The sequence below is a fragment of the Salvelinus namaycush genome, chromosome 9 (genome assembly GCF_016432855.1).
Source record: "Salvelinus namaycush isolate Seneca chromosome 9, SaNama_1.0, whole genome shotgun sequence".
NCBI lineage: Eukaryota > Metazoa > Chordata > Actinopteri > Salmoniformes > Salmonidae > Salvelinus > Salvelinus namaycush.
In genome coordinates, this window is record NC_052315.1 from 55,090,358 (window position 1) to 55,162,446 (window position 72,089).

The following is a 72,089-nucleotide window of genomic DNA, read 5'->3' on the forward strand; positions in this document are numbered from 1 at the left end:
ATGATTCTTAGTAAAGACTGGGTTCGTGCAGATAACCAACCATTTACGACATTTGGAATGAGACTAACGTGAGGTAAAGAATAATTAATTAATTAGAAGACTACTTGATCAGATATTAAAATATCTGAAGAGTTATATTAGGAAAATTATAACTTTGTAATCTGAAGATTTTCCTTGGTGCCCCGACTTCCTATTTAATTACATTTACATGATACATTTAATCATGTAATAATAATTACAGAGAATTTATTTGATAAAATAACAGTCTTCAGTTTAATGATGCCAAAGACATGACACTCTGTCAGGTTGGATGGGGAGCGTGCTGCACAGCTATTTTAAGGTCTCTGCAGAGATGTTCAATCGGGTTCAAGACCGGGCTGTGGCTAGGCCACTCAAGAACATTCAGAGACTTGTCCCGAAGCCACTCCTCCGTTGTCGTGGCTGTGTGCTTAGGTTCATTGTCCTGTTGGAAGGTGACACTTCTCCCCAGTCTAAGGTTCTGAGTGCTCTGGAGCAGGGATCATCAAGGATCTCTCTGTACTTTGCTCCTTTCATCTTTCCCTTGATCCTAACTAGTCTCCCAGTCACTGACGCTGAAAAATATCCCCACAGCATGATGCTGCCACAACCATGCTTCACCGTAGGGATGGTGCCAGGTTTCCTCCAGACGTGACGATTGGCATTCAGGCAAAAGAGTTTCATCTTGGTTTCATCAGACCAGAGAATCTTGTTTCTCATGATCTGAGAGTCTAAGAGCGCTGTCATGTGCTTTTACTGAGGAGTGGCTTCCGTCTGGCCACTTTACAATAAAGGCATGATTGGTGAAGTGTTGCAGAGATGGTTGTCCTTCTGGAAGGTTCTCCCATCTCCACAGAGGAACTCTGAATGTCTGTCAGAGTGACAATCAGGTTCTTGGTCACCTCCCTGACCAAGGCCCTTTCCCCCGATTGCTCAGTTTGGCCGGCGGCCAGCTCTAGGATGAGTCTTGATGGTTCCAAACTTCTTCCATTTAAGGATGATGGAGGCCACTGTGTTCTTCTTCAATGCTGCAAAAAAAATGTGGCAACCTTATGTGGCAACCTTCCCCAGATCTGTGCCTTGACACAATCCTGTCTCGGAGCTCCACGGACAATCCCTTCAACCTCATGGCTTGGTTTTTGCTCTGACATGCATTGTCAACTCTGGGACCTTATTTAGACTGGTGTGTGCCTTTCCAAATCATGTCTAATCAATTGAATTTACCACAGGTGGACTCCAATCAAGTTGTAGAAACATGTCAAGGATGATCAATGGAACAGGATGCAACTGAGCTCAATTTTGAGTCTCATAGCAAATGGTCTGAATACTTATGTAAATAAGGTATTTCAGTTTTTTTACTTTGAAAACATTAGCAAAAAAATTCTAAAAAACTGTTTTTGCTTTGTCATTATGGGGTATTGTGTGCAGATTGGTGACGATTTTTTATTTATGTAATCAATTTTAGAGTAAGGTTCAACTTCACCAAATTTGGAAAAAGGGAAGTTGTCTGAATACTTTCCGAAGGCAATGTACAGTACATGTAGTTAGGGCAAGCCTACAGAGAACATAGAAAGAAAGCCTACTGTCACAATTAAAAAAATAAAATAATGCACATTAGGGCTTTCAGGAGGAATGGAAAATCTACTGGAGACATTTCAAAAATACTGTTCGACTTGGGGATTTTGGTCACGGACAGTGCTATTCGCAAACACTATCATCAGATGCCTGTGCTACGCCGAACGCGAAAGCCCAGGAAAATTAACAGGTACAGTAGGCGATACTGTAAAGTACGCCTAATAATGCTAAAAATAATGCTTAAAAAAATCGACTGCTGGTCTTTGCGGAATGCTGCATATTTTTACATTGGATTCCATTTCCAGCGAGACTATTTAATCCATCAACTCACTGATGAATGAAGATGATGAGCGTTCAGCAAAGGCCATCTGTAATCTGCTAGTATCACCGCACAACATCTACATCGCTCTAATCACTGTCAGAAGACAGTTGAAGAAACTTGCGTGGACTTATGGAAATGCTCGTTAAGATGTGTTTTATATATACACTACCATTCAAAAGTCTTAGAACACATTGTAACGTTCTTCGTCGGGCGAAAGAGAGGAGGACCAAAATGCAGCGTGATGATTATCCATTTTAATAGAATACTTTCACAACGAACAAAAACAATAAACCGACAAAATGAACGAAGACGAAACAGTCCCATAACGTAAACACAGGAACACAGTAACAGGACCAATCACCCACAACCCACAAGGAAAAAACAGGCTCCCTAAATATGGCTCCCAATCAGAGACAACGACTAACACCTGCCTCTGATTGAGAACCATATCAGGCCAAACACATAGAAACAGACAAACTAGACATACAACGTAGAATGCCCACTCATATCACACCCTGACCAAACAAAACATAGAAACATACAACGCAAACTATGGTCAGGGCGTGACACACATACTCTCATTCAAGGAATATTCTTTATTTTTTTTACAATTTTCTACATTGAAAAATTCCAGAAAAATATGTCATGGCTTTAGAAGCTTCTGATAGGCAAATGGACATAATTTGAGTCAATTGGAGGTGTACATGCGGATGTATTTCAAGGCCTACCTTCAAACTTAGTGCCTCTTTGCTTGACATCATTGGAAAATCAAAATAAAACAGTCAAAACCTCAGAAAAAAATTGTAGATCTCCACAAGTCTGGTCACAAGTCATCCTTGGGAGAAAGTTCCAAATGCCTGAAGGTACCATGTTCATCTGTACAAACAAGAGTACGCAAGTATAAACACCATGGGACCACGCAACCATCATACCGCTCAGGAAGGAGACGCATTCTGTCTCCTAGAGATGAACGTACTTTGGTGCGAAAAGTGCAAATCAATCCCAGAACAACAGCAAAGGACCTTGTGAAGATGCTGGAGGAAACAGGTACAAAGTATCTATATCCACAGTAAAACAAGTCCTATATCGACATAACCTGAAAGGCCGCTCAGCAAGGAAGAAGCCACTGCTCCAAAACCGCCATAAAAAAGCCAGACTACGGTTTGCAACTGTACATTGGGACAACGATCGTACTTTTTGGAATCAGAGAAATGTCCTCTGGTCTGATGAAACAAAAATAGAACTGTTTGGCTATAATGACCATCATTATTTTTGGAGGAAAAAGGGGGAGGAATGCAAGCCGAAGAACACCATCCCAACCATGAAGCACGGGGGTGGCAGCATCATGTTGTGGGGGTGCTTTGCTGCTGGAGGGACTGGTGCTCTTCAAAATATATGGCATCATGAGGGAGGAGAATTATGTGGATATACTGAAGCAACATCTCAACACATCAGTCAGGAAGTTAAAGCTTGTTTGCAAATGGGTCTTCAAAATGTACAATGACCCCAAGCATACTTCCAAAGTTGTGGCAAAATGGCTTAAGGACAACAAAGTCAAGGTATTGGAGTGGCCATCACAAAGCCCTGACCTCAATCCTATAGAAAATTTGTGGGCAGAACTGAAAAAGGGTGTGCAAGCAAGGAGGCCTACAAACTTGACTCAGTTACACTAGCTTTGTCAAGAGGAATGGGCTAAATTTCACCCACTGTCACGCCCTGACCATAGTTTGCTTTGTATGTTTCTATGTTTAGTTTGGTCAGGGTGTGATCTGAGTGGGAATTATATGTTGTATGTCTAGTTTGTCTATTTCTATGTGTTTGGCCTGATATGGTTCTCAATCAGAGGCAGGTGTTTGTCGTTGTCTCTGATTGGGAACCATATTTAGGTAGCCTGTTTTGGGTTGTGGGTGATTGTTCCTGTTACTGTGTTCCTGTTCGTGTGTTACTGTGTTTCTGTGTTCACGTTACGGGACTGTTTCGTCGTCGTTTGTTTGTTGGTTTTTTGTTTTTGGTCAAGTATTCGATTAAAATGAATACTCACCACGCTGCATCTTGGTCCTCCTCTCTTTCTCCCAACGACGATCGTGACACCCACCTTATTGTGAGAAGCTTGTGTGAGGCTACCCGAAACGTTTGACCCAAGTTAAACAATTTAAAGGCAATGCTACCACATACTAATTGAGTTTATGTAAACTACTGACCCATTGGGAATGTGATGAAAGAAATAAAATATGAAATTAATTATTCTCTCTACTACTCTTCTGACATTTCACATTCTTAAAATAAAGTGGTGATCCTAACTGAGCTAAGACAGCTCAATTTTTACAAGGATTAAATGTCAGGAATTGTAAAAAACTGAGTTTAAATGTATTTGTCTAAGGTGGATGTAAACTTCCGACTTCAACTGTATATTGTCCTGCTAATAACAGGGTTAATAATATATCTGTGAGAATATCCAAGGGGATTTTATATAATTCTAAATTAATAATAATAATAATCATCTTTTTTTTTTTATATAACATTATTTTGGAGATGATTTTGTTTTCAAATAACGTAAAATGAACAAGAAAAAGTCCATTCTTGAACATGGGGTGAGACATTGTTACTAATTGGTAAATAAGGTAAATTTGTTATTTATAATGATATATTTCTGTTTTTAGAGGGAGAGAAACCAAAAGTCTTCCATCTCCTTACGGTCACAGCCAGCATTTGTAGCAATGTAGTTTGCACTGAGACACATTGTCTTAGACCACTGCGCCACTCAGGCACTATACAATGTTACTGGTTGGGAGTAGGCTACAGTGCTACAGTAAGAGCAAAATAATCCTAACATTTCCACACCTAATTATAGTCTACGTTTCTCTTAGAATAAAAAGCTTAGAGTAACAACAGTTTTAGTAAGAAATACTGAAGTCGTGCACAATTATCAGTTTCTATTTGGTTTATGTCGTCCATTCATTGTCAGTAAGAGACACAGTAGCGCCTTGGGACCCAAACGCATGATCAGTGCTCTAACTCCCCCTTACGCTGGTCTGGAGCAATGAAGTAGTGACACAGAGTACTGTACTAAACCACAAATTACTTCTAAGTCTCGCGGCATAATTGAAAAACGTTTAACGGAGCAACCACTGTACATGTATTTAGGGCAGGCCTACAGAGAACATAGAAAGTAAGCCTACCGTAACAATTAAAATAAATAAATAAAGCACAGTATCCCCAACAACCACTGAAAGCTGCTCGATATCATCTCTCTCTCTCTCTCTCTCTCTCTCTGACATAAACAAACAAACCATTCATATCGACTTCACATGACAGACCTACCTTGTGACAAGTTGTGAAGTTGATCTCAGACTCACTGCTAATCTCCGGTTGAAGCTATTTCTTAATCTGATTGACTGAACAATTCCACTGCATGTGCTCTGCTTCATAGTTGACATTCTCTAAGGTGGTCTGGGCTTTTGCCGCTCAGACATGCAGTCATAAACGGACACGACAGACATGGCTATAGCAGTGTTTCCCAAACTTGGTTCTCGGGACCCAAAGGGGTGCATATTTAGTTTTTTTGCTGTAGCACTACACAGCTGATTCAAATGATCAACTCATTATCAAGATTTGATTATTTGAATCGGCTGTGTGTGTAGTGCTAGGGAAAAAACCAAAACGTGCACCCCTCGGTGTCCTCTGCCTAGTCCCACTGTTAAATTGTATTGATTCTGAGATTGAGGAACCTACATGAGTTCCTGCAGTATTGCTATGTGATCCTGAGTCTGTCAGCCCGTGGTCCAGTACCTATGTCTCAAAGGTAGCATATCCTCATACACAAAGATGACAGCTCTTTCTGCCTGTGTGTATCAAGAATGGTCCACCACCCATATGACATCCAGTCAACTTGACACAACTGTGGGAAGCATTGGCGTCAACGTGGGCCAGCATCCCTGCGGAACACCTTCGACACCTTGTGGACTCCATGCCCCAACGAATTAAGGCTGTTCTGAAGGACAAAGGGGGTTGGAGAGTGCAACTCAACATTAGGAAGGTGTTCTTAATGTTTTGTACACAGAGTGCATATACACTAGATGACTGACAGGAGGCGCTGTTTTGAAGCCACTGCACCTCCATCTTGGCACTCCTCCACCATTGTAAATATGTTCTAATTACATTTTAATTGTCACATGCTTTGTAAACAACAGGGGTAGAATTACAGTGACATGCTTACTTACGGGCCCTTCCCAACAATGCGGCATCGGTTTGTGGTGGTAAATAGACATCTACGAAAAATATAGATGAAAACTCTCTTGGTAAATAGTATAGTATACAGCTTATCATGAGGTATTCTAACTCAGGCCAGCAGAACCTTGAGACTTCCTTAATTGTAGAGATTGTGCACCAGTCTTTGTTGACAAAGAGACACACCCCACCCTCACGGATCTTACCGGACGCTGCTGTTCTGTCCTGCCAATGCATGGAAAACTCAGCTTACTGTATATTATCTATGTCCAGGTCCTTGTTCAGCCATGACTACGAAAAGCATATTATATTACAGTTCTTAATGTACCATTGATATGATATTCTCGAACGGAACTCGTCAGTTCTCCAACGATTGAACATTCACCGATAGAACAGAGGGTAGAGGGTAGGACTCGTCACCATAGTTACATCAATGTGCCGGACGGCGAAATCTATAGCAACGTTTTTTCCTCTTCATAGTGTCAGGGATTAGGGCCTGGTGCAAGGTGAGCAGTATGTCCTGTGCCGAATAAGTAGAAGTCTTCGTCCAGATCAGCCAAACCCGACGTAGTGATTGCTGTTCTGATGTCCAGAAGCTTTTTTCGATCATAGGAAACGATGACGGAAACATGATGTACAAAAAAAGTTCAGATCAGAATTGGCCAGGAGCCTGTAAACAGTGGCTATGAATCTCATCGCCATCCCAGTGCCACGTTTATTCTATTGCAGACTCCTTAATGCGTACTTTTAATTTATATTATGTAAACATACAAATAAAAAAATAAGTAATAATGTTACTGTCCCCTACTGTCCCTACTTCAACAAGAAAAACTACTTAAATACATGTAATTTTGTCTTTGAAACATATAATTGAAATACTGTAGAATTCTATTAATTCCTATGCTTTTTCTGGGGAGTGCCAATATGGCCGCCCGGTGGCCAATACATAGCATTAGCAATCCAGGGTTTATATACATAATTGATGTAAACAGGGTAAGAAAACCGTACACTTGCGTGTCTGTCTCATGTCGAACTAGTGCTAGTTTCTATAACATGATTTTATTTAACTAGGCAAGTCAGTGAAGAACAAGAATTCTTATTTACAATGACGGGCTACCTCAGCCAAACCCGACGACGCTGTGCCAATTGTGCACCGCCCTATGGGACTCTCAATCACGGCCAGATGTGATACAGCCTGGAATCGAACCAGAGTCTGTAGTGACACCTCTAGCACTCAGATGCAGTGCCTTAGACCGCCGCGCCAACTCGGGAGCCCCCAGTGATCAGTACTGCAGTACCCACAAAATCTATGCAAATCCATGAAAAAACACTGGGCAAACACACCATTGTTCTACAGTGAAAACCTTTATTAATCATATTCATATATTCTTTCTAATAACTTTATTTATTCCATTGCCGTTACCCTTCTCTTCCATGTATTTGCTTAATGTTTGGTATCTGTAATATATTTATATTTACATTGGTGGTACATATATACATACAGGTGAGGCTGGGAGAGGCCTTTCGTTCCTACAGTATTAAACACTATTAGCTCACACCTCTTCCTTCTCATATTCATCCCCTTTCTCCTCCCCCGCTTTTTGCTCTTCCTCCTCTCAGCTCATTATGGAGGTATGGGACTTACATAACTTCACCAGGCCTTATAGATTAATCAATCAATCAATTATTACATATGACCCTCTCCACAATTTATATTAACTGCACGTCCCCATAATGAATTATGAACACATACTGAAAAAGAAACATGAGAGAGAGAGAAAGAAAGTGAGAGATCAAGAGAGAGGAAATAAATAAATATGTACATAGTATAAGACTCGTTATGAGATGAGGCTGGTGTGTTGGTACATTAAAAAGGTGCATTTAACAAACATACTCATACTGAAAAACCATGGGAGAAAGAGAGAGAGAGAGTTGATGTGTTGGTACATTAAAAAGGTTAATTTAACAAACACACTCATTCATAAAAACATGAGAGACAGAGAGAGATAGAAAGAGAGAGACAGCTGGAAAGGGGGAGAGAGAGGGAGAGTGCAATAGAGAGAGAATGAGACGGAGAAAGAGCAAGAGAGAGAGAAAGTGAGCGCGAAAGCGAGAGATCAAGAGAGAGGGAAATACATCTGTATGTTCAGGACTATATAGTATAAGAGTCGTTATGAGACGAGGCTGGTGTGTTGGTACATTAAAAAGGTGCATTTAAAAAACACACACGGGTTTTGTTCTTCTATCCTCGTGGGGACCTAAAATTGATTTCCATTACAAATCATATTTTCCTTAACCCAAAACCTAACTCCTAACCGCTAACACTAAATATAACCCTAACCTTAAACCTAACATAGCATTTGTTCTCATGGGGACATGGGAAGTGTCCCCCCGGTGGACAATTTTTCTTATTTTACTATCATGGAGACTTTTAGGGATTTTAGAGCCCCACAAGGGTAGAAGAACCAAACCACCCCCACCCCCCTACATTCACACTCATACAAACACGCATTCACCCAACAGCTACAAGATATGGAGCAGACATACAATCATATACCTCCCCCATCACAGTGAATAAGAATATACCATACCACAAACTACAACACATTGAGATTCTCCTCAAATGCAAGTAGTGTGCAAAACGAGCTGAGCTGGGCATCGACGACGTACGCTTGAAATGGAGTAACAAACTGAATTCCAACAACAGTGCTTCTTTTATATTTTAGTATTTATACATATATTTCAGCCCCAACTTTGTAAAACTAGAATTAATGATCTATATACAGTAGCCGTAGCCACTCACGTTAGACAACAGTGCTCTAGTAAAGACGGCTATTGAGGAAGAGGGGGAGAATGAGGAGGGATAGGTTTTGTTTGTAAGAGTTCACACATTATGTTGAGATATCGTAAATTTACACCCAATATTAGATGAGAATAGGACATTTCCTTCTTTTCACAACTAAAACATAAACACATACTCACGAGATGGCATGGTACACTAATATAAAATATCTACTGTTGCTCAACGTGTTAGCGTATGGATTTATTACAAGGTTAAAGTCTAAGGATATGTATTCACGTGTGACTTTACATGAGAATGTGTGTGTGTGTGTGTGTGTATTTGCTCACCCACGTGCATTTATGTACGTGTGAACTGTACTACCATGTTTGTGTATTTGTATCAGTATAATACTTCAACCTAGTACAACCCATCCATATTCTTGTAGATAATCCATACGTCTTCAGTTGGTCAGTCAAAATCTCTGTCCCTGTCTTGGTTGATTATCGGTTGTGTAAGGGTTGTCAGTCTCTGCTGGGGTTCTAAGGGCTCAGTGATAAGGGAGTAGTTTGGGGTAGAGACGCTCAATAAGGCTAGGACTATGAGCAAGACGGACAACAAAGACACACTTATGTACATATCATTGGCAGATACAGTATATATTATAAACTAGAGGGTGAGGGGTGGAATATTACAGTGTGAACGTGCAAGTGTGAATGGAGTGGAGGCATCTAGTTCCATAGCTATCCATTTCTCCTCCTCTTCCCTCCTTTCTCCCCCCCCTCTCTCTTTCTTCTCTCTCCCACAGCCATTGTGTGCTGTCCTCTTCTGGCGGTGATGGGTAAAAAGCTGGAGAGTGATGAACGGTGAACACACACACTAGGAAACACACCTGGGGGGGGAGAAAAAAAAGGGGACATGGTTAGGGTGTGACAAATCAAATTGTTTATGCACAGACATTTCAATTTACGACCCATTTCCTCTGTAGTCCCATAATAGCACAGTGAGGACACATATTACATTTCCATGCCAATCAAGCCTGTTGGAATCATATTCAATTAAATAGGACATGATAGTTTTATGCGAAGTGGCCCCCACTGCTAATTGAAATCATAGATCCATTTTTGGGAGCCAAAATGTAGTTTGTCAGTGAGGGCAGTTTCAATGTATTTTGGATCACTTACCTATGGATGTTTTAGGCATTCCCAGCTTCTGTGCGAGAAGAGAAGGGGAGAGGTATAGAGCCAGTGGGGGAGAGAGAAAAATATAGATTGTTTTAGTAAAAATACACTGTTAAGTGGTGTGTGTAGTATCTATAACAACCAGCATTGTGTGTCACATGAGTGTGCCAATGATACTTCTGCAATTAAACTCTCTCTCTCTCTCACACTCACTCACTCGGTTGTCTGGTTCCATTAAAACCTACACAGGGATCCCATTTCCCAACGGGGTTGTTTGCGTAAGGATAGAGTTCTATCAAGAACCATTTTCATCTGAAGAACCCCTTTTGGAAGAAAGCATTTTGCCGATTATTTGGGAGGCAAGAACAGTTCTACATAGAAGCGTTCTGAATAAGCTTTTTATAGTAAATGTTTTTCTGTTAAATAGTGCCTGAGCATTAGTGGTTACCTCAGTGTTTAAATTTCAACATTAGGAGTGGGTAATCTGATAAATGTAAAACGATAGGAAGATGTGAGAATGTTTAAAACTGTACCTACAAGGGAATATTTGTGCATGTATCTGGTATTCCCTTAATCATTTTACATATACAGTACTTACAGTGCATTCGGGAAGTATTCAGACCCCTTGACTTTTCCCACATTTTGTTACGTTACAGCCTTATTCTAAAATCGATTAAATCATTTTTTTTGCCTCATCAATCCCATCAATTTTTGCCTCATCAAATTTATACTTAAAAAAAAACTTTAATATTACATTTACATAACTATTCAGACCCTTTACTCAGTACTTTGTTGAAGCCCCTTCGGCAGCGAATACAGCCTTGAGTCTTCTTGGGTATGACACTACAAGCTTGGCACTTGGGTAGCACCTTGGGTAGTTTCGCCCATACTTCTATGCAGATCCTTTCAAGCCCTGTCAGTTTGGATGGGGAGCGTCGCTGCACAGCTATTTTCAGGTCTCTCCAGAGATGTTCGATCGGGTTCAAGTCCGGGCTCTGGCTGGACCACTCAAGGACATTCAGAGACTTTTCCCAAAGCCGCTCCTGCATTGTCTTGGGTGTGTGCTTAGGGTCATTGTCCTGTTGGAAGGTGAACCTCAGCCTCAGTCTGAGGTCCTGACCACTCTGGACTAGTCTCCCATTCCCTGCCGCTGAAAAACATCCCCACAGCATGATGCTGCCATCACCATGCTTCACCGTAGGGATGGTGCCAGGTTTCCTTCAGACATGACGCTTGGCATTCAGGTCAAAGAGTTCAATATTTTTTTTTACCGGATAATCTTGTTTCTCATGGTCTAGGAATCCTTTAGGTGCCGGTTGACAAACTCCAAGCGGGCTGTCATGTGCCTTTTACTGAGGAGTGGCTTCCGTATGGCCACTCTACCATAAAGGCCTGATTGGTGAGTGAGTGATTGAGTGTGTGTGTGTGTGTGTGTGTGTGTGTGTGTGTGTGTGTGTGTGTGTGTGACTGTGAGAGAGAGAGAAATTGCAGAAGTCTCATTGAAACTTATACTACACTTTGTTTCTTCTTATCATTATTCTTAAAAAAATTCTTCAAACTCCGTCAACTTGATTGTTGATCATTGCTTGACAGCCATTTGATTATCAGGCCAATTTAAGACAAAACTGTAAGTCGGCCACTCAGGAACATTCAATGTCGTCTAGGTGAGAAACTCCAGTGTAGATTTGACCTTGTGTTTCGGTTATTGTCCTGCTGAAAGGTGAATTTGTCTCCCAGCATCTGTTGCAAAGCAGACTGAATCACGTTTTCCTCTAGGATTTGTTTATGTTTATAGCTGCATTATTTTTTATTTCTATCCTTAAAAAAACTCCCTAGTCCTTGTCGATGACAAACACACCCATAACGTGATGCTGGAAAATATGAACAGTGGTAATCAGTGATGTGTTGAGTTGGATTTGGCCACAACATAACGCTTTGTATTCAGGACAAAAAGTAAAGTTAGTTGCCACATTTTTTGCAGTAGTACTTAAAGCTGCAATATGTAACTCTTTTTTTTATGTTCATAAGCTCCACTAATACCCTGACTACACCGCTTGCGGTATAAAAAAATTGCACCCACACTGCTTGCGCGTGTCAATGAGCGTCTGCGTTGCCAAGGGCTAAAATAGAAGTCATTCCTATTTCTGACGCAGATCGCGCTGCACGTCCTGCCTCTCCCATCTCCTCATTGGTTTATAGAAGCAGGTACCCACGTGCCATCTCCATTGGTTATACCCACGTGGGTGATTGAAAGACAAACTGTGTTGCGGGTTGGTGTAGTCAAACTATGAAAGTGTAGATGCCAATCACCATATAAGTTCAAAGATGATAAAGCCTGGAAGGAGGAGAGATGACTAGAAACGATTCGGTTGACCGTTTTATGTGTGGTTTCAAATGTGGTTTCTAAAGACAATTGAGATGTACAAACTATTTTAAAGTGTATTGCTTAAAACCAGTAAATCAAATTGTTTGGGGACAGACTTGGTGGAGACAACCAAGCACTGAAGGTGATCCTTGGTAAAGACTGCCACTCTCTGACCTTTGGAAGATCTGTCTTGCCAAAAAAGGTCATAACAAGAAAGTTTAGCATCAGTATCCAAAACACTCTTCCTTAACCACGTCTCAGATTGGAGCTGTGAACCCACACTTTCAATTGATCCATTTTAGGTAATAAGCTTCTAGTGTTAACGTGCAGAAAATCCAGGCTTTTACGAGAGCAGAAATCAGTGAAGCAGATATCATAATTGGGGCTAGCAACAGTAGATGGGCCAGGGTGTACATGCACATTTACAGATATCATCAACAGTAATACAATCAAGGCACGGCAGAGGACAGGGAGAGCACTGCAGAGGACAGGGTTGATTTATGACATTTGAATGTTCATTAGATGGCAACATGATGCTACTGTACAGCAATTTCATCAGGTAACACGAATACAAAGCCGGCGAGAGGTGGTTAGAATAGGATGGGAGGCCAAAAGTCTGTGTCACCAATAGTGAGTCAGAGTCCTGAGTGTGGGAACAAACATAGTCTGTCCCACAGGTTGGGTAAATAAAAAAGTTCATAGACAGCAATGCATGCAGGAGTCATAAGGCAAATAGCAAAATGCACAAGGAAAAATATATAACGACATGGGGCTAGCCATTGTAGGTTCAGAGTCACTTGCCCCAACAGTGACTGTGTCCTGGAGGCGAGCGAAAGCTCCCGAGAGAAGGGGGAGTGTGGTGGGAGTGGGGGAGTGTGGGGGAGTGTGGTGTGGTACCAAACAGGGGGAGACAAGCCAGGGCAGACGGTGAACAGATTGCCAAGCAGCAGTGCAGCAGGCAACGGGGGTAGTTGTCACACCCACTTCGGAGAAGCTTTTATTTCTGGAGGCAGATTTCTTGTATAAAATGTCAGTGGATGGTCTCTGAACAGTGGGAGAGGGCTTCAAAGGCCTCTGGATTTGACTTCAACACCTCTCACTTCACACCTCAGTGCTAACTGAAGTTGTATCTGGTCTGTCTCGGTTCCAGGTTGGATGGCGTCCTCAGGTGCTGTTTGTTTGTCAGAGCACCCTCTGTATAGCTTGAAAAAAGGAATCCTTGGTAGTAGTAATTCTTCCAGGTAATTTTGTCCAAAATGAGGTTGTAGGTTTGGAGTTTTGATCTGGAGTGAAGGTTATGCTGTGGAGGGTAGTATCCTGTATATGTCCCTGTCGTAAAATCCAAGTTTATCTAACTTCAAATCTATTTTTTGGTAAAAAAAACATGTTGAAAAATGTTAGAGCTCACACGCAGCTGTCTCTCTCTCTCTCTCTCCCTTCCTTTGTCTCACATTATCTACCTTTCTGGCTGACAACGTAAATATTACAACATGTATAAATATATATATACCTTTCCTGAAGACATTGTTGCTCAAATGGAATTGAGTTATCTTCAATCTTGTCCGTAACTGTTATCGCACAGTCTCAAATTTCCCGACTCTTTTTGGTTGTCACTAGATAACACAGCCACAAAGTCTCAGAGCGGATGTTGATGCTACTTCATCCCAGCTGCGAATAATAATGAGAGCTGGGGTTTCTGGGATATCATGTTCAAATCAACAACAAAAAAACACTGCATTCTTGCCAGAGGGGTCTTCAAAAACATCTATACACACATAGTTACGCAGTTCATGTTTAATTGCTTTGTTGCAAACAGGATACGTGTTTTGGAATAATTGTATTCTGTACAAGCGTCTTTCTTTTCACTCTGTCATTTAGGTTAGTATTGAGTTAGGAAGGAAGCCTGTATCTTTGTAGTGACTGGGCCTAATGAATAACTTCACCATGCTCAAAGGGAAACGCAGCATCTGCTTTTTTTGATTTTACAAATCTACCAATCGGTATCCTTCTTTGCGAAACATTGAAAATCCTCCCTAGTCTTTGTGGTTGAATCTATGCTTGAAATTCACTACTCGACTGAGGGACCTTACAGGTATGTGTGGGGTTCTAGAGATGGCGTAGTCATTCAAAAATCACATGAACCACTATTATTGAACACGGAATGAGTCCGTGCAACTTATTATGCATGGACTCACTCCTGAACTTATTTAGGCTTGCCATAACAAAGGTGTTGAAAACGTATTGCCTAAAGACATTTCAGCTTTTCATTTGAATTAATTTCTAAAATGTTCGACAAAGAAATGTGCACTTTGACATTATGGTGTATACATCTACATACATCTACATACATGTAGATAAGTGACACAAAATCTCAATGTAATCCACTTTAAATTCTCAACAAAATGTGGGAAAAGAAAAGGGGTGTGAATAGGGGGGGGGGGGGTGAGGGGGTTTTATGACACCTCACGTCGATCGCAAACTTTAGGCAGCCGAGGATTCCTTTTGGGGTCTAATGTGGGCGAATGTAATGTCTCTTTGTGTTACAGAACAAAACTTCAACATCAAACAATGGACACTGGGACATTATATTTCAACATTCGAATGGAATATGGAAAATGTATGTCTATTTTGCGCTGTCATTAAAATTATAAGTTATAAGTTATAAGTTATAACGAAAACATTGGAACTTCAAGAGATTTTACACTGTGTTTATTAGTTTTACATTCTTTACGTTGTGTAGAAAATATCAAGGATAAAAATAATATTTTTGTGATTTTAGTTTTGTAACCAGATCATAGTAATTCTGATACCTTGCCTCGTAACTAGCCACTCCCCAAGGAGCCCAGAGAGCGTGTGTGAATGACGAAAACGCCCCCGTTTTACCCGAGGGTATAACAAGATTGAGTTAAGAATTAACAAACTAAAACGGACCACAGCTGCAGCGAAGTCTACGATAGTCACGACCCCGGAATGCAACATGATGTTGAAGAAGACAAAATAACCTCTTAACAATCAATGCTATGGTTGAGTAGCTGTACTGTATCTAAGAAGGTGATTTTAAGTAGGACCATCCAGTTATTCTCTTCAAATCATTGATTCCTACACTGCTTTCATCACCACTCTGGGATCATCGACACGGCTGATTAGCCATCCTCAGGAGACTACTCTTTCAGAACGAGTGCAAGTAAACAGACAAGATGGACATTGTGACCTCTTGTGGACAATCAGAGACTTACACCAAAGAACAAAGGAGAAGGCCATCTGAAATAAGAAGGCCTAATTGAACCCTCCTCGCCAAGTAGAACCCTGCCAAAGAAAGGCCTGGGCCCAACAAAGATACCCGATGAAGATCTTCAACACGTAAATACATGCATTACTTCTTGCCCAAAAGAGCGGCAGTTCAGGGCAAGGTGTTAGGGTTACTGTGAGCATAGTTCCCAAATGTATCCAAGTGTCGCTTCTCTTTCTCTCTCTTTTTAACTCTCCATCTTGTGTAACAAGTGTCATATTGCGTTAGACCACTAGGGACTTGTTGTCGTCGTATTAAGTTTACAATCAATAACCTATACTGTGTGTGTGTGTATCCTATGTTATCATTTAGTGTTAGTAAATAAATGATCAAATCAATGTGTGGTATGGAATGATCAGTGAGACCCGGGTTTGTGCAGATTTACAAAGTCTACGACGTTCAGAACGAGACTGATATGAGGAAATGATTAATTAGTGACTAATGATATCCATATATTCTTTAGTTAATTCGGGAAACGGTAACTCATTAAACAACTTTTCCCTTGGTGCCCCAAATTCCTAATGAGTTAATTGTTACATGATTCATTTAATCGAGTATCAATTAAACCTAGTTAGTTGATGAAATAAATAACAGTCATCAGATTAATGATAGTCACGTCACGACAGTGTGTGTGTGTGTGTGTCTCTGTGTGTGTGCTGCTTGCTTGCAGTGTATTCATAGTGTCTTCTACGCTCCTTATAGGAACCGCACAGCACGTCATTTGCTCCTATTGCTCCACCATACCTTTATTTGGTTAGTTCCCTACCACTTTTGATCAAGACATTGTCAAGTAACTAGCCAAATAAAGGTATGACGGAGCAATAGTGTGTATGGGTCCTAATGCGTCCTAATGGACTGCATTGACTATTCTCCAGTATTACCCTTGCTCTCGGCCAGCAGTTCCTCGGTCATGAGTCCGTCCTGCCTGTTGCCCAGTACGAAGGCCAGGAAGGAGAGCATGAGGGCATTCAGGACCCCCATGATAGCCAGGATGTAAGCCCAACGCATGGAGCATGCTCCCAGGGAGTACTTGTCTGTCTGCTCACCGCACATCCTCCGCACCTCATCACTGTCCCAGCCATCAGGGTAGATTATACAGCCCATCACCAGACACACACCTGGAGGGAGGAGAGGAGGAGGAGGAGTGAGGGGATGAGAGGTGGGAGGAGAGGAAGAGGAAGAGAAAGATAAAGAGTAGGGGTATATCGAATGAAAGTAGTGGGATAAGGAGGGTTAGGAGAGAGAGAGAGAGAGATACAGAGAGAGAATGATAGAGAAAAAACAAATATTATTTCCAGTGCTTTAAGTCTTTGCCCTTCTATCATCACCTAGCAGGCTTCTTTCTCCCTGTTTGCTATTATCCTCTCTGGGATATTCGGGACGCTAGCGTCCCACCTCAACAACAGCCAGTGAAATTGCAAGGCGCCAAATTCAAAACAACAGAAATCCCATAATTAAAATTCCTCAAACATACAAGTATTTTACACCATTTTAAAGATAAACTTGTTGTAAATCCAGCCACAGTGTCCGAATTCAAAAAGGCTTTACGACGAAAGCACACCAAACGATTATGTTAGGTCAGCACCTAGTCACACAAAAAACACAGCCATTTTTCCAGCCAAAGCGAGGAGTCACAAAAAGCAGAAATAGAGATAATATTAATTACTAACCTTTGATGATCTTCATCAGATGACACTCATAGGACATCATGTTACACAATACATGTATGTTTTGTTCGATAAAGTTCATATTTATATCCAAAGATCTTAGTTTACATTGGCGCGTTATGTTCAGTAATGTTTTGCCTCCAAAACATCCGGTAATTTTGCAGAGAGCCACATCAATTTACAGAAATACTCATAATAAACATTGATAAAAGATACAATTGTTATGCATGGGATTATAGATTAACTTTGTCACGGCTGTCAAAAGAAGTCGACCAAGGTGCAGCGTCGTGAGCGTACATTTCTCTTTTTATTTAAAATGTCGCCAACAAAACAAAAAACAAAAAAACAACCGTGAAGCTTACAGGGCAAAGTGCCACTAACAAAGATAACTACCCACACTGAAAGGAGGGAAAAAAGGGCTACCTAAGTATGATCCCCAATCAGAGACAACGATAGACAGTTGTCCCTGATTGAGAACCATACCCGGCCAAAACATAGAAATAAAGAAACATAGAAAACAAAACATAGAATGCCCACCCCAAATCCTACCCTGACCAAACCAACTAGAGACATAAAAAGGCTCTCTAAGGTCAGGGCGTGACAAACTTGTCCTTAATGCAACACTGTTTAAAGTTTAAAAAAAACTTTTCGGAAAAAGCACACCATGCAATAATCTGAGTACGGCGCTCAGATACAAAAACAAGCCATACAGATACCCGCCATGTTGTGGAGTCAACAGAAGTCAGAAATAGCATTATAAATATTCACTTACCTTTGATGATCTTCATCAGAATGCACTCCCATGAATCCCAGTTCGCGCGTTTAGTACACAAATCCAAACTCAGGAGGCGCGGGCAAGTCCAGGCGAAAGTTCAGACGAAAAGTCAAATTACAGTTTGTAGAAACATGTCAAACGAAGTATAGAATCAATCCTTAGGATGTTTTATCATAAATCTTCAATAATGTTTCAACCGGAGAATTCCTTTGTCTGTAGAAATGCAATGGAACACAGCTAACTTTCACGGGAGCGCGTGAGACTGAGCTCGTGGCACTCTGCCAGACCCCTGACTAAATCAGCTCTCATTCCCCCCTCCTTCACAGTAGAAGCATCAAACAAGGTTCTAAAGACTGTTGACATCTAGTGAAAGCTGTAGGAAGTGCAACATGACCCCATAGACACTGTATATTCGATAGGCAATGACTTGAAAAACTACAAACCTCAGATTTCCCACTTCCTGGTTGGATTTTTTCTCAGGTTTTTGCCTGCCATATGAGTTCTGTTATACTCACAGACATCATTCAAACAGTTTTGGAAACTTCAGAGTGTTTTCTATCTCTATTACTCTGGGCACCTTTTTATCCAAGCTACTCAATACTGCCCCCCAGTCCCAAAGAAGTTAATGCATTCATCTATCGATCCCTTCTCCAGACCTCTGCTCTCCTGGGAACCACAAGCGTTTATATCTATGCAAGCTCGCAGGGGGAAAGTGGATACCTAGTCAGTTGCACAACAGCAACACGGCTGAAAAGTTTTGCCAGAAGCTAAGAGTAACAGGAGGTTGATGGTATGAAATCATTCCTCCAAGTCTTTCCCTGCTATCTTCTATATGTGTGATGGTCAGTGAACTGACAGTCCGGGCTGAGCTAGCCTGTTAGTTAGTCTTGTTCTGCTACATGACATATTCATACCCCCTCTCAGAAACTCCATGCATAGTACACACACACACTGAAGAGACACACAGACCATGCACAAATGTGCTGCTTTGAATTTGACTTTCACCCCTTCGCCTCTCCATCTTCAATATTAAGCAGCTACTTCTTGATCACGGTTTGGTTTTCGCCCAAGGGGAAGAATCTCCCTGATCTTCAACTTGGATGAGGTGTATGTGTGTGTGCACGTGCTTGAGAGTGTGTGTTTGTGTGTGTGTGTGTGCATGCGTTAGAGTGTGTGTCTGTGAGTTGATGCTGTGGCAGTAGAAGAAGAAGGTGGAAAAGGAGCTGACTGCATAGTTACCCAGAATGCATTTCAACATTAATAATACAACATGTTCCTCCACTTCCTCACCCCCACAACTTCCCTCACATCCCTTGACACTGTTTGTGTGTGTGTGTTTGTGTCTGTATATGGGTGTTTGTGTGTGTGTCTGCCTGGGTGTGTGGGTGTGTGTGGGTGTGTAGGTGTGTTGTCTTCATGATACAGTGTAAATGAGGATGTGTATGTGAATTTGGACTCTCATACTCTCATCTCCTCCCTTTCCCTAAATATTTCCTTTAGTACTTTGACCTCCTTTCATCCTCTCCTTCCTCTCACAATGGTTTTGGTTCTACAGAAGAGGGAAAGGAACTACAACTGAGCTACTTTGCTTCACGAGCACAGTACAGCTGCAGTCTTTAATATTCCTGAAAGACATCAGGAGGGAGAGAGAGGAGAGAGAAGGAGAGGAAGGAGAGAGAGTGTTTGTGTTTGAGAGAAAGGATAAGGCCAGTCAGAGAGAGAGAAAGGATATTGATAGACAGAGATAGAGAGAGAGAGAGAGAGAGAGAGGATACAGTCTGACCGAGAGAAAGATAGCGACAGACAGAGAGAGAGAGGATAGCGGCATGCAGTGTGTTAGAGAGAGAGGATAGTGATAGAAAGAGAGAGAGAGAGGAGAGCAACAGACAGAGTGAAAGAAAATAATGAGAAGGAAAGAGCAGAGCTGTATGCTGCTGCTAGCTGCAGTCTAACTGCATACCAAAAATAACTTAACATAACCCGGTTCTATGATATTATGAGCGAGATCACTCATGATGGAATGGAAGATCCAATCACACAACGTCTGTCGTAGACAGACAGGCGCAACGGCCAATAGTGGACCACTCCACTTCCCATATAAGGCGCCGTAGTCCGCTCTGATCTTCACTTGTAAGTACACGTTCGTCTTTCTTACACAAAGCGTGAAGAGACCTCACTCTTAATATCATAGAACCGGGGTTATGTTAAGTAACCCTAAGTTCTAATTCAATTACTCGTTCAGTCTTTTACTTCTGGGGATATAGCGCTCATATACTCTCTGAAGTCCAGTCTAGACAGGATCAACCCTCAGAAGTCCCGACAACAAGCACTGTATGCGCTAACGAGGGGCGCAGAGACGTCCAGTCGGTAGAACCTCATCAAGGTAAAATGGCGGCAGATGTTTTATGTGCCCCCAACGATTGTGTTTTTTTGTTTGTTTATCTGCGTTGATTGTAACTTATTTTTTTACTATTTTTGTACATAATGTTGCCGCTACTGTCTCGTATGACCGAAAATAACTTATTGACATCAGGACTGCGATTACTCACCAAGGCCTGGCAGAATTATTTTTCTTCTTTCACGACTCTGACGAGCCCGAGGCGGAGGATATACGGCTCCCTTGGAAACAGGCCCCGACCTCAGTGATCTGCGTGAAGAGGAGGCGGAGAAAGAGAGGCCGGAGGGCGGGTTGCCTTCTGAGGAGTAGGAGGCGATCAAATATACCCCCACTCCCCTCAATTCTGCTCGCAAACATGCAATCTTTGGACAATAAAATGGACAAGTTATTGGGAAGATTAAACTACCAACAGGACATTAAAAACTGTAACATCTTATGCTTCACGGAGTCGTGGCTGAACGACGACGATATCAACATACTGCTGGCTGGTTATACGATGAACAAGCAGGATAGAACAGCGGTGTCTGGTAAGACAAGGGGTGGCGGTCTATGTATTTTTGTAAACAACAGCTGGTGCAAGATATCTCAGGAAGTCTCGAGCCATTGCTCGCCTGCGGTAGAGTTTCTCATGATAACCTGCAGACCAAATTACCAACCGAAAGAGTTCTCATCTATATTCTTTGTAGCTGTTTACATACCACCACAGTCAGAGGCTGGCACCAAGATAGCATTGAATGAGCTGTATTCCGCCATAAGCAAACAAGAAAACGCTCTCCCAGAGGTGGCGCTCCTAGTAGCCGGGGACTTTAATGCAGGGAAACTTAATCAGTTTCACCTAATTTCTGTTATGTTAAATGTGCAACCAGAGGGAAAGGAACTCTGGACCACCTATACTCCACACACAGAGATGTATACAAAGCTCTCCCTCACCCTTCATTTGGCAAATCTGACCATAATTCTATCCTCCTGATTCCTGCTTACAAGCAAAAACTAAAGCAGGAAGCACCAGTGACTAGATCAATCAAAAAGTTTTCAGATGAAGCAGATGCTAACCTACAGGACTGTTTTGCTAGCACAGACTGGAATATGTTCCGGGACTCCTCCAATGGCATTGAGGAGTTCACCACATCTGTCATTGGCTTCATCAATAAGTGGATCGATGACGTCGTCCCCACAGTAACTGCACGTACATACCCCAACCAGAAACCATGGATTACAGGCAGCATCCGCACTGATCTAAAGGCTAGAGCTGCCGCTTTCAAGGAGCAGGACTCAAACCCGGAAGCTTATAAGAAATCCCGCTATGACGAACCATCAAACAGGCAAAGCATCAATACAGGACTAAGATCGAGTTGTACTACAACGGCTCTGATGCTCGTTGGATGTGGCAGGGCCTGCAAACCATTGCAGGCTACAAAGGGAAGCACAGCCGAGAGCTGCCCAGTGACACGAGGCCACTGGACGAGCTAAACTACTTCTATGCTCGCTTCAAGGCAAATAACATTGAAACATGCATGAGAGCACCAGCTGTACCAGAAGACTGTGTGATCACGCTCTCCGCAGCCGATGTGAGTAAGACCTTTAGACAGGTCAACATTCACAAGGCCGCAGGGCCAAACGGATTACCAAGACGTGTACTGCGAGATTGCGCTGACCAACTAGCAGCTGTCTTTACTGACATTTTCAACCTCTCCCTGTCCGAGTCTATAATACCAACATGTTTTAAACAGACCACCATAGTGCCTGTGCCCAAGAACACTAAGGTAACCTGCCTAAATGACTACCGACACGTAGCACTCACATCTGTAGCCATGAAGTGCTTTGAAAGGCTGGCCATGGCTCACATCAACACAATCATCCCAGAAACCCTAGACCGACTCCAATTTGCATAACGCCCAACAGATGATGCAGTCTCTATTCCACTCCACACTTCCATTTCCCACCTGGACAGAAGGAACACCTAGGAACATGCTATTCATTGACTACAGTGCATGGTTCAACACCATAGCACCCTCAAAGCTCATCAATAAGCTAAGGACCACGAGACTAAACACCTCACTCTGCAACTGGATCCTGGACTTCCTGACAGGCCGCCCCCACATGGTAAGGGTAGGTAACAATACATCCGCCAAGCTGATCCTCAACACAGGGGCCCCTCAGGGGTGCGTGCTCAGCCCCCTCCTGTACTGCCTGTTCACTCATGACTGCACTGCCAGGCACGACACCAACACCATCATTAAATGTGACGATGACAAAACAGCCTGATCACTGACAACAAGACAGCCTATAGGGACGAGGTCAGAGACCTGGCCGTGTGGTGCCAGAACAACAACCTTTCCTCATTGTGATCAAGACAAAGGAGATGATTGTGGACTACAAGAAAAAGAGGACCGAGCACGCCCCCATTCTCATCGACGGGGCTGCAGTGGAACAGGTTGAGAGCTTGATGTTCCTTGGTGTCCACATCACCAACAAACTATCATGGTCCAAGCACACCATGACAGTCATGAAGCGGGCACGACAAAACCTATTCCCCCTCAGGAGACTGAAACGATTTGTTCCTCAGATCCTCAAAAGGTTCTACAGCTGCACCATCGAGAGCATCCTGACTGGTTGCATCACTGCCTGGTATGGCAACTGCTCGGCCTCCGACCGCAAGGCGCTACAGAGGGTAGTGCGAACGGCTCAGTACATCACTGGGGCCAAGCTTCCAGACATCCAGGACCTCTATACCAGGCGGTGTCAGAGGAAGGCCCTAAAAATTGTCAAAGACTCCAGCCACCCTAGTCATAGACTGTTCTCTCTGCTACCACACGGCAAGCGGTACCGGAGCGCCAAGTCTAGGTCCAAGAGGCTTCTAAACAGTTGCTAGCCCCAAGCCATAAGACTCCTGAACATCTAGTCAAATGGCTACGCAGACTATTCACACCCCCCCCCCCCTCTCCACATCACTGTCACTCTCTGTTGTCATCTTTGCATAGTCACTTTAATTAACTTTACCTACATGTACATACTACCTCAACTAACCGGTTACCCCGCTCAGTGACTCTGTACCGGCACCCTACTGTATATATTGTTATTTTTTACTGCTCCTCTTTAATTACTTGTTACTTGTTTTATCTCTTATTCTTATCCGTATTTTTTTTAACTGCACAGTCGGTTATGGGCTCGTAAGTAAGAATTTTACTGTAAGGTCTACATCTGTTGCACTCGGCACATTTGACTAATACAATTTGATTTGATTTGAAGGTAAGGGGAGGGGGGGGGGGGTTCCCCAACATGCCGCAATACAGATCTCTTGAACAGAGATGCCTTTGAACAATTCCCATGATGCCATACCTCTGGTGGAGTGAGCCCCCAAGCCCTCCAGAGGTGTCAAACCCTTACAATATATGCCATTATAATAGCTTCCACTATGCAATTGGATAAACACTAGCGAGTGATGGGCCTCCCTGTGTGGGGAGGTGTCCAAGATTGAGGTAGTTTATGTGAGTGAGGCGGAGTTGTGGGGGCCATTCCGTTCTCATCTCTGCCCTCGTAAACTGCTCCCCACCCTGTGAGAGATGAGTCTGTCATCATCACCTTCCTCATAGCTACTCCCTCTAGGGGAGAGCCTTTGGCGAATGTCGAGGGGTCCCTCCAGTGGCTGAGAGCAGCAATGCAGGACGAGGATACCCTTACCCACTGTTCGAGGTGAAGACGGGGACACAAGTGTTGGGCAGAAACTCAGCATTGGAAATCTCTCATTATCAATAATCCCAGTGGGATGACTGATATGGCGGAGGCCATCAACCCTAGTATACGGAGTCCATAGTTTGACTGTATGCCCTAATTGGAACAGGCAGAATTATGTGACTCGCCCTTCTGAAATGTCATTTATTCTGATACCCAGATATTCTATGTTCAGAGCCGCTTCCACAGATTTACTGAATGTTCTTGGGGCTAGCAATAGTTTGAATGGGACAACAAGATATTCTTAGGTTGTGTCCTGGAAGGCAACCATGAGAAATATTGTTTGTGCTGGGAAAAATGCTTATGTGAAAATAGGCATCTTGTAGATCGACTGTGGTGAAACAATCGCCTTGAAGAATGGAGAGAGGCGGCACCTTTTGCGTAAACATATGAAACGTCAACTTTCTCAGATATCTCCTTTTTGGGAACCAGGAAGTAACGAGATTGCCGTCTTGCTCAACAGAGAGGAGATCTCCTCCTGTAGTATTCGAGCTGAGTCACCGTTTGCTACTGAAACCACCACTCCATTGGATTCGTTTTTTCCTGGCGAGCTCATGCCTGTACCTTCTCGTAAACGTGGACAGGACCCAGAAGTGAGTGAAAGAACAAGTAACATATAGAACAGAGTTTCTCCTAGATTTTTCCTTTCCTCTCTTCTCCTCTCCTTCCAGTCCCTCTGGCTCTGACTGTCAAAAGCTCAGGTGGCTCTACTGACTGTTATCAGCCTGGGATGGAAGGAGAGAGTTCAGTTCTATCTAATGCTATCAGTGGGATGGCTGGATAAGTGCAGAGTGGCCACATCAGGGATTTGATGAAGGGAACGAGACTAGCTGAAAAGGGACTGACTTTGTACCCTTTTCACACTACTGAGCTGAGCAAAGCCAAACCGAGCTGTACTGCACCAGTCTGGTTATGCCCTAGTTGCTGGAACCGTGCGGGACAAAGTGAAAAGAGAGCTGTTAAGAGAGAGGAGCTGTCCATTGTGCTGAAAAGTAGGGAAGCAGACTATGCACTGGGCTGTCCACGTTGCTGGGTGTGCTACAGAGGAGAATAGGAGATGTCACTTGGCCTAAAGGGTTTGTGAAACAGTATTTAAAATACAATCATGCGTTAGTAATACCAGCATTCGTCAGATTGAATGAGATAATACTCAAGGTCATAGGCTACTTTGACAAAGATTATGATTTTTTTAAATGATGATGTCATCAAGTTACTCCAATGGCGTAAGTAAATGTATGGCTTAAATCTCCAGTATCATGAATGTATTTATTTCAGAGAAAAGCTCTGGGGTGTCCTCTCATTGGGTTTGGCTTTGTCTTGTCACATATATTAATTTTACATTGTGCCAATGGCGAGAGGGGGAAAGGTACACACAGCTAGAGTACTACTGGTACAGGTGTGAAAATGGAGAGATAGAGAGAGAGATCAAGCGATTGCACTCCAGTAGAAACAATGGTGAACATAGCATTTTCTGGTTAAAAAAGGCAGTTTAAAACCACCAGGGGGCGAAACTGATTTACTTTCCCATTTTACTTTCACACACACACACACACACACACACACACACACACACACACACACACACACACACACACACACACACACACACACACACACACACACACACACACACACACACACACACTTCCCATCTCCTGTCTCTTGAGACACCATGTCATAACAGGAACAGATGGGGTACACATGTCAAACACACTGTAACAACACACACACACACAAACGCATGTACAAGCACACACACACACACACACACACACACACACACACACACACACACACACACACACACACACACACACACACACACACACACACACACACGCATACACACACACACACACACACGCATACACACACACACACATTGTATCAACCCAGGAACACTATAATCTACAGCTATACAATGCAGCACCTGAGACAGTCAGCACACAGTAGCTCCATTCTAACATTCAAACAGCAGCACGGAACCAATCTGCCTGTCGCTAAAGTGTGTATGTGTGCGTGTGTGCTTGTGTGCTTGTGTGCTTGTGTTTATGCATGTGTTATTACAGTGTGTGTGTGGAGACGTGCAGCAGACAGCAGCCCCATTCTAACACTCTCGCAGCGGCACAGCACCAATCTGCCTTTTAACTGTGTTACATAACATAATGTGATCAAGACAAAGGAGATGATTGTGGACTACAGAAAAAGAAGGACCGATGGGGCTGTAGTGTAGTGGAGCAGGGTGAGAGCGTCAAGTTCCTTGGTGTCCACATCAACAACAAACTATCATGGTCCAAACACAAAGGCAGTCGTGAAGAGTGCATGACAACGCCTATTCCCCCTCTGGAGACTGAAAAGATTTGGCACTGGGTCCACAGATCCTCAAAAGATCTTCAGCTGCACCATCGAGAGCATCCTGACTGGTTGCATCAACGCCTGGTATGGCAACTCTATGGCCTCCGACCACAAGGAACTACAGAGGGTAATGTGTACGGCCCAGTAAATCACTGGGGCCAAGCTTCCTGCCATCAGGACCTCTATAACAGGCGATGTCAGAGGAAGGTCCAAAAAATTGCCAGGGACTCCAGCCACCCTAGTCATAGACTATTCTCTCTGCTACCACACGGCAAGTGGTACCGGAGCGCCAAGTCTAGGTCCAAAAGGCTTCTTAACAGCTTCTACTCCCAAGCCATAAGACTCTTGAACAGTTAATCAAATGGCTACCAGGACTATTTGCATTGCCCACACCCCACCCCCCATTTGTATGATGCTACTCCATGTATAGTCACTTTACCGCTACCCACATGCACATATTACCTCAATTACCTCGACTAACCGGTGCCCCGCACATTAACTCTGTAACCAAACCCTCTGTAATGGAACCCCTTGTTTATAGCCTCGCTACTGTAATTTTATTGTTGCTCCTTAATTATTTGTTATATTTCCATTGTTATTTTAATTATTTAAAAAAAATGTTTAACTGTATTGTTGGTTAGGGTTTGTAAGTAAGCATTTCACTGTAAGGTCTACCTGTTGTATTCGGCGCATGTGACAAATAACATTTGATTTGATAACAAAACCAAGGCTTAATCACAATCACTAATTCTGAACCCAAACCGGCTGCGCGCGTGCGCCATCGTGCATACATTTACTTTGTCCCCCTACACCAAACGCGATCACGACTTGCAGATTAAAATATCAAAACAAACTCTGAACCAATTACATTAATTTGGGGACAGGTCGAAAAGCATTAAACATGTATGGCAATATAGCTAGCTAGCTTGCACCTGCTAGCTAATTTGTCCTATTTAGCTAGCTTGCTGTTGTTAGCTAATTTGTCCTGGGATATAAACATTGAGTTGTTATTTTAGCTGAAATGCACAAGATCCTCTACTCCGACAATTAATCCAGACATAAAACGGTTAGTATTACCACGACGACCGGCAAAACAGTTCGTCTGTTTTGCCAGAAATTAAGTAAATCATATATCACTAGCTAAAACATACAATACTGTAGTACAGTTGACATCAGTGTTTATTTGTTCAAGCATTTCATTACTGTAAGTACATCTGAATGTGAAGACTGACCCTTCATTTACTGAGTAATATTCTGGGATGGATGAATTATGCAATCATAATCATAGTCATAGCAACAGCATCATCACCACCTGACTGCATGCAGCTGTCTATCAAAGAAGATGTTAACTGATGGCATTTTCTCCTCCGTTAGCTTTGCCCTTTTCTCTCTGTCCCGTTCCCTCCAGAGCAAGAGAAAGAGAGAGAGAGAGAGAGCACGAGAGAGAGAGAGAAAGAGAAAGGGAAGGAGAGGGAAAGAGAAAGAGCATAGAGAAAATAAAATGAGCAATTCGAAAGAGTGCTAGAGAGGACAAAAAAAGAGAGAACGGTGATGGAAACAAAGAGAGAGGGAGTGATAGAGAGAGAAAGGAAAGGGGAGAGTGAGAGAGAGCTCACAGCATGTTCCCTGGATGGTACAGTACCACTACGCATGTCACACACATGCAAATGCACATGCACACACACACACACACACGTCATCATGACTCTGGCTGCCATATGCCTCAGCCTCGAGCCCGGAGCCCTTCGGCCCAAAGAGGCTATTCTCAGGCACCCAGCTGGAAACACTGGGATCTTGGGATTGGAAAACAGGGCTGTGTCTGAAAATGTTACCAGCCAAATCCGTACATTATCCCTTGTTTCCTCAAGTCCTTTCAATGCGCAAATCTTCTCCTCCAATGTGCATTGAGAGGAATGGAGGAGTAGTGTTTTCGGACACAGCCCTGGAATGGAAAAACTCAGATGGCTAACAGGATCTTGTGTGAGTGATCCAGAGATTGTTGTGGTTTGAAATGGGAAGAAGGGAGGGCAACCAGAGAGGGAAGTAGGGAGAGAGCGAGGTTGAGATAGAGAGGAGATGAGAGACAGAGACGGATGGAGAGAGAGAGAGAGAGAGAGAGAGAGGGATGGGAAGGGAGGAAAACCAGGGAGGAAGAGAGGGGGGTGTTTGAAAGCAAGGCAGAGCAACAGATGGGGATAGATAGAATCTCATTTTATTTGTCGCATGCGCCGAATACGACATGTGTAGACTTTACCGTGAGATTCTTACTTACGAGCACTTTCTCAACAATGCAGAGTTAAAAAAGTAAGAAAAGACGAGCAATTAAAAAGGAAACAGTAACACATTAAAATAACAATAAGTAGGCTACATACAAGGAGTACCGGTACAAATGTCAGGTCACGGAAGTCTCGAACTATCCTACCAACATCCTTTCAAAACTCGTTGAATGGCTAGTTTTACCTCTTTAAGCACCTTTAACTTACCACTGGTGAGATAAATTACACATTAAATGAGAATTGCCTCCAACCAAATAATTTACATTTTTAATAATTTAGTCCAGACCATTTTTTACTTTGAAGTGAAAAACCTCAATTCCGGATTATTTATTTTTTTAGTCCTGCGCAGTTGTAAATCAAATAAATGGAACCAATAGTTTTTTCAACATTCTTTTAAAGAAACGGTGAATCATCCAAGGGTGCCAATATATTTGACCACATCTGTAAAGTAATTTTCTGGTTGTTAACCAGTGTACTCCAGTGAATGGAATCATTTTGTGATACAAATACACTAACACAAATCAGCCCAAAAGCGCATCATGTTACATTGCAGGCAGGATAACACAGAATATAATAGGAAGTATTCTGATAGCTGTTCATCTGTCTGTATATATATTATTATATTGGTCTTTATATACCGGGAGGTTCGAACCCTGAATGCTGATTGGATGAAAGCAGTGGTATATCGGACCGTATACCGGGGGTATGACAAAAAATGATTACATTAATAATTCTAATAACATTCTAATTACATTGGTAAGCAGTTTATAATAGCAATAAGGCACCTCGGGGGTTTGTGGTATATGGCCAATATAGCACGGCAAGTGCTGTATCCAGGCACTCCGCGTTGCGTCGTGTCATAAGAACAGCTCTTAGACATGGTATATTGCCCATATACCACAACCTCTCACGCGTCAATGCTTACATATCTCACCACTGCCATCTAGTGGGCAAATTGAGTACTGGTGCTGGTGCAAACAGTGCCCACAAACTGTTAGGCCTACATAAAGCTGTCCCAGCAGCAGTGACCAACAGCTTACCACTGTTACACCTGGCTATCAGCGGAGCCTTGTCTGGCAGTGAAACAGTTAATTCAGTCTCATTTACTGCCTTTTAAAAAAACATAGCTGATATGGCTGACTCGCTTACACAAATGTGCTTTCTAATAACAATTGAGATGTACAAACTATGGCATAAGGGAATGACAAACGGATAAGAGGCAATCCGTAATTTCAATTAAGACATTAATGAGCGAGCTAGGACGAACTTAGTCAGTAACTATTTGTTTAGCACTTTTGAAATGTACAGCGACAGAATTTAGAACATGGGCCGTTCTTACAGTGTTTCTCCCTGTACACCAAGTCAGAACCATAGGACAAATAAAGAGGCCATATAAGCAGACAATGAAAGCTCTTACAATATTTGATGATTACATTTCTCTAAAACAGGTTATAGGCTACATGTGCACCACCAAGTCAGAACTGTAGGCAAAATTAAGAGGGGTAAATAGACCAAATTATTAGGGTGAGGCACATGGGCTACTAACATCTTACTACACAACATACACTATAATTACTTTTTTAGCTATAGTATACATATCTCCCTGGCAGAGGGGTAAATAGACCAAATTATTAGGGTGAGGCACATGGGCTACTAACATCTTACTACACAACATACACTAGAATTACTTTTTTAGCTATAGTATACATATCTCCCTGGCATATTACATAATTAATGCTGCAGCATACAATACATTTTTGGACTCGCCTTGTTGTGCTCTGCTCACTTGAACAGGAAGGTGGCGCGGGAGTCCTTTGTGGGCAAGTTTTGTCATAAAAGTCTGGCATTCTCTGGATTTATGGTGATTTCAAAGCAACTGGGAACTCGGGAAAAAACAAGGTTGAATCATGATGACGTTATGGATCTTCAGGTCGTAGCTTTAGAAAGAGGCCAGATTAAACGAGGCCAGCTCGTTTATTCCCGACTTCCCAGATGTCTTGAACTCACTGAAGTCAAGTTTTTTCAGTTCAGAGTTAACAGTTGTTTTGAGCGCAGCACAAATCATGCTTCATTGACAGCATGGCCATTGTTGAATGTTTATCATTTTAAACTTGGAAAAGAGTCCCTTAATCCCAGATTTGGGACTACACAGCCACTGTCACCGATTCCTTCCAAACCACTCATTGTTGAATTTGCAATTTCCAATTTGTTGTGTAATGTTTATGTCCAATGTTCCATGAGCACCGATACGTTTTATCTATAATTTCTCTACATTATTTCTCTTCATATGAATAGGATAAAAAGGATTTGCCAGTAGATTGTCGACTTGATTCATGAGCTAAGATTTTGATAGTATTATGTTGACACGATCAGTCCAATCAAAGCCACTGTATATATAACGTGATTTGATGTCATTTTATCTGTGGCCAATGACGTTGAACATTCTTGGATGGGCACTTCTAATGTAACTCTATGGCAGGACCCAAGGGGCTAGAATTTTCAAGGTCTACCCTTAGACTTGGCGGTGACATAGTGTCCCCATGAGTAACAGAACACTGAGCCAATCATGGTGCAACGCTCTGTATTTTCTACTGGCTTGCCCCACCACCACAGAAAGCACCGAGCTAGGCTGAAACACCTGCATTTTTGAGCTGCCTTACTCCATTAAACAAAAAGAGACGATGGTATGTACATGGCTTTATTAACTCAATTATTATCTCTGCCCCACCTGCACTGAATGACGGGTCACCACTGGAGTCAGGCTATTCTTTATGTGCATGCATTTACAGTTGAAGTCTGAAGTTTACATACACTTAGGTTGGAGTCATTAAAACTCATTTTCAACCACTCCACAAATGTCTTGTTAACAAACTATAGTTTTGGCAAGTCGGTTAGGACATCTACTTTGTGCATGACTCAAGTAATTTTTCCAACAATTGTTTACAGACAGATTATTTCACTTATAATTCACAGCATTACATTTCCAGTTGGTCAGAAGTTTCCATACACTAAGTTGACTGTGCCTTGAAACAGCTTGGAAATTGCTTTAGAAGCTTCTGATAGGCTAATTGACATAATTTGAGTCAATTGGATGTGTACCAGTGGATGTATTTCAAGGCCTACCTTCAAACTCAGTGCCTCTTTGCTTGACATCATGGGAAAATCAAAAGAAATCAGCCAAGACCTGGAAAATAAATTGTAGACCTTCACAAGTCTGGTTCATTCTTGGGAGCAATTTCCAAATGCCTGAAGGTACCACGTTCATCTGTACAAACAATAGTACGCAAGTATAAACACCATGGGACCACGCAGCCGTCATTACAGCTCAGGATGGAGACGCGTTCTGTCTCCTAGAGATGAACGTACTTTGGCGCGAAAAGTGCAAATCAATCCCAGAACAACAGCAAAGGACCTTGTGAAGATGTTGGAGGAAACAGGTACAAAGTATCTATATCCACAGTAAAACCAGTCCTATATCGACATAACCTGAAAGGTCGCTCAGCAAGGAAGAAGCCACTGCTCCAAAACCACCATAAAAAAGCCAGACTACGGTATGCAACTGCACATGGGGACAAAGATTGTACTTTTTGGAGAAATGTCCTCTGGTCTGATGAAACATAAATAGAACTGTTGGCCATAATGACCACCGTTATGTTAGGAGGAAAAACGGGGATGCTTGCAAGCTGAAGAACACCATCCCAACCGTGAATCACGGGGGTGGCAGCATCATGTTGTGTTGGTGCTTTGCTGCAGGAAGGACTGGTGTACTTCACAAAATAGATGGCATCATGAGGTGGGAAATTATGTGGATATATTGAAGTAACATCTCAAGACATCAGTCAGGAAGTTAAAGCTTGGTCGCAAATGGGTCTTCCAAATGGACAATGACGCTAAGCTTACTTCCAAATTTGTGGCAAAATGGCTTAAGGACAACAAAGTCAAGGTATTGAAGTGGCCATCACAAAGCTCTGACCTCAATCCTATAGAAAATGTGTGGGCGGAACTGAAAAAGCGTGTGCGAGCAAGGAGGCCTACAAACCTGACTCAGTTACACCAGCTCTGTCAGGAGGAATGGGCCAAAATTCACCCAACTTATTGTGGGAAGCTTGTGGAAGGCCACCCAAAACATTTGACCCAAGTTAAACAATGTAAAGGCAATGCTACCAAATACTAATTGAGTGTATGTAAACTTCTGACCCACTGGGAATGTGAAGAAATAAAATAAATCATTCTCTCTACTATTATTCTGACATTTCACATTCTTAAAATGAAGTGGTGATCCTAACTGACCTAAGACGGAGAATTTTTACGAGGATTAAATGTCAGGAATTGTGAAAAAATGTGTTTAAATGTATTTGACTAAGGTGTATGTAAACTTCTGACTTCAACTGTATGTGTGAATGTATGCTGAACATTTTCTAATACATATTTGACAAATTGCTTCAATAAAGATTCCAAACGGTACTCCTGCCTCCTGGGACTTTATTGTGATGTTAGCTGTCTGCCAAGCTTTGTACTTCATACACATTATGAGAGCAGAACATGTCAGTTCATGCTGAAAGAGCTCTGATAGGTTGGAGAATGTACTAATTAGGAAGTTGTCATAATTACTGTGTAAGACTATGGATGGGGGTGAGAACCATTAGCCTCCTATGCTTTGTATTAAAGTCAATGTACCCAAAATGTCGCCGACAGAGGTGGTCGCATCGCTTTGAGTTCTTGGGAAACTATGTAGTATTTCTTTTTTTTAAATGTATTATTTCTTATATTGTTACCCAAGGAAATATTATGACATACAGCTGGTAAGAACTATTGGATATAAGAGCAACGGCAACTTACCAACATTACGACCAGAAATACGACTTTCCTGAAGTGGATCCTCTGTTCGGACCACCACCCAGGACAATGGATCTAATTCCAGTAACCAACCCAAAACAATGGCGCCGCAGAAGGGGCAGACGGAGCGGCCTCCTGGTCAGGCTCCATACATCACTCATAAGTATACTACTAGCCAATGTCCAGTATCTCGACAACAAGGTAGATGAAATTCGAGCATGTGTTGCCTTCCAGAGAGACATCAGATATTGTAACATTCTCTGTTTCACGGAAACATGGCTCTCTCGGGATATGTTGTCGGAATCGGTTCAGCCACCGGGCTTCTCTATCCATCGCGCCGACAGAGATAAACACCTCTCTGGGAAGAGGAAGGGCGGGAGTGTATGCTTCATGATTAACGACTCATGGTGTATTCATAACAACATACAGGAACTCAGATCCTTCCGCTCACCTGACCTAGAACTCCTTACAATCAATATCCGACCATTTTACCTACCAAGAGAATTCTCGTCAGTTATAGTCACAGCTGTGTACATTCCCCCTCAAGCCAACACCAAGATGGCCCTCAAGGAACTTCCCTGTACTCTATGTAAACTGGAAACTATATATCCGGAGGCTGCATTTATTGTAGCTGGGGATTTTAACAAATTTGAGAACAAGGCTATCTAAATTCTATCAGCATATTGATTGCACGAAATGCAGGGCTAATACTCTCGACCACTGCTACTCTAACTTCCGCGATGCATCCCCCGCCCTCCCTTCAGCAAATCTAACCACGACGCCATCTTGCTCGTACCGTCTTATAGGCAGAAACTCAAACAGGATGTACCAGTGACGAGAACCAGTCAAGGTTGGTCTGACCAATCAGAAACCACGCTTCAAGATTGTTTTGATAAAGCGGACTGTTCCGGTCAGCCTCAGAGAACAACATTGACCTATACACTGACTCGGTGAGTGCATTTATAAAGAAGTGCATTGGAGATGTTGTACCCACTGTGACAATTAAAACCTACCCTAAACAGAAACCGTGGATGGATGGCGGCATTCGCACAAGACTGAATGCGCAACCCACCGCATTTAACCATGGAAAGAGGTCTGGAAATATGGCTGAATATAAACAGTGTAGTTATTCCCTCCGAAAGGCAATCAAACAAGTGAAATGCCGGTACAGGGACAAGGTGGAGTCGCAATTCAACGGCTCAGACACGCGACATATGTGGCAGGGTCTACAGGAAATCATGGAATACAAAAACAAAAACAGCCACATCACGGACATCGACGTCACGCTTCCAGACAAACGAAACACCTTCTTTGCCCGCTTTGAGGATAATACAGTGCAATCGTCGCGGCTCGCTAACAAAGACTGCGCCCCCCTCTCCTTCTCCGTGGCTGACGTGAGTAAAACATTTAAACGTATCCTGAATTTCAGGAAACAGCAGAGGGAGCACCCCCCTATCCACATCGAAGGGACAGCAGTGGAGAAGGTGGAAAGTTTTAAGTTCCTGGGCGTACACATCACAGACAAACTGAAATGGTCCACCCACACAGACAGCGTGGTGAAGAAGGCGCAACAGCGCCTCTTCAACCTCAGGAGACTGAAGAAATTTTGGCTTGTCAACCAAAACCCCGACAAACTTTTACAGATGCACAATTGAGAGCATCCCATCGGGCTGCATCACAGCCTGGTACGGCAACTGCACCGCCCTCAACCGCAAGGCTCTCCAGAGGGTGGTGCAGTCTGCACAACGCATCACCAGGGGCATTACCTGCCCTCCATGACACCTACAGCACCCGATGTCACAGGAAGGCCAAAAAGATCATCAAGGACATTGCCTGTTAAAACCACTATCATCCAGATGGCGAGGTCAGTACAGGTGCATCAAAGCTGGGACCGAGAGATTGAAAAACAGATTCTATCTCAAGGCCATCAGACTGCTAAACAGCAATCACTAACTCAGAGAGGATGCCGCCTACATTGAGACCAAATCACTGGACACTTTAATAAAATGATCACTAGTCACTTTAAACAATGCCACTTTAATTATGTTTACATATCTTACATTACTCATATCACATGTATATACTGTATTTTATACCATCTATTGCACCTTCCCTGTGCCGCTCGGCCATCGCTCATCCATATACTTACATGTACATATTCACATTCACCCCTGTAGATTTGTGTATATTAGGTTGTTGTTTGGGAATTGTTAGATTACTTGTTAGATATTACTGCACTGTCGAACTAGAAGCACACGCATTTTGCTACACTCGCATTATCATCTGCTAACCATGTGTATGTGACCAATAACATTTGATTTGAGGAGGACGGAAGCTAGCTGTCCTTCGGCTACACCATGATTCTACCCTACAGAGTAATGTTGAGGCTACTGTAGACCTTCATTGCAAAACAGTGTGTTTCAATCAATTATTTGGTGATATGTGAATTTACAGGGTAACTTTTTAAATGTTTCACTATTTTTATTTTTATGAAATTCACTGAGGATGGTCCTCCCCTTCCTCCTCTGAGGAGCCTCTACTGGTGTGTGTGCGTGCATGTGCGTATGACTATGCGTACGTGCATGTGTTCATGCCTGCCTGCTTGCCTGCGTCCGTGCGTGTGTGTGAGCATCTCTCTGCAGGGCTCAGTAGCTGTGTTCTTCTCATCTCTGCATCATCTGCAGTAGCACATCTACAGTAAGTAGCCATGAAATGGGATTATGATCATACCAAAGTTTATTTGTTGCGTACACAGATTAGCAGATGTTAAAGCAGGTGAAGTGAAATGCTTGTGTTTCTAGCTCAAGCAGTGCAGTAAGTGTCTAACAATACAATACAAAGATACAAAAAAATACAAAAAAGCGAAACAAGAAATTAAGAAATATCAAAACGAGCAATGTCCCCCACAATTCCCCACTCTCCCATGCCGAATAGCCTGAAGCCACAGGGCTCTTCTCGCAGGCTCCATTTCCCTACGTGGGATCATTGCGAACCATAGGTCGAGATTTTTGACCTGTTTACATGTACATTGAACAACACAGCAGCATTTCGACATGTTTTGTAATTTACGCCGAAGTTGGCTCTTTTACACTGGGGGCCAATGGGAAAGAATGTTTATTTTCCCCAATTTGTGGGCGTGGTCAAGGGGAATTCCTTATTATTAGGTGAATATTAACTTGGCGTATGGACGATATATAAATATGTACAGCAGTAGTTAAATAGGACCTACTTTATGTCGAGAATACAGCATGTATACATAAAACAAGATCAAATAAAATCTCTACAGAATAATGCTGCAGGAATGCTAATCTTATTTGTATCTAAGTTACAGAAACAATTTCAGAACAATAAACATTATTAAAGTGACCAATATTCAATGACTCTATGTACCTGCACAGCTTCCACTGTCCTTTCTGGAGCACAGCTATCTCTGTGCTAACATCATTTGTTACATCTTGCAGTGACACATGCTCTTTGTGCCGATAAATACGTTTGCATGTTTACTTAACAGACAGTCTCCCGAGAAACATGCATATTAACTCGTGTCTGAAATGCCATGAGGCAGTCAGGATGGCATTTCAGGTAAAAAAAAAACTAAAGGTAAATGTATTACTCTGAACAGAACTTGCTATATTATTTTGGGGAGACAGATTTTTATCCCTGTGGGGATTTGTATTGTTATGAATATTTATCGGTGTAGCCGGACAGTGTTACAAATGTTATTCTCCCAAAGCCACAGGTGCCACAGGTGCAATGCTGACCCAAATGTGGCCAAAACACAATGAATCAAAAAGAACAAGAGTTTTTTCCCTAGTGTGGTTTATTAGGTATGATCCAGTTGGCTACCTGGCATGGAAACTATGACCTCTCCCCCGGGCCTTTGCCCTCCAGACTCTAGAAGATGCCCTGCCCTACAGACACTGTGTGTCCCTGTTGTCTGGCATGGTCTGACCAGTCTAGGACCTCCAGGCATAGGGACTCTGGCTGTAGATGATAACTGGATGACTGGATGAGTCACTCCCTGGAGGCACCACACTGCATGCCCAGACTGTGTGGAAGTAGTGGGAGCTGGCTGCTGGTAGCTTGTGGCTGTGTGGATCAGTTGGTAAGTGCATGTTGGTAAGAGTGTGGCTCTACCAGCAATGCCAAAGTTGTGGGTTCAATTCCCCCAAGGTATCACATAGAGAAAATGGATGATGTGTGGCTCAGTTGGCAAGGGTATGGCTTCAGCAGTGCCAAGGTCATAGGTTTAATTCCTGCAGGGATCACATACACATACTATGAGGCTGGATGAGGATGTCCTAAAATGGACTCCAACCTGTGAGAACAGAACCAGCTCCATCTGCTCACTCACTCTGGACAATCAGTAGATCCCCAGTCTGACTAAGCTAAATCCCAGGTTCTGCACGGGGTGTTATTTTATATCTATAGAAAGTAGCGGCAAGAGAACCATTGGAGATACAGTTTAAGTCGGAAGTTTACATACACTTTAGTCAAATACATTTAAACTCTGTTTTTCACAATTCCTGACATTTAATCCAAGTAAAAAATCCCTGTCTTAGGTCAGTTAGGATCACCACTTCATTTTAAGAATGGGAAATGTCAGAATAATAGTAAAGAGAATGATTTATTTCAGCTTTGATTTCTTTCATCACATTCCCAGTGGGTCAGAAGTTTACATACACTCAATTAGTATTTGGTAGCATTGCCTTTAAATTGTTTAACTTGGGTCAAATGTTTCGGGTAGCCTTCCATAAGCTTCCCACAATAAGTTGGGTGAATTTTGGCCCCATTCCTCCTGACAGAGCTGGTGTAACTGAGTCAGGTTTGTAGGCCTCCTTGCTCGCACACACTTTTTCAGTTCTGCCCACACATTTTCTATAGGATTGAGGTCAGGGCTTTGTGATGGCCACTCCAATACCTTGACTTTGTTGTCCTTAAGCCATTTTGCCACAAATTTGGAAGTGATTGGGGTCAAGACCCATTTGCAACCAAGCTTTAACTTCCTGACTGATGTCTTGAGATGTTGCTTCCACATAATTTCCAAATATATCCACATAATTTCCCACCTCATGATGCCATCTATTTTGTGAAGTACACCAGTCCCTCCTGCAGCAAAGCACCCCCACAACATGATGCTGCCACCCCGTGCTTCACGGTTGGGAAGGTGTTCTTCGGCTTACAAGCCCCCCCCTTTTTCCTCGAAACATAACGATGATCATTATGGCCAACAGTTCTATTTATGTTTCATCAGACCAAAGGACATTTCTCCAAAAAGTAAAATTTTTGTCCCCATGTGCAGTTGCAAACCGTAGTCTGACTTTTTTATGGTGGTTTTGGAGCAGTGGCTTCTTCCTTGCTGAGCGGCCTTTCAGGTTATGTCGATATAGGACTGGTTTTACTGTGGATATAGATACTTTGTACCTGTTTCCTCCAACATCTTCACAAGGTCCTTTGCTGTTGTTCTGGGATTGATTTGCACTTTTCGCGCCAAAGTACGTTCATCTCTAGGAGACAGAACGTGTCTCCATCCTGAGCGGTATGACGGCTGCGTGGTTCCATGGTGTTTATACTTGCGTACTATTGTTTGTACAGATGAACGTGGTACCTTCAGGCATTTGGAAATTGCTCCCAATGATGAACCAGACTTGTGGAGGTCTACATTTTTCTTCTGATGTCTTGGCTGATTTTGTTTGATTTTCCCATGATGTCAAGCAAAGAGGCACTGCGTTTGAAGGTAGGCCTTGAAATACATCCACAGGTACACCTCCAATTGACTCAAATTATGTCAATTAGCCTATCAGAACCTTCTAAAGCCATGACACCATTTTCTGGAATTTTCCAAGCTGTTTAAAGGCACAGTCAACTTAGTGTATGTAAACTTCTGACCCACTGGAAATGTGATACAGTGAAATAATCTGTCTGTAAACAATTGTTGTAAAAATGACTTGTGTCATGCACAAAGTAGATGTCCTAACCGACTTGCCAAAACAATAGTTTGTTAACAAGAAATGTGTGGAGTGGTTGAAAAATGAGTTTTAATGACTCCAACCTAAGTGTATGTAAACTTCCGACTTCAACTCTACATCACTCTGTTTTGGAAGAATGTTGGAAATCCATTATTCTTAATTGGGGCTTGTTGTCTATTTGTCTACACGCAATGCTCCAGGTTGTAGCTAGCAAAGATGGGAGACGGACGGATGAATGGAGGACTGCAGTCAGTGGTAACAGGAGCTGTGTGCTGAGCAGAGCAGAGCAGGGAGCACAGGTTGCAGAAGAGGTTTTTGTTGGGGGGATAGAGGGATTGAGGGATGGGGGAGAAGTGCAGTCAGCGCAGTCCGTGTTAACTGCAGTGTGCAGAGCCGGCAGCAAAGGTTGTAACTAGTAAAGCTGGGTGATGGAGGGATGAAAGGATGGTAGATAGATGGATGGGAGAGAGTAGTGCAGTCGGTGATAACTGCAGTTTGTAGCTAGCTAGCAGAGGTGGGTGATGGAGGGATGGGGAAGAGTGCAGAAGGCAGTGTTAACTGCAGTATGCAGAGTAGAGCAGGAAGCAGAGAGCAGGCAGCTGGAAGTGGGGCTGCAGAGCTCGCTCGCTCTCTTTCTCTCTTATATAACTGGTCCAGATGCGTCCCAAGCCCCGACCCCGTATACCTCATTAGAGGATGGGGATTGGCCAGGCCGGCAGGGCTACCATGCTTCAGCGAGGATCAAAAGGATGGAGAGCTGGACATTGGGAAGAGGCCATGACTGGATCTGAGGGCTATATCTTTCAGTCAGTGATTCACCGACCAAACAGTGTCAATGTGAACGCAGGCCAGGATTAGGGCTAAGGGCCTGTGGGGGTTTGGTACCGCCTGCTAAAAGAGGTCATTGACTTGACTAATTATGTGGCGAGCACTTTGGAGCCATGCATTATGAAACCATGGAAATGGCCATAGAAAAAGAAAAAAGACCGACCGTTGCCCTAAGTAAATCATGTACAGTATATTGTATTGCACTGGTCATTCTGACCTCTTTTTTTTTTGTCAATTGTTTTTATTTTATGATCAAGCAAATAGGGAGAATAATCAGCATTGGACAATTGTATTGTTAGTGCACGTCCAACACATTTAAACATGATATTTAATGTAACAGAGTAAATGAATGGCCCTACCAAGCAACTATATATACTATGCTAATCAGTTCTACCATTAGAACAAAACAAAAATGAACTGGAAAATAAACCTTCTGACCCCATACTGACATAGAGAATCTTTCTAGTACCATGCAAAAAGTCACGAATGCACACACACTCATGCACCCATGAACACAAACACTCATAGACAAGCACACACACTCATGCACACGCGCACACACCCACATGCGGCTGCTGTCACTACAGTGCGGTGAGTTTTAATGGGTCACAGTGTCCTTGTTGTCTCACCTCATCTCTGGAATAAATCATCAGCTGTGTGTGTGTGTGTGTGTGTGTGTGTGTGTGTGTGTGTGTGTGTGTGTCTGTCCCTCCCACTCTCAGATCATAGAGATCATAGCTCCGATAGGAAATCTACAGTCCACACCCAGCGGGGAACTCTGGGACACTGGAGGAGTCAGGCAGGATGACATGGCATGTCATTTGGGACGTCTTGCCCTTATTCAACCTGGTGGATCCCACCGATATACACAAACAATGTATTCATTCATCAGCATTGATCGGTTTGGTTTGAATTCCACAAACATTGTGACTTTCACAGTCCCTAACCATATTCTTTATATCGTTTCTTTCTGTAAATCTTTTTTACTTGTGAAATCGACATTGTTTTTATATTCAGATCATTAAATTACTCCACCAATCAGTGCAGATAGAGCAGTTTTCTATGGACCGGCCAAGCTATTTGTTTACATGCTTGCTGAGCAGACAAGTGTAGGGCGCAAGATGTGAAGAAATGCTGCGGGTGGGGAAAGACCAAGAGAGAGGGATGGATATGGAGGACGAGGCTTGGCATTATAATATGATGTGCATTATAATGTGTTTAGGATATTAGTAGGCCTATCATTACTTCACTGAATTCCATCATTATATGGTAGCTAGATACCTAACTACGGAGGAGCGGTAAATACTGTATGGAGGAACTTTGAACGTCCGAGAGTTGGCTCAATGCCGAGGCGAGCTGAATGTCCTGGACCAGAGCTAGCTAACAAACTCGTGTGAGCAGTGGCACCAGAATTCAAAACACGTCTTACCTTTTTGTTGTTAATCTTATGGCTGAAGGGGCAGTATTGAGTAGCTTGGATGAAAGGTGCCCATTTCAAACGGCCTGCTCCTCAGTCATAGTTCCTAATATTTGCATATTATTATTAGTATTGGATAGAAAACACTCTAAAGTTTCTAAAACTGTTTGAATTATGTCTGTGAGATTAACAGAAATATTGGCAGGCAAAATCCTGAGTTGAAATCAAAACAGGAAGTCAGAAATCTGAGCTTGTCTGTATTCACCAGAGTCCCTTAAGATATCCAAATGAGTTATGAATGATGTTGCACTGCCTAGGGGTTCCACTAGATGTCAGCAATCAATAGAAATTCCAATGAGACTTCTATGATGTTGTGGGAGAGAATGAGAGCAGAATCAGTCAGGTGTCCATCAAGCTGCCATGCACTGATCATGCCTTTTCTTCATGCAAGGCACTGACGTTCCATTGCTCACGCAGACAAGGAATACTCCGGTTGGAACTTTATTGAAGCTATATGTTAAAAACATCCTAATGATTGATTCAGTACTTAGTTTGAAATGTTTCTTCAACCGGTAATATCACATTTTGAAGTTTTTGTCCGATATAACGCTGACCAGAATTAGCGTTTGGATATGTAAACCAGACGCGCTAACAAAAGAAGGTATTTTGACATAAATAACGGATTTTTTCGAACAAAACAAACATTTATTGTGGACCTGGGATTCCTGGTGTGCTTTCTGATCTACATTATCAAAGGTAATGGAATATTTATCATGTATTTTATTGTTTATAGTGACGCCATCTTTCCAGCTGTGGTATGCTACTATTGAGCGCCGTCTCAGATTATAGCGTGCAATTATTTTTCCGTAAAGTTTTTTTGAAATCTGACATAGCGGTTGCATTAAGGAGAGGTATATCTATAATTCAATATGTATAACGTGTATTATCATCTATATTTATGATGAGTATTCATGTTGAAACGATGGGCTATGCAAAGTCACTTGATGTTTTTGCATTTAGTGAATCTTGTAGCCTCAATGGAAACTGAGATTTTTTTATATAAATATGAATTTAATCAAACAAAACATGCATGTATTGTGTAACATGAAGTCCTATGAGTGTCATCTGATGAAAATAATCAAAGGTTAGTCGAAGGTTTATCTCTATTCTGGTTTTTGTGAAGCTATCTTTAGCTGGGAAAATAGTCTGTGATTATTTTTGGTTTTGTGGTGACCTAACATAATCGTTTGTAGTGCTTTCGCTGAAAAGCCTATTTGAAATCGGACACTTTGGTGGGATTAACAACAAGATTACCTTTAAAATGATATAAGACACATGAATGTCTGAGGAATTTTAATTATGAGATTTCTGGTTTTTGAATTTGGTGCCCTGCACTTGGACTGGCTGTTGTCATATCGGTCCCGTTACCGGGACTGCAGCCATAAGAAGTTAATAAATCCAATGTGAAATGTGATAACTATCCTTAACTAACCTAGACAATTAGCTGGCAGACAGACACTGGAAGGAGAAGGTTCTGAGTGACAGAGTGAGTGCTTTGCATAGACAGGCGCTTTATTAACCGGTTCCCATGCTTTAAAAAGAATGGTTCTGTTCACTAGAGATCCCTTTCATGCCCGGTTCTGTTTTTTGTTCCGTTTTTTTGGTTCGGTTCCCTGAACCGGTTCCAACCCCTAGTTTGGGTGTTTGACGCCATCAAACGAGAGAGTGAAGTGCGTGTGTGCGCGTATTTGTCATGTGTGCATGTGTGCATGTGTTTGTGTGTGTGGGAAGTGCATGTGTGCATGTGTTTGTGTGTGTGTGGTTCCCCTATGCCTCCTAGCACCCTAATTAAATGGTGTTCAACTGGCTTGTTTCTTAATTAAAAAGCAGTACAGTAAGGTATTAATGTAGAAGAGGTTTTTAAAGCTAATCAGCTGTGCAGAGAGAGGGGGGAGGAAGAGAGGGGAGGAAGATCCACAAAGAGAGATGTGTATACAAGTACTGTAGTTACCTACATTGTACTGTACCTTAGACTGCAGGTAGTGGTATTTTTCTTTTTAAAATTAATTGTTTTATTATATGTTCAAGGCAAGCAATAGGAAGAATCCATTATTGGTTGCATCAATGCCTGTCTGGTCCAGCGGTTACAGCCACACACATAATTATGCCAGAGTCGTCATGGGTTCAAATCTCAGTTTAACAAATTTGTCTTTGGATAGGTTAAAATGCATAGACAGTTTTACGAAATGAAATATTAAAGCCACACAATACTGGCTTTCAATCCACAACAAGGATGACTTCAAATGCCTGCTGCTACAAATACCTTGAGACTTCTTTAATATTAGACATCGCCCACCAGCTGTTACTGACAAATAGATACACACCCCCACCCCTCGTCTTACCAGACATAGCTTCTCTGTCCTGCCGGTGCATGGAAAATCCCGCCAGCTCTATATTATCCACGTCGTCGTTCAGCCACGAGCGGTGAAACATAAGATATTACAGTTTTTAATGTCCCGTTGGTAGTATAATCTTGAGCATAGGTCATCCATTTTATTTTCCAACGATTACACGTTGGCCAGTAGAACGGATGGCAGTGGGAGTTTATTCACTCGCTAAAGAATTCTCAGAAGGCAGTCCGACCTCAGCCTCCTTTTTCTCCGTCGTTTCTTCACGCAAATGATGGAGATTTGGGCCCATTCTGGAGAAAGCAGTATATCCTTCGTGTCTGAGTCCTTAAATAAAAATCCTTCTTCCAGTTTGAGGTGGGTAATCGGCAGAGGTTATTTTCGGTCATAAGAGACAGAAGCAGCAACATTATGTACAAAATGAGTTTAAAAAATAAGTTACAAACAACGCGGAAAAACAAAATGATCACAGTTGGTTAGGAGCACGTAAAACATCAACCATCCCCTCCGGCGCCATTCTACATTCTTCCTGATGCACCGGAAACATTTTAGTGACAAAAGTGATCAAATTAAGATCTGACATCTGTAGAACGCTTTAGTTGTTGCATATCTACTGTATGTAACATACGTCTGAGCCATAGATTCACCATATTATTCACTAGTTGAACAATATAGAATGCAGATTTGCTGTCATGCTTCGTGTTTCGGCTCCTTTTGATCGTGATTTAGAAGTGAGACACGGACACAGGTGAAGGGGAAGCTTTGAAGCTATACGTACAATGAAACTGCAGCAGTGCGAGCTACTCTGAGGACAGAGCCCAGTCAGCCCACATCTAAAACACACAATGCCCCTGCTCAAGTAGGAGATTGAAGCACTGAGTAAGATGAGAGATGAGGAGGAGAGGTTTGGGAAAATGCACAAGCAATCTGTATTCTCAGCGGGAGTTCCTTCTTAGCTCGGCTAGCGCTGCCTGAAACTGTCTGTCCTGAACCCTAAACCCTTTTCGAATCAAATCTACTGAAGGCACAACACTACCATCTGCACATTCATATTCATATACACACACACACACACACACACACACACACACACACTACACACCTACCACCTACCACTGCCGCGGCCACATCATCAACTCGATAAGATGATATAGAAATGATCTCTGGAGCACTATCTCTCTACACCTCCCTCTCTCTAGTACTATCTATATTGCATTACCCCCTTCTCTTTCTCTGTCTCTGTCTCTGTCTCTTACCTCCCTTTCCTTTCTCTCCTGTGTATCATGGTTAACTAACACTTCACGGCACTGAAACTCCATTAGTGTCTAGCTGTCTGTAGACAGTAGACACAAGAAAGTAATGTAGACAGTACACAACACTCCCCTGTTGTTTCACTATCTACATTAAATACATCTATCCCACTGGGGGTGTGAAGTCATCTACTCAGGAAAGTCTCCATTCACTTTCAGCGGTTCTGGAACGGTTTCGACCAACATTTTTATGCACAGAGCGCAACATATATTGCTGTGCACTCCGTGATAGCTTTGGGCCCGCTTCGCATGCCGCTTTCCACTCTTATCTGAGACGCAGTATGTGAAAATCTGACACCTAATTTGCATATGGAGCGACATGTCGCATTTTCTGCCCTAGCTAGACAAAGAACCGATTTCCCCTGGTTGTGAACCTCGCAGTCCCGCTTTCAATACGACATATGAAACGGAAGACCCGAGCGATTGCAGCAAGCACAAACCCATCTTGCTGTTATATTCTCAGATGGATTTTAGAGCTCTCAACATGAAAAAATACAACAGAATTTTGTCGAATGGAAACAAGATTACCTTTTCCTGCTGGTCAGAGGGACAAAATCCCCTTGTGCTTTAAGCTGAAGTTCTTATACATTGACAGTATAAGAAAGGTGAAATACGATAGTAAGTTGTTTAGAATTTGATTGTTAATATATTCAGAAAGCATTTCAATCATTTCAAACCCTATTCCCCCACGTTTGTGGAATATAATTTCTTTATTTGATATATTTCTCATATCTGTACTGTGTACTTGATCTTGTGTCCTCAAAAGTGACTAGTGCTCAGCAATGCATGACTATTTTTATCGAGAAAGGTGAGGTTTTACTCTTTCTGGCAATATAAGCATTACTATGTATTGTTCATGGACCGCTCGTAATAGACGTAAATCTACATTTTGATATTACGTTTAACAGGAGGTTGTCTCTCAGAGGAACTGCTGAGGATGACTCACTCCACTGATCCAGAGTCAGCTAGTCAACTAACTTTTCGCTGTAAATGTCACGATCGTCGTAATGAGGCAGAGTGGACCAAGGCGCAGCGTGATAGAAAGACATCTTCTTTATTATGAAGACGAAACAAACGAACAAAACAACAAACAGACGACCGTGAAGCTATTCAAACAAATAGTGCTGACACTAAACACTACACATAGACATACACAAAACCCCCTATACCATACAACCACCCCAGACGAGACAACTATACACAAACATCCCCCCTGTCACACCCTGACCTAACCAAAATATTACAGAAAACAAAGATAACTAAGGCCAGGGCGTGACAGTACCCCCCCCCCCAAAGGTGAGGACTCCGGCCGCAAAACCTGACACAGAAGGGGAGGGTCCGGGTGGGCCTTCCTACTGCGGCGGCTCGGGTGCGGGACGTGGCCCCCACTCCACCATAGTTAATACCCGATTTGGTGGCTCTGGCAGATCCTGGCTGACTGGCGGCTCTGGCAGATCCTGGCTGGCTGACGGCTCTGGCTGGTCATGGCTGGCTGACGGCTCTGGCTGGTCATGGCTGGCTGACGGCTCTGGCTGGTCATGGCTGGCGGACGGCTCTGGCTGGTCATGGCTGGCGGACGGCTCTGGCTGGTCATGGCTGGCGGACGGCTCTGGCTGATCCTGTCTGGCGGACGGCTCTGGCTGATCCTGTCTGGCGGACGGCTCTGGCTGATCCTGTCTGGCGGACGGCTCTGGCTGATCCTGTCTGGCGGACGGATCTGGCTGCTCCTGTCTGGCGGACGGCTCTGGCTGCTCCTGTCTGGCGGACGGCTCTGGCTGATCCTGTCTGGCGGACGGCTCTGGCTGATCCTGTCTGGCGGACGGCTCTGGCTGCTCCTGTCTGGCGGACGGCTCTGGCTGCTCCTGACTGGTGGACGGCTCTAGCGGCTCGGGACAGACGGGCGGCTCTGATGGCTCGGGACAGACGGGAGGCTCTGACGGCTCGGGACAGACGGGCGGCTCTGACGGCTCGGGACAGACGGGCAGCTCTGACGGCTCGGGACAGACGGGCAGCTCTGACGGCTCTGGATAGATGGGCAGCTCTGACGGCTCTGGACAGACGGGCAGCTCTGACGGCTCTGGGCAGACGGATAGCGCAGGCGGCTCTGGGCAGACGGACAGTGCAGGCGGCACTGGGCAGACGGCAGACTCTGGCCGGCTGAGGCGCACAGTAGGCCTGGTGCGTGGTACCGGAACTGGAGGTACCGGGCTAAGGACACGCACCTCAAGGCTAGTGCGGGGAACAGCAACAGGACGCACAGGACTCTGGAGACGCACAGGAGGCTTGGTGCGTGGTGCCGGAACTGGTGGTACCGGGCTGGAGACACGCACCATAGGGCGAGTGTGTGGAGGAGGAACAGGGCTCTGGAGACACACTGGAAGCCTGGTGCGTGGTGTAGGCACTGGCGGTACTGGGCTGGGGCGGGGAGGTGGCGCCGGATATACCGGACCATGCAGGAGTACTGGCTCCCTGCCCAACCTTACCTGGTTGTATGCTCCCCGTAGCCCGACCAGTGCGGGGAGGTGGAATAACCCGCACTGGGCTGTGTAGGCGAACCGGGGACACCATGCGTAAGGCTGGTGCCATGTATGCCGGCCCGAGGAGACGCACTGGAGACCAGACGCGTTGAGCCGGCTTCATGGCACCTGGCTCAATGCCCAATCTAGCCCTGCCAGTGCGGGGAGGTGGAATAACCCGCACCGGGCTATGCACACGTACAGGAGGCACCATGCGCTCTTCCGCATAACACGGTGTCTGCCCGTACTCTCGCACTCCACGGTAAGCATAGGGAGTTGGCGCAGGTCTCCTACCTGACTTCGCCACACTCCCTTGTAGCCCCCCCCAAGACATTTTTGGGTTTTACTCGCGGGCTTCCAGCCTTGCCTCCGTGCTGCCTCCTCATATCGCCTCCTCTCGGCTTTAGCTGCCTCCAGCTCTTCACGAGGGAGGCGATATTCTCCCGGTTGTGCCCAAGGTCCCTTACCTTCCAGTATCTCCTCCCAAGTCCAAGAATCCTGTATGCGCTGCTCCTGCTGCTGCTTAACACGCTGCTTGGTCCGAGTTTGGTGGGTAATTCTGTCACGATCGTCGTAATGAGGCAGAGTGGACCAAGGCGCAGCGTGATAGAAAGACATCTTCTTTATTATGAAGACGAAACAAACGAACAAAACAACAAACAGACGACCGTGAAGCTATTCAAACAAATAGTGCTGACACTAAACACTACACATAGACATACACTCTCCCAAAACCCCCTATACCATACAACCACCCCAGACGAGACAACTATACACAAACATCCCCCCTGTCACACCCTGACCTAACCAAAATATTACAGAAAACAAAGATAACTAAGGCCAGGGCGTGACAGTACCCCCCCCCCCCCCCCCCAAAGGTGAGGACTCCGGCCGCAAAAACCTGACACAGAAGGGGAGGGTCCGGGTGGGCCTTCCTACCTACGGCGGCGGCACGTGAGTTGCCAGTATAATACTGTCAATTGGCTTTACAGCAGAGATGCAGTAATATATTTGACAGTACTATTTTCCTTACTGTAAAAACGCATTACAACATCCCTGCTGTAAATTGACAGGGATGTTGTAATGTTTTAAAGTAGTGAAAAGAGTACTGGTCATATCTTTTGGACTGCTAGAATCAAGCCAATTTGTCTGTAGTATTGGTGAAAACATACCTGTCAATTATTATCTAGGTGATATTTTTCTAGGTTGTACAGCAAGAACAGAACAGACTGAAATGGCTTGTGTCAACTTGTGTCAACTTGAGCTAACTAGCTAGCTAGTTAGGTTAGCTAAGAAAATAAATTCAACATTGGCTAGCAATAAAGATAATTATAAACAAGTCAAGGTACCTACCCAGCAGCTCCTAAAAATAGTCTTCCACTTCACAGCTGCTTCAAGAAGATTTACTAAAATAGTCTGAGATTCATCTCACCTGACAGCATGAGGTAATAATAACTGATCATTTGAATCTACAGTAGGCATAAGCTATTACTTTAAAGAAATACAGTATGTTAGAGACATTTTTACAGGAGTCTTCCAATTACAGTTAATAACAGTATTTTTCAGCATTTTACCCATAATGCAATGCAACCTACAGTATTAATGTTGTAAAACACATGTACTCTATTTTACTGTTCTACAGTGTTTTACTGTTGAAATTACAGAAACGTTTTACAATGCAGGGATCTGCTCTTTGGAACACTCACACACTCCAATGCAGGAATGCATGCACACGTGCATGTGCACACACATTTCTATTGCAAAAAAACTTCCCTAATCCAATTTTAGCTATCTAACTTCCACAAACACTGACCACATCTGTATTAACAAGGACAGGTCTTCAGTTGTAATGGTGCAAGCTCTCTCTTTCACTCAGAGCTCGCTCTCTCCCTCATTCTCTCTCTCTCTCCTGCAGCAATCCATCTCTCCAATGAACTGGTCTTTAATGCTCCTTTCAGTAACATCCTCTCAGTGAAGCTAATGGACTGTGAGAATAAGAGCCAGAGAGAGAGAGAGAGAGAGAGAGAGAGAGAGAGAGAGAGAGAGAGAGAGAGAGAGAGAGAGAGAGAGAGAGAGAGAGAGAGAGAGAGAGAGAGAGAGAGAGAGAGAGAGAGAGAGAGAGAGAGAGAGAGAGAGAGAGAGAGAGAGAGAGAGAGAGAGAGAGAGAGAGAGAGAGAGAGAGAGAGAGAGAGAGAGAGAGAGAGAGAGAGAGAGAGAGAGAGAGAGAGAGAGAGAGAGAGAGAGAGAGAATCATCATATTCTCAACCTCATATTTTCATGCATTGTCTGTCTGTCTGTCGGTCTTTTCTTTGTCTTTTTTATCCTTAATTTCTCACCACTCATTTATTTTTTCTCTTTAACACTTCACGATGTGATGGTAGAGTTTATATTCCTCCCCTCTCCCCAATGCCAGCTTGAAGTGGTTCTTCTGAGGCTCATATGTAATGACATGGAACATTACATTTACTGCCCAAGTTCCTCATTGAATTACATACAAAAGCTAAAATGTTGGCTTTGATGCACATGCAAACACACACACTCCAAAGCACTAATAGGAACAAACACTACAGTAAGTCCCTAGGTGTGCAATTAAACTTAAGCAAGCAGGGTGTGTGTGTGTGTGTGTGTGTGTGTGTGTGTGTGTGTGTGTGTGTGTGTGTGTGTGTGTGTGTGTGTGTGTGTGTGTGTGTGCGTGAGCCAGACAGCCATGTGGTTGTGTCTCATTAAAGGTCATGTTGCAAGTTAAATTTGGCAATAAAAATAGAAGGTAGGGGGGTATACAGAAGATAGCCTTATTTGGTAAAAGACCAAGTCCATATTATGGCAAAAACTTCTCAAATAAGCAAATAGAAACGACAGCATCATTTCTTTAAGACATGAAGGTCAGTCAATCCGGAAAATGTCAAGAACTTTGAAAGTTTCTTCGAGTGCAGTCACAAAAACCATCAAGTGCTATGATGAAACTGGCTCTCAAGAGAATCACCACAGGAAAGGAAGACCCAGAGTTACCTCTGCTGCAGAGGACAAGTTCATTAGAGTTACCAGCCTCAGAAATTGCATCCCAAATAAATGCTTCACAGAGTTAAAATAACAGACACATCTCAACTGCTCAGAGGAGACTGTGTGAATAAGGCCTGGTTGCCGTGTCTTTGCTATGCCGGATTAAGTGATATGACATGCTATTTTATAAAATAATTTCTCTGTAATTAATATTACCTGATTTAAACTAATCATGTAAATGTAATTACTAGGAAGTCGGGGCACCACGGAAGAATGTTTATAGAGTTGTTGTCTTCCGAATAAACTCTTAAAGACCTGGTAATCTTTTATATCAAAAGTCAATTATTAAACGTCACTTTATTCAGTCTGAACATCATAAAATTATTGGTAATCTTCAAGAACCCTGGCTAACAAGTTGAATCAGCAATACAACATTTGGTTTAATTATTTATTTCCTAAATAATCACACAGAATTACATATACACAGAATGGATCATACATTGATTACTAATTATGTCATACAAGGAAACGTCCCTGGTGGACGGAACCGATATGACGGCTGGTTACACAAAGAAAGGGGGTTGGGTTTGAATGAAAGCGCGGGAAGACTGAGGAACAAAAGGAATGGGTTTCTATCGGACCTCATGAAGCTATGCTATCGTAAATACAGAGTCTTATGCATTCTAAATAACCGCCCATTTGGAAAAGGAAAATGCAAGAAATATTTACTTTGAGCTGCTCTTCGATAGATTGGTCGTAGATGGAAGGCTGGATTGCCCAGCAGAGATCTCCCTTGTCCTTTGAAGAATATGTGGTAGAACGGATACGTTGTAGTACCGTCGTCATGTGGTAGAACGGATACGTTGTAGTACCTTGTCTTTCTGAGGAGGTTGTCCGTCCTTTCCTAGCCCACGTTTACAGCTGCAGCTGCTGCTGCTAGTTCGACGTCTAGGATGTATCACTTCTTTAGTGAATAAAAGTTCAAAGTTCAAACCAAGTTGCCATACAATATGCTCATGTTATATTCTTGCTGGTATGGTCGAAATTCATCCTTCCAGCGTGTCGATCGTCACCTCCACGTTGAAATTTGCCCTTCTAAACATATGGACATCAGTCCTCATGTCACCGGGAACACAATGTTAATTTTGTTAGGTTGTAGTCGTTCAACCATTCGCAATCATAGCTCACGCTGAGGTTGGCTTAGTTCTGTAGTTGATATTAGCCCTTTTAAACATATGGATAGCAGTCCTCACGTCATCGGGAACACCAGGTTGACTTTGGGCTTTTGTAGTGGTGGAGAGAAGGGCGTGTTTCATAGTTCACAACCAATGTCTGTTCACATGGGCGGGGCCACTGAGTGAGCATAGTTCACTTATGAAAACAATTCTCTCATTGAGAAGCTAAAATTACATTTAATCTTTTCACATAGTTTCATATTTAAACATCTAAATTGCACAACAATTCCATGTGAATCTGATAACTAGAATGTGTAGACTTTCCAAGATACAGTTTATGTCATCCTATCATCAGTAATAATGTCTCAGACGACAACTGATCTGACATCATATTCTTTAAGTACAAACGGATATTTTCAACTGGTTGGATTACCGAAATATGGTTCCGTCCCCCAACCTTTTGATGTTACCAGACTCTCTCCATGTTAACAAAGGGCTTTCTAAGAGTCCAATATGTAGAGTAGAGAGAGAAAAGGGGAAAAGGTATTTATGGGGGTCATAAACCTCACCAACAGGGCAACATCATGACATGGTTGAATTGCTGCAAAGAAACCACTACCAAAGGACACCAATAATAATAAGATATTTGCTTAGGCCAAGAAAAAAGAGCAATGATGAGTCCAAATTTTGATTTTTGGTTCCAACCGCCATGTCTTTGTGAGACGCAGAATCGGTGAACAGATGATTTCCGCAGGTGTATTTCCCACCATGAAGCATGGAGGAGGAGGTGTGATGGTGTGGGGGTACTTTGCTGGTGACACTGTCAATGATTTATTTAGAATTCAAGGCACACTTAACCAGCATGGCTACCACAGCATTCTGCAGCGATACACCATCCCATCTGGTTTGGGCTTAGTGGGGCTATCATTTGTTTTTCAACATGACAATGACCCAATACACCTCCAGGCTGTATAAAGGCTATTTGACCAAGAAGGAGAGTGATGGAGTCCTGCATAAGATGACCTGGCCTCCACAATCACCTGAACTCTACCCAATTGAGATGGTTTGGGACGAGTTCGGACCGCAGAGTGAAGGAAAAGAAGCCAACAAGCGCTCAACATATGTGGAAACTCCTTCAGACTGTTGGAAAAACATTCCAGGTGAAGTTGGTTGAGAGAATGCCTAAAGTGTGCAAAGCTGTCATCAAGGCAAAGGGTGGCTACTTTGAAGAATCTAAAATCTAAAATATATTTTGATTTGTTTAACACTTTTCTGGTTACTACATGATTCCATATGTGTTATTTCACAGTTTTGATGTTTTTACTATTATTCTACAATGTAGAAAATTGTAAAACATAAGAAAAACCTTTGAATAAGTAGGTGTGTCCAAACTTTTGACTGGTACTGTATATATTTTAGTCGACACACCTGTCCCTTACGAAAAGGATTGCAGTCAAAGTGCAATACAACTGCAGTACAATCCAGCATTACTGCAGTTACAATTACTGCATCCAAAATGCCACAGTCAACTATATTTACTACACCTTTACTGCAGTTTCAAAACTGCAATCTTTTTTGTAAGGGGTGTGGTGTGTCTGATATTCATGAATAAAAATGTATTCACCCTGGACATAAGACTTGCATTTATTTTACACCTTTTGTATCATAAGCTGTAAGTGTATTTGTCTAAAAGTTACCACAGAAGTTAGTACAAATGTGAAGACCAAGATGACAAACATGCAATGAAAAAGTTATTGTTTTGTAATCTTACAAAGAAAACATGTACATTTGTTATTTTTGCAAAACTCTCTTGCATTTGGTCATCCCCAAAATGTGGCCATTGAAAGCCTTGATAGATCCATCCTCCCTCAGTCTTGATAGATCCATCCTCCCTCAGTCTTGATTGTCACGGATCCCCCCAGTACTGATACTCATTCTGTTCACCAGTGTTTGTTTTGGGTGTATTAAAAACCCCTATTGTGTATTCCTGCGCCTGTCTCCAAATCCTTTATACCAGCGTGACATTGATAGATTGATAGATGTCAAAGATGCCAGCTCACACATTCTCTAAGTCTAGGTAATGTCTTAGTTCACTCCAATGAGTCATTTTCAATGTGCTAGTTTCTCACTACAGGAACAACACCTTATTCCCAATGTTCTGGCTGAAAAACAACAGCCGAAACTACAGAGGGAAGGATATAAAAATGTACACAACATGACAACATAATTTGTAGAGGAGAGATTATTACTGACCTCACGCTCTGGTTGCCTCTAATGGCACTGCCTGCACTGACGGCTTTGTTAAGCTTTTCACTGTTAATTGGTGCACCACGTGGAGATCTCCAGGATAAGAGGGAGAGAGCAAGGATAGAGAGGGAAAAGGAGAGAGGGAGCACATAATGTACAGACTGCAAGGAGGAGAGCTGCAGGATCTGATGATAGAGGAAGCGAGGGAGGAGAGAGGACAGAGAGCGAGAGGGATAGAAAGAATGAGGGATAGAAAGAGGGAGAAAGCACAGAGTTTCTAAACCCAGAGGCGCAACATCGCAATACTTCCGGAAACACTTGAGAAACAGATCAAATAGACCAGGCTGGGGTTTGGGGTTTGATAAGTCAATGAGAGAAGTGAAAGATTCTTCCTTAGTTTTTAATTTTCTCGAAATCGAAATGCACAACCTAGATTTGAGCCAATGTCTTAAGTAGTTGAACATAGTGAAAGTGACAAACTGAAACGTTTTTATTTTAGCCAAAAACAACTTTATATCGAAGAAGTGTCTTTCAATCAACGGCTTGAGTATGCACAGTTCGGCGCCGAGACGACCGTTAGATCGGATGACGTGTTTCTGCGCATGGACTTAGCTAGCCAACATAGCCAGAGTGGGTAGGGAACAGTCTGGAAAACCCAACCCTAGGCAACAGTTTCAATTACGGACTCTTTTGACAACTTCGATGAGGGGAAAAAACGTGTTCCGGGGTGGGACAGATAACTCTCCCAACAAATCACGAGGCAGACATGCCAGAACGTTGCGATTCGAAACCAAAGTTTGCAGGCAAAACCTTTGCAGTAGTTTTAGTCAAGGCAGTTGATGCAAACTAGCCACTTACGAAATGCACTCATTAAAAAGAACCTCCATGATGTCCATCTTGCTAGCTACTATTTAGCATTTTATTCAAGGTAGCGACGTAGGCAGTGATGTAGTTCCTCTATACCAAAAGAGTCTGTCATTTAAACCAGACCCTAGTTGCCTAGGGTTGGCTTTTCAAGACTAGTCCTTGGAAGGGAGTAGTGGCGAGTGGGACCGAAAAAGAGGAAACGCATGGAGTGCACTACACACATGGATGGTAGACATTTTGAGTAGCTATAATAGAATCTCTACCCTACTTCTCATCCTCTGTCTCCTGGTGGTCTTTACTCTTTCATTAACGCTGCAACCTATTTCCTTGGTTTTGCATGAAGCCTTTTCACAGCTCTTTCCCCAGGATTTAAACCAAGAGAGAGAGAGAAGTGCACCTCCGAGATCCAGAGATATAGATATATGCTCACTCACACACTTAACTGACACACTCACACACACGGAGTATACCAAACATTAGGAACACCTTCCTAATATTGAGTTGCAGCCCCCCCCCCTCTCCCTTTTGCCAGCAGAACAGCCTTAATTCTACATCTACAAGGACTCTACAAGGTGTTGAAAGTGACTCCAATGCTTCCAACAGTTGTGTCCTATATTGACTTGTACTGATGTGTATTACTCTCTAATCTTGAGGCTAGAAAACATAACATTATGGTAAGGGTCACATCAGGAATGCAAGTTAAGTGAACCACCTGTGCACCACTGCCCTAGCCAAGCCACGTCAGATAGATGCAGACGCCTTTCCTAACCTAACCTTGAGCGAAACAAAAAGTAATGGAAGTTACACACACACACACACACACACACACACACACACACACACACACACACACACACACACACACACACACACACACACACACACACACACACACACACACACACACAACTGCTGTTGGTTTGAAAGGGCTGCTTGTTTCCCTCGTCTCTTTCATCTCTCTAACTGCAGCACCACGAGCACAGTGGTGCCCTCATTAAGACTGTGGCTTATTGCTGCCTTTATTCAGACCAAGATAACACATTATAGACCTGGATTCCTTCCAAAAAATCACCTTCTCATTCGGATTGTGTTTGTGTTTGGGTGTGTGTTCAGTGTGTGTGTGTGGTCAGAGAGAGAGATAGTAGGAACCATTTGATGCAATGCTTATTTACATGTTTAGATTGCTTGGAGAGGAAGGAAAGAAGATTCCAGGAATTTGACAAAATTTGAACTAGAAGGTTCTAAAACATTATTTCACATTAGCATTATCTCACATTAGCATAAAAACACTAAGTAAACATACTGTATGTTGATGGTGTTCAATCACATCTAAGGTTGAGTCCCAAATGTTACCCTAATTCTTATATAGTGTACTACTTTTGACCAGAGCCCAGGAAACCCAGCAGCCATGCAGTTCTTGACTCAAACTGATGCACCTGGCACCTACTACGATACCCCGTTCAAAGGCACTTAAATGTTTTGTCTTGCCCATTCACCCTCTGCATGGCACCCGTACACAATCCGTCTCAATTGTCTCAAGCCTTAAAAATCCTTCTTTAACCTGTCTCCTCCCCTTCATCTAGACTAATTGAAGTGGATTTAACAAGTGACATCAATAAGGGATCATAGCTTTCACCTGGATTCACCTGGTCAGTCCATGTCATGGAAAAAGCAGGTATAATTAACATTTTGTATACTCAGTGTATTCTGAACTGCATGCACCTGTGACAACAACATGACTGCAGGTGCAACCCATATAGCTGTCCATTCAGCACCAAAGACAGCTCTAACCAGTCTATTTCTCCCTGCAGAACCACCCGCTAACCAACCAATACTGAACAAAAATATAAACGCAACATGCAATAATTAAAATGATTTCAACGACTTTACTGAGTTACAGTTCATATAAGGAAATCAGTCAATTGAAATAAATTCATCAGGCCCTAATCTATGGATTTCACATGACTGGGCAGGGGCGCAGCCATGGGTGGGCATGTGAGGGTATAGACCCACCAACTTGGGAGCCAGGCCCAGCCAATCAGAATGAGTTTTCACCACAAAAGGGCTTCATTACAGAGATAAATACTCCTCAGTTTCATCAGCTGTCCGGTTGACTGGTCTCAGACGATCCTGCAGGTGAAGAAGCCAGATGTTCCTGGGCTGGTGTGGTTACACGTGGTCTGCAGTTGTGAGGCTGGTTGAATGTACTGCCAAATTCTCTAAAACAACATTGTAGGTGGCTTATGGTAGAGAAATGAAAATTCAATTCTCTGGCAACAGCTCTGGTGGACATTTCTGCAGTCAGCATGCCAATTGTAGGCTCCCTCAAAACTTGAGACACCTGTGGCATGGTGTTGTGTGACAAAACTGCACATTTTAGAGTGGCATTTTTATTGTCACCAGCACAAGGTGCACCTATGTAATGATCATGCTGTTTAATCAGCTTCTTGATATGCCACTCCTCCGGTGGATGAATTATCTTGACAAAGGATAAATGCTCACTAACAGGGGTGTAAACCAATGTGTGCACAAAATTGTAAAGAAATAAGCTTTTTGTGCGTATGGAAAAATTCTGGGAACTTTCTTTTCAGCTCACGAAACATGGGACCAACACTATACATTTTGCGTTTATATTTTTGTCCAGTATACATGGCTGTCCATTCAGCACCATGGTCAGAGTCAACCGACGTAAGTACAGCATTACAACCCCTACAGGTCCCTTCAGCACCATGGACAGCGCCAATCGCAATACCTAACCAATCTACATAGCTCTCCTTTCAGCACGATGGACAGTGCCACATCACATATCTGTTCTCAGCACTCTTTTCAGACAGGATTAAAACAGCATTGCTGTTTGTTCAGCACCACCTGCCTACCACCATACAGTCGGCAGGACCGAATACCCTCCTAACCAGAAAACATACGAGATGGATAGACATAGGGCTATTTCCTAATTCATTGGAATTGTTACAATGTAGGGCCAAAAATGTGTCAGTGTACAGGCAGTCCGCATTAGTCTATTTCTTAACATGAAACCTGAAATCCTAACACTTGATTAGCTCCATGCATAGGAAGACACTGATATAATAGGCATATGTGTTAACTTTTGATCACTTAACCAGGCCAGATAAGCTAACAATACATCATATTCAGTTCATTTGTAGGCATATAGCTAACCTAAAACGCTATACACAAACATTGCAGGTGGAAGGTTTAGGACTACTTCCAAGACATTACTCAAAAAACAAGCTGACCTAGCGGCACTCACTGACTTACCCGAGGCCCCCTGCATCCAGCCGCAGATCTTATAGACGGTGGTGGTGGAGAACAGGAAGAAGAGAGTGAAAGAAGCAATGCAAGCTATCACCAGCATCATTGACATCCCGACGAAGAACGACGCGGCCTTGAACGCGGTGGAAGGGATCTGAGCGAACTCGGTGAAGGTCCCTGTGCAGTCGAGCTCCCTCTGGATCCCATCGCCGGTGCAGAAGTGGAAGAGGCCGAAATAGCCGGCCTGTGGGGTGTCCACGCCGTCCCCGATCCAATAGGGCTGGCTGAAGATCACCACGTTCAAGATGGCAAACAGGATGGTGAAGATGGCCCACAGGAGTCCGATGGCATTGGAGTTCCGGACATAGTTATGCTGGTATAGTTTAATGTCTTCAGAAGACATCGATGGGAGCATCGACGCAGCGGATCCGGGTATCATTGTAGCACAGTTTGTGTTGTATCCCAGTCCCGGTATTCTTATGAAGTAGGTAAGCCTATTAAAGTAGGTCTATGAGCAAAGGGGGGCACTGACTAATTAATTAGTTGAGCAATGGAGGAGTCAGTAGATATGTTTGCTGAATAAATGCAACCCAAAGTAGCCTATGTACCCATGCAACTGAATGAATCACATCAAAGGCAACATCTGGCAAGCATATTCAACTCATGACGTCGCACCCCGATGCTGGCGCATAAACTGAATAGCCAAAAGCTAATCTGCAAGATTGCGCTTTTATTTAGCCTAAATGATAACTCTGAGAATGTGGCGACTCCTGAACTAGCCTATATGAGAAATAATTCCCTTCCACCTTTCTCATAGGCTATGTATGGCCGTCTAACCGTTTGTCAGACATCGCTTCTGGCACATGTCACTTGTATGTCTCCGGAATACCTCCTTGAAAAACACAGCAAATATCAGATTGTTATTCGGATATTACCCATAACACTTTACTAATTTTAAGATTCAAATCAATATCAAATAATAAGGCCTTCCAATAGCTAATAGAACAGCAGTTTTTGCAATAGCCTATGGCTCTTTCCTAAGCAATGATTACGACAGCGACGGAGTCAAACCGGAGCAAACGAAACGCAATGACTATGATGCCTTCCTTCTTGTATAGCCCAAATCACAATCCTGCGGGATAATTCACAGCATCTAGCGGGATATAGATAACGCACAGCCCAGTCCAGGTAGTTGCTACAGAGATTTTTTTCACGAGCTACGGCAGCATCAGCAGCCTCCGTCAGTGATGCCGGAAGAAGGATGAGGAGGATGAGAGAAAAGAGAGAGACACGATTCAATACCCTCACCGTGTCAGCGCTGACGGTGTTCCGTTCTCTCAATCTATAACAACTCTGTGTTTGTCTGTCCCATGAGCTGTTACATTCTCAGCACTATCTTCAAAGATACATATAGCCTACGTGAAAAGCCGTCAAACACACTGATGCATCACAACCCACTCTGGCTCTGGTAGGCTACCCTCTGTAGGCTAGGCTACGGAACAGCATCCGGATGACAATCCCTCCTAAATCACTGCAATCAGATGATCCGAGCCGTTCGTTCGTCGAAATGGAGCCTATACAATAATCGTGGAACCGTTTTGCTCACGCGGCTCGGTCTGGGGGAAATTGTCCCTCACAGACAGATTCAGTTGCACTGGCCCGGTTTGGTTAGTGCACGCGGCGCGCCTCCCCCGGTCTCTTTCCAAAATGGTAGACTACCTGCGGTGCATAACTGATCGCCACCGCTGCTGCTGTGCTCATAACAGGGGGGCAATATGTCTTGTATACTGAAAAAAAATATAAACGCAACATGTAAAGTGTTGGTCCCATGTTTCAAGAGCTGAAATAAAAGATCCCAGAAATGTTCTATATGCACAAAAAGCTTATTTATCTCAAATGTTGTGCACAAATTTGTTTACATCCCTGTTAGTGAGCATTTATCCTGCATACCGACTTTGGGCGCTTCAACGTCATGGTTTGCGTTTTCAACACCACAATCAAAAACAGGATGTCAATCTCAACAAACAGAAAATATATCCCTCCCTACTTTGTGCTCAGTATCAGAGGCTTGGCCAGACAACTTCTTAAGGTCATTCAACTATTTGTTGTTTTGTAACAGATGTCTCTTTCCATTCATCAGTGGCAGGGGGCACAGTTTGGATGCTGGAATAATATCAGAGTGGAGTGGACCAACATGCACAGGTACCCTAATCAGATTAAAACTTTGACTGGTTGTGTTTACGCCACACAAAATATAAAACATTTAAAAAGTTAAATGACAAGTATTTAGGCTATATTGAAGTGTTAGGTTCTAGGTGTGTGAGGAATAGAGAGGAGGCAGACTGCGTGTTAAGGTTTCCTGATGAACTGGGCCTGCTGAGCACATAGCCCTACAGTGCCTTCGGAAAGTATTCAGAACCTTCGACTTTTTCCACATTTTTTTACGTTACACTTATTCTAAAATGTATAAAATACCCCATAATGACAAATCAAAGCAGGTTTTTATAAATGTTGGCACATTTATAAAAAATCAAAAAAAATGAAAAATTACATTTCAATAAGTATTCAGACCCTTTACTCAGTACTTTGTTGAAGCACTTTTGGCAGCCATTACAGCCTCGATTCTTCTTGGGTATGACGCTACAAGCTTGGCACACCTGTATTTGGGGAGTTTCTCCCATTATTCTCTGCAGATCCTCTCAAACTCTGTCAGGTTGGATGGGGAGCGTCACTGCACAGCTATTTTCAGGTCTCTCCAGATATGTTAGATCGGGTTCAAGTCCGGGCTCTGGATGGAACACTCAAGGACGTTCAGAGACCTGTCCCGAAGCCCCTCCTGCATTGTCTTGGCTGTGTGCTTAGGGTCATTGTCCATTTGGAAGGTGAACCTTCACCCCAGTCTAAGGTCCTGAGCACTCTGGAGCAGGTTTTCATCAAGGATCTCTCTGTATTTTGCTCCGTTCATCTTTACCTCGATCCTGACTAGTCTCCCAGTCCCTGCCGCTGAAAAACATCCCCACAGCATGATGCTGCCACCACCATGCTTCACCGTAGGGATGGTGCTAGGTTTCCTCCAGATGTGACGCTTGGCATTCAGTCTAAAGAGTTCAATCTTGGTTTCATCAGACCAGAAAATCTTTTTTCTGTTTCTTATGGTCTGAGGGTCCTTTAGGTCCCTCTTGGCAAACTCCAAGCGGGCTGTCTGTGCCTTTTACTGAGAAGTGGCTTCCGTCTTGCCACCCTACCATAAAGGCCTGATTAGTGGAGTGCTACAAAGATGGTTATCCTTATGGAAGGTTCTCCCAACTCCACAGAGGAACTCTGGAGCTCTGTCAGAGTTACCATCGGGTTCTTGGTCAACTCCCTGACCAAGGCCCTTCTACACGGATTGCTCAGTTTGGCCGGGCAGCCAGCTCTAGGAAGAGACTTGGTGGTTCCAAACTTCTTCCATTTAAGAATGATGTAGGTGTAGGCCACTGTGTTCTTGGGGACCAAGATCTGTGCCTCGACACAATCCTGTCTCGGAAGCTCTACGAACAATTACTTCGACCTCATGGCTTAATTTTTGCTCTGACATGTACTGTCAACTGTGGGTCCTCATATAGACGTGTGTCTTTCCAAATCATGTCCAATCAATGGAATTTACCACAGATGGACTCCAATCAAGTTGTAGAAACATCTCAAGGATGATCAATTGAAACAATATGCATCTGAGCTCAATTTCGTTTTTTATTTGTAATAAATGTACAAACATTTATAAAAACCTGTTTTTGCTTCGTCATTGTGGAATATTGTGTGTGGATTGCTGGGGTTATAGTAAAAAAAAAAACTATTTTAAAATAAGGCTGTAACGTAACAAAATGTGGAAAAAGTCACTATGTGGCCACATTATTATATAACTTGGGAGAATGACGATCCACAACAGACAGCGCATCTCAGTATCACACGTAAAAATACAGCCAGACTGCCCTGCTATTGGGCCGTTCTAGACCTTATAAACTGTCATCATTAGACCCACTACTGATCCAAATGGAATGAAATAACTGTTCTGTTCTTTCATGTGCAATGATGCACCTGGCCTCTCTACTGCCAATCAGCTATTCCTCTATGTTCTTCTATTCCTCTATGTTCTTCTATTCCTCTAAGATCTTCTATTCCTCTAAGTTCTTAAATTCCTCTATGTTCTTCTATTCCTCTATCTTCTTCTATAGCTCTATGTTCTTCTATTCATCTATGATCTTCTATTCATCTATGTTCTTCTATTCCTCTATGTTCTTCTATTCCTCTATGTTCTTCTATTCTTCTAAGTTCTTCTATTCCTCTATGTTCTTCTATTCCTCTATGTTCTTCTATTCCTCTACGTTCTTATATTCCTCTATGTTCTTCTATTCCTCTAAGTTCTTCTATTCCTCTATGTTCTTCTATTCCTCTAAGTTCTTCTATTCCTCTATGTTCTTCTATTCCTCTATGTTCTTCTATACCTATATGTTCTTCTATTCATCTATGTTCTTCTATTCCTCTAAGTTCTTCTATTCCTCTATGTTCTTCTATTCCTCTAAGTTCTTCCATACCTCTATGTTCTTCTATTCCTATATGTTCTTCTATTCCTCTATGTTCTTCTATTCATCTAAGTTCTTCTATTCCTCTATGTTCTTCTATTCCTCTATGTTCTTATATTCCTCTATGCTCTTCTATTCCTCTATGTTCTTCTATTCCTCTATGTTCCTCTATTCCTCTGTGTTATTCTATTCCTCTATGTTCTTCTATTCCTCTATGTTCTTCTATTCATCGATGTTCTTCTATTCCTCTATGTTCTTCTATTCCTCTAGGTTCTTCTATTCATCTAAGTTCTTCTATTCCTTTATGTTCTTCTATTCCTCTATGTTCTTCTATTCCTCTATGTTCTTCTATTCCTCTATGTTATTCCTTTCCTCTATGTTCTTGTGGATTTATATAGAAAATTGGCGCATGACACACAGGTTGGGATACCAAGGTCAACTGTGAACCAACTATATTAATTTGAGGACAGGTCGAAACACACATGACGCTTTCATGGACATTTAGCTAGCTTGCTGTTTTGTCCTGGGAGATGAACATGGGTCGCTATTCTACCTGAGGTGCATATGGTCCCTTTTTATGTTTCTGGATCTTTGTGAAGTTTTGACCAATTTTAGGTCACACAGAATCATGTGCTCTGTACCCACGGCAATTGTTCCGCTGATGAAGGGGATAACCTTATTTGTTTTTGTTTGGTTTTCTTCGATTGGTATCTCCTCGTTTGTTCTTCTTCTTCTGTGGATTTTAAATGGCGGTTGGCAACCAAGTTTAAGGTGTATTACTGCCACCAATGGGACTGGAGTGTGGACCTTGTTCATCTTTCAATCACCCATGTGGGTATATGCTTGTAAAAAAACAATGAGTAGATGGGAGAGGCGGGACTTGCAGCGCGTCAAGTTCTGTTTTGGCGCCTGGCTACGCAGACGCCAGCGAGCAGTTTGGATGAGATGATTGAATAACATATATGTGCACTCAACTTGGGCGGTCTGGTCAGCATGTTATTCTTGGAAGATATGGACATCGCTTTTATTTATTTGCCTGAAGTTCAGCTTTCCCCAACTTTGGTCCTGCCCTGTTCACACACCCCTGCCCGTACGCCTATCACCCAATGATCCCCCGGCCCACTTCACTTCCCTGCATTGAAAATTAATGAGGCTCTGTTTCATTGCCCGCAACGAGTTATGTGGAAATGAACTGTTAGACTGGTAGAGTATATTGACCTGTGGTGTAGTAAGCACCCGGAAAAGCGTAGTGCATAAGGGAAGTAACAAGTCTGTCTGTCTGTCTGCCTGCCTGACGGAAATTATGCACCTATTAATCCAGCCTGTAGATGGTCTTGTTGCTCTTGTTATAAAGCCTCCATTGACAAAATGCAGTATTCTAGTTGAACAGCAGGGGTCAATACAAACTCACACTAGACAGAGCCGTAGATAGAGTATCTCAATGTTGGAGAATTTTTAGAGCAGGGATATTCAAATCTTTCTCTACAAGGTCTGGGAGTACTGCTGTATTTCTGTTCTACTTGATAATTAATTGCACCCACCTGGTGTCCATGGTCTAAATCAGTACCAGCTTAGGACAGGAGGTTGCTGACACCTTCATGTGTTTCCATGTGTTTGATGCCATTTCATTCGCACCCTTCCAGACATTATTATGAGCTGTCCTCCACAGCTTCTTAGAGGGTAGAATTGGGGGGGGGGGAATCTGTGGAACTGGCTTCGAGGTCCAGATGTGAATTTTAGGCTTCTAGAGTAAGGGCCAGTGAAAGACATGTCATCTTATCATGCTTATCTGGATCCAATAGATAGAGAACATCCCCGGGTCATTCGATTATTATTTGGACACTGACACATTTTCATCCACAGTTAACTAACACAGAAGTGTTAATATATCATATTTAACAAATGTTTCTTATCCAAAGCAACGTACAGCATTCATGCATACATTTTTTGTATGGTTGATCTAGGGAATCAAACTCACTATTCTGACATTGCAGGCACCATGCTCTGCCAACTGAGCTACAGAGGACCACAGCTCAGAAAATGGCAAAACAGCACATCTTAGGTGTAGCACTTTAATGTAGTCAGTGGCCATAGTTTAATGTACAATGGCAATATGTTCAAACAGATAGGCATGGTCTACAAAGACCTGTAAACCATGTTTCTGTTGCCAGCATGTCTGGTCCTAGAGAGAGCCACTGTGTCAGTAATACTCTGTTGTTTTGGCTTGAAGACACTGGCTTGATTCAGCTATTCTGTGATTTTCCCACTGCAGCTTACTAAGACTAGGAGCAGGGTTGGCCAACACAGGGTTTAAGGAATTTGAAGGAAAGGGGCATAATCAGACAGAGACGCAGGCATTAGGCCCAGACAGGGCCAGACCAATGGACCAAAGGATGCAGAAGGCATACATGGGTTCAAATAGTATTTAAAATATTTTAAATACTTAAGCTGTGATTGTTTGAGCTTGCCTGCAGCAATGGAACCGATGAACTGGTTCAAAAAGTGCAAACTAATGTCGCCCATCTGGCCTTCCAAATTCTAAATACTATTTGAACCCAGGTTTTGGAGACAGGGATGAGGCGAGAAAAAGACAGGAACGAGAGGGGAGGAATTAAAGAGAAAAAGCGGACAGAGATGGTGCCTGTGAGAGTTGGTGGGAAAGAATAGCTGGGAGAGGATGAGAGAGATTTGGGGGCAGCTGCCTCAACTAATTTAGGGATGAAAGATAGCCAGTAAACATCCACTACGGTTGACTGAAAACACAGTAGCAGTGTACTGTATTGCTGAACACAATCAGTGTGTGTTTGTGTATGCGTGTGTGTGTGTGTGTGTGTAGGAGACAGTGCCAGAGAGAGAATGCCTGGGTGGAAAGAGATAATGGGGAGGTCGTGGGGAGGTTTGTTTTCTCTCTGTGTGTGTGTGTGTGTGTGTGTATTGTTGTGAATGGAGATGGATGGTTTCTTGTTGCTGAACGTGTCTCTTATCTTATGTTTGCTGGTACTGGTCCCTGTTCGTTGTTTGTGATGTTGTTGGTGAGCTCTGTGTTCTAAATAATGTTCTAAGAATTGTTCTAATATTCCTGTCTTAGAGCTCTGTGATGATCATTAAACTCTCTAGGTTTGGTAATTTGTTGATTAGCATTTTGCCCACACGCTTCAAGAGCCTACGTACGAAACAGAAGACATTGGTTTCAAATACTAGATGGACAGTAAGTTATTTTGATACTGTGTGTCCAGTGAATACACATTTAAAAGATGCTGTTTAGTACGAGTGATCAACAACAACTGAGAGAATGGAGCCTAGAAGGCGGATAAAGTTTTTCAAGTGATAGAGTATTTTTGTTTTTCAAGAGAATGCACAGCAAATAATAGTCTACACCAAGAAAAATCTAGAACCTAAAATGGTTCTTCGGCTGTCCCTATAGGATAACCCTTTGAAGAACCCTTTTTGGTTCCAGGTAGAACCGTTTTGGTTCCAGGTAGAACCCTTTTGAGTTCAATGTAAAACAATTTCTACAAAGGGTTCTACATGGAACCCAAAAAGGTTCTACCTGAAACCAAAAAGGGTTCTCCTATGGGGACAGCCGAAGATCCCTTCTGGAACCCTTTTTTCTAATAGTGTATTTGGTACACAGGAGACTGGTATTATTATTGTTGATGCTAAATGGTTTGTCCCCCAAGAGACTCAAGAGTTCTACAGACTGACACGTTGGGTTGTGAGTGACATTCCGGGCTTGTTGTTGTTGAAAACAAGCTGGCCTATTGTAGAGGTAACCTCTACTGTGTCCCACAACTAACCGTTCTTTCTGTGTGTGTGTGTGTGTGCATACTTGTCTCTCTCTGTGTTTGTGTGTGTGTGCGCTCGCATTCGTGTCAGTATGTGTGTGTCTGCTCTATTGTAGATGCTCTACCCCTACTGCTACCCACAACCACTCTCTCACACACTGTTTACCATGACAATACCGGCTCTGGCACTTTCCTTGGCTGTCACTGTCATTCCCTCTTATCCTTATGTAATTTCATTGTAATTAGCTAGTGTTTTCATATTTCCTTAAGCCCCGTCGTTCATTTTGGCGTTTCCCCCCTCTGGTTCCTTTCATCTGTTACTGGGGGATCATACAGAGAGGCTGCCAAAAGTTTGGTGTATTGTGTGTGTGTGTGTGTGTTGTGGTGCGCTCCCGACTCGAGGATAATAAACCCGGCGGTAAGCAAAAGATAAAATAGCCAAAGCAGAAGAGGGGGCAAAATCAACACAATGAAAATCTGTTGGATGGATACTGTGCTGACTGTTGGAGTGTGTCAATCTGGAATCTTTCTCAGGCATTTGTGAAGAGCTATGAGAGCTACAGTATCTATAGGAGTTTGGGACATGTCTTTGTGGAATTGTCTAGTCTGCTTTGTTTGGTCAAAAGAGCCTGTGAGATCGATGTGTGTCAATAGTCTGCCTTCCCACTGGGCACAGATTCCAAATCAACATCTATTCTACGTTGGTTCAACATGATTTCATTGAAATTACATGGAAACAACGTTGACTCAACCAATGTGTACCCACTGGGTTTATTGTAAGTCAGTTGCAACTAAGTCCTCAATGCTTATAGATCTATGATAGAATTTTAGAATAGTTCTGTCACGATGACCGTCTGCTAAAAGCTGGCCAACAGAGGCAAGAAAGGGTTGCAAAATGTCTCCAGATTCCCATATTTTTCAGAAATCCCGTTTGGAAGATTCAGAGCATCAAGAGAGAACATGCAGGAAATCCCTTCCCCTCCAACTGGGATTTCCGGAAAACTTGAGAAGTGTGGGAAAGTTACATTTTTTTATTGCAACCCTAGTACTATAGGTTCCCATATCAGGTTACGAGTCATCTCATTATGCCCTATAGTAGTTGTGGAGTTATATCAAGGCCTATCGGAAGCTCTGTTAGAGGATCATGGTGTCATGTCCCAGCCTGTGTTGAAGCGTATGTCTACTCTGTGTCCTCCCGAGGCCTGTTACTACTATCGGTGTCTTCCCTGTTGGGAAGTGGGGGCTTCTGTCTCTGTCTCCTCTCCAGGCCTGTTACTACTGTCTGTCTTCCCTGTTGGGAAGTGGGGGCTTCTGTCTGTCTCCTCTCCAGGCCTGTTACTACTGTCTGTGTCTTCCCTGTTGGGAAGTGGGGGGCTTCTGTCTCTGTCTCCTCTACAGGCCTGTTACTACAGTCTGTCTCTTCCCTGTTGGTAAGTGGGGGCTTCTGTCTGTCTCCTCTACAGGCCTGTTACTACTGTCTGTGTCTTCCCTGTTGGGAAGTGGGGGGCTTCTGTCTCTGTGTCCTCTCCAGGCCTGTTACTACTGTCTGTGTCTTCCCTGTTGGGAAGTGGGGGCTTCTGTCTGTCTCCTCTACAGGCCTGTTACTACAGTCTGTCTCTTACCTGTTGGTAAGTGGGGGCTTATGTCTCTGTCTCCTCTACAGGCCTGTTACTACAGTCTGTCTCTTCCCTGTTGGTAAGTGGGGGCTTCTGTCTCTGTCTCCTCTACAGGCCTGTTACTACAGTCTGTCTCTTCCCTGTTGGTAAGTGGGGGCTTCTGTCTCTGTCTCCTCTCCTGGCCTGTTACTACTGTCTGTGTCTTCCCTGTTGGGAAGTGGGGGCTTCTGTCTCTGTCTCCTCTACAGGCCTGTTACTACAGTCTGTCTCTTCCCTGTTGGTAAGTGGGGGCTTCTGTCTCTGTCTCCTCTACAGGCCTGTTACTACAGTCTGTCTCTTCCCTGTTGGGAAGTGGGGGCTTCTGTCTCTGTCTCCTCTACAGGCCTGTTACTACAATCTGTCTCTTCCCTGTTGGTAAGTGGGGGCTTCTGTCTCTGTCTCCTCTCCTGGCCTGTTACTACTGTCTGTGTCTTCCCTGTTGGTAAGTGGGGGCTTCTGTCTCTGTCTCCTCAGCCTCTCTCAACCTCTCTGGTTATCTCTGAAATTCCATATTTACTACTGTCGCTATGTTAGTAATACTCCAATTAGACTGATAATACATGGTGGTGTGCAAATGAGGCTTCTTGCATAGTTTGAGTGCGTGTGTGTGTGTGTGTGTGTGTGTGTGTGTGTGTGTGTGTGTGTGTGTGTGTGTGTGTGTGTGTGTGTGTGTGTGTGCGCATGAGTGTGCGTGTCTGTGTTTCTCACTGTTTGTGCAGCATGTTCTGCCTTAGAGCAAACCAGGGATTTTGGGGCTGTTGTTGGTCTATGGCGAATACCTCCTTCTTACTTGTCCTAGTTTTATCAGTTGCAGTATTAGCATACTGTAGGCCCCTTCAATTCACACTGACATACTTTTTGAGTTTTTAAACCCGAAAGCGCTGGCTGTCATTTATGAAGGTTAGTGAGGGCTCACTCAGTCTATATTCGCAGAGCGAGAGCCAGCTCAGTGATAGCCAGGAAAATATCAGTTGTAATATTCATCTTATTTGACAGAGCCAGTCAAAGCTTGAGGCCAAACATACTTTTACATCTCACTCTTTCTTTTATTGTTGGTATGTGTACTGGGCTTGTAACATCAGACAACCATTTAGCATAGGTATGGCATAACCATGTTATAGTTGATGACTCATATTTTGATATATTTCTTAGTAAAAGGTAGAAGGCTAGTGATGTGAGCAAAATGTGTGCTGAGTATAGGGTTGAACGTAATTTTTGTGCCACTAGATGGCAGAATGCCCTTGCCTGCTTACTTTGGCTGGGCTGCTCTGCTGCTGCAGGAGTCGAACCGAGTCCTACTGTAGGAGTCGAACTGAGTAACGAAACAAGTGTTAAACAAATCAAAATATATTTGAGATTCATCAAAGTAGCCACCCTTTGCCTTGACGACAGCTTTGCACACTCTTGACATTCTCTCCACCAGCTTCATTAAGAAATGCTTTTCCAACAGTCTTGAAGGAGTTCCCACATATGCTGAGCACTTGTTGGCTGCGTTTCCTTCACTCTGCAGTCCAACTCATCCCAAACCATCTCAATTGGGTTGAGGTCGGGTGATTGTGGAGGCCAGGTCATCTGATGCAGCACTCCATCACTCTTCTTGGTCAAATAGCCCTTACACAGCCTGGAGGTGTGTTTTAGGTCATTGTCCTGTTGAAAAACAAATGATAGTCCCCCTGAGCTCAGACAAGATTGGATGGCGTATCACTGCAGAATGCTGTGGTAGCCATTACTGTTAAGTGTGCCTTGAATTCTAAATAAATCATTGACAGTGTCATCAGCAAAGCACCCCCACACAATCACACCTCCTCCATACTTCAAGGTGGGAACAACACATGCAGAGATCATTCATTCACCTACTCTGCATCTCCCAAAGACACACCGGTTGGAACCAAAAATCAAAAATTTGGACACATCAGACCAAAGCACAGATTTCCACCGGTCTAATGTCCATTGCTCGTGTTTTTTGGCCCAAGCAAGTCTCTTCTTAATATTGGTGTCCTTTAGTAAATCGCACATCTCTAAATAGCCCACCCAACTACCTCATCCCCATATTTATATTAGAGGTCGACCGATTAGGGCCGATTTCAAGTTTTCATAACAATCGAAAATCGGTATTTTTGGACACCGATATTTAATCTTTATTTAACTAGGAAAGTCAAGTTAAGAACACATTCTTATTTTCAATGATGGCCTAGGAACGGTGGGTTAACTGCCTCGTTCAGGGGAAGAATGACAGATTTTCACATTGTCAGTTCGGGGGACCCAATCTTGCAACCTTACAGTTAACTAGTCCAACGCAATAACGACCTGCACTCCACAAGGAGACTGACTGCCTGTTACGCGAATGCAGTAAGCCAAGGTAAGTTGCTAGCTAGCATTAAACGTATCTTATAAAAATCAATCAATCAATCATAATCACTAGTTAACCACACATGGTTGATGATATTACTAGATATTATCTAGCGTGTCCTGCGTTGCATATAATCTGACTGAGCATACAAGCATACAAGTATCTAAGTATCTGACTGAACGGTGGTAGGCAGAAGCAGGCGCGTAAACATTCATTCAAACAGCACTTTCGTGCGGTTTGCCAGCAGCTCTTCGTTGTGCGTCAAGCATTGCGCTGTTTATGACTTCAAGCCTATCAACTCCCGAGATGAGGCTCGTGTAACCGAAGTGAAATGGCTAGCTAGTTAGCGCGCGCTAATAGCGTTTCGAACGTCACTTGCTCTGAGCCTTGGAGTGGTTGTTCCCCTTGCTCTGCATGGGTAACGCTGCTTCGAGGGTGGCTGTTGTCGTTGTGTTCCTGGTTCGAGCCCAGGGAGGAGCGAGGAGAGGGACGGAAGCTATACTGTTACACTGGCAATACTAAAGTGCCTATAAGAACATCCAATAGTCAAAGGTTAATGAAATACAAATGGTATAGAGGGAAATAGTCCTATAATTCCTATAATAACTACAACCTAAAACTTCTTACCTGGGAATATTGAAGACTCATGTTAAAAGGAACCACCAGCATTCATATCTTCTCATGTTCTGAGCAAAGAACTTAAACGTTAGCTTTCTTACATGGCACATATTGCACTTTTACTTTCTTCTCCAGCACTTTGTTTTTGCATTATTTAAACCAAATTGAACATGTTTCATTATTTATTTGAGGCTAAATTGATTTTATTGATGTATTATATTAAGTTAAAATAAGTGTTCATTCAGTATTGTTGTAATTGTCATTATTACAAATAAATAAAAAATAAAAAATCGGCCGATTAATCGGTATCGGTATCGGCG

The 72,089-nt window shown here is 43.1% G+C and overlaps 1 protein-coding gene across 1 annotated transcript; it reads right to left on the bottom strand.

The window, feature by feature from the left end:
- Positions 1 to 16,620: 16,620 nt before the first annotated feature.
- On the bottom strand, positions 16,621 to 59,232 carry LOC120053327 (LHFPL tetraspan subfamily member 3 protein-like). The gene is made up of 2 exons (XM_039000453.1): positions 58,809 to 59,232; positions 16,621 to 16,874 (listed from the first exon to the last, which is right to left on the bottom strand). The coding sequence occupies exons 1-2, from the start codon at positions 59,215 to 59,217 to the stop codon at positions 16,621 to 16,623; spliced, it is 663 nt and encodes a 220-aa protein (XP_038856381.1). The 5' UTR covers positions 59,218 to 59,232.
- Between the last annotated feature and the right edge of the window lie 12,857 nt (positions 59,233 to 72,089).

Bases quoted from the DNA above. Each gene is read 5' to 3' on its own strand.
- LOC120053327 (XM_039000453.1), bottom strand. From the start codon at position 59,217: ATGCTCCCATCGATGTCTTCTGAAGACATTAAACTATACCAGCATAAC. The intron at 16,875-58,808 runs GTAAGTCAGTGA...TCCTCCCTCCAG, and splicing joins CTGGATGCAGGGGGCCTCGG to GTGTGTGTCTGGTGATGGGC.